General features: G+C 58.2%; 4 protein-coding genes across 4 annotated transcripts; 1 reads left to right on the forward strand and 3 right to left on the reverse strand.

Moving 5' to 3' along the window:
- Positions 1–629: 629 nt before the first annotated feature.
- LMF2 (lipase maturation factor 2) lies at positions 630–20,899 on the reverse strand. The gene is made up of 14 exons (XM_065407749.1): positions 20,803–20,899; positions 17,246–17,499; positions 14,333–14,361; positions 12,975–13,171; positions 12,344–12,522; positions 11,216–11,354; positions 9,174–9,308; positions 8,607–8,712; positions 6,395–6,491; positions 5,301–5,483; positions 4,327–4,495; positions 3,375–3,486; positions 2,540–2,648; positions 630–2,138 (listed from the first exon to the last, which is right to left on the reverse strand). The coding sequence occupies exons 1-14, from the start codon at positions 20,897–20,899 to the stop codon at positions 1,785–1,787; spliced, it is 2,160 nt and encodes a 719-aa protein (XP_065263821.1). The 3' UTR covers positions 630–1,784.
- A 169-nt stretch (positions 20,900–21,068) lies between these two features.
- NCAPH2 (non-SMC condensin II complex subunit H2) lies at positions 21,069–39,997 on the forward strand. The gene is made up of 21 exons (XM_065416853.1): positions 21,069–21,134; positions 23,707–23,826; positions 24,349–24,450; positions 24,925–24,980; positions 27,191–27,272; positions 28,815–28,886; positions 29,373–29,452; positions 30,337–30,491; positions 30,791–30,886; positions 31,272–31,402; positions 31,559–31,630; positions 31,952–32,018; positions 32,807–32,914; positions 34,704–34,757; positions 35,596–35,666; positions 35,981–36,098; positions 36,585–36,650; positions 37,632–37,687; positions 38,293–38,394; positions 39,177–39,326; positions 39,651–39,997. The coding sequence occupies exons 2-21, from the start codon at positions 23,719–23,721 to the stop codon at positions 39,786–39,788; spliced, it is 1,884 nt and encodes a 627-aa protein (XP_065272925.1). The 5' UTR covers positions 21,069–21,134; positions 23,707–23,718; the 3' UTR covers positions 39,789–39,997.
- Positions 39,998–41,867: 1,870 nt separating this feature from the next.
- LOC135891366 (protein SCO2 homolog, mitochondrial) lies at positions 41,868–43,444 on the reverse strand. Its single transcript, XM_065418917.1, has 2 exons — positions 43,368–43,444; positions 41,868–42,912 (listed from the first exon to the last, which is right to left on the reverse strand). The coding sequence occupies exon 2, from the start codon at positions 42,899–42,901 to the stop codon at positions 41,912–41,914; it is 990 nt and encodes a 329-aa protein (XP_065274989.1). The 5' UTR covers positions 42,902–42,912; positions 43,368–43,444; the 3' UTR covers positions 41,868–41,911.
- Positions 43,445–44,696: 1,252 nt separating this feature from the next.
- On the reverse strand, positions 44,697–51,600 carry TYMP (thymidine phosphorylase). The gene is made up of 9 exons (XM_065423335.1): positions 51,459–51,600; positions 49,929–50,131; positions 49,450–49,548; positions 48,879–49,008; positions 48,151–48,269; positions 47,469–47,631; positions 46,052–46,282; positions 45,632–45,772; positions 44,697–44,911 (listed from the first exon to the last, which is right to left on the reverse strand). The coding sequence occupies exons 1-9, from the start codon at positions 51,598–51,600 to the stop codon at positions 44,697–44,699; spliced, it is 1,443 nt and encodes a 480-aa protein (XP_065279407.1).
- Between the last annotated feature and the right edge of the window lie 16,459 nt (positions 51,601–68,059).

Here is a 68,059-nt window from a genome sequence, read left to right on the forward strand (position 1 = left end):
AGCCATGCAAGAGGCTAGAGCTGCAGCGAAAGGCAGCTGGCACTGCCCCGGCCCGCTCAGCAGCCTGCAGGAGGTGGTACAGTAGGCCGGAGGCCTGACAGAACAATAGAAACAGGTCCCAAGGCCAAAGAACATGGAGGCTCTGCGCTGAGACCATGGGCTAGAAGAGCGGGGTGGTTTTTATAGCACAGCTGCTGTAGCAGCTGCCCGCCAGAGGGGGTAAAACAGGAGCTGGCTCCAGCACCTCACATGGTTACACTAGGGCTGAGGCAGCTCTCTGGCTAGGATGGGGACACTGGTGTCATGGAGACAGCTAGGGCAGAAATCCTAGTCCCACGGCTGTGCGGCCAGCACAGCTACAGGGGGCAGCGCACACAGCGGCTAGTCCAGATCCGCCTGAGCTAGGCAGCCCCCTCTGCAGTTTCCGCAGCTACATTTCCAGGGCCCTGCTGCCCAAGGATCCTGGCCTCAGCATTCAGAGGGGGAGGGAATGTGCGCCCCCCCAGGGATTAGTATTACAACCTGGGGCAGCCTAGCAGGAACTGTCAGCCTGTGCCCTATGAGGCTGGATGCGCTAGCACCTAGGTGAGGGGCTAACCACTGCCCTCGCCAGGAAGGGAGGCAGGGCTGGAATGTCAAAGGCTTTATTTAGAAAGTTACAGGAAACTTCTCCACTCTTAACAGCTGCCAGGAAGCACGTTTGAGCCAGGCCCTGTGCCCAGGGGAGGGGCCAGGGAGAGCGAGACAGAGTGTCCATACCCCTGAACGCGCTGTACATGGTCATGGGATTCCCCCACCAACTCTGGGCAAGCACAGCAGCCCCCACCCCTAGCAGGCTGGTACAGGAGGGGCAGCGTTAAGGCAGCAGTGGAAGGGGAGAGGATGGCATGGTTTCCATATAGGCAGGCAGAAAGCCCAATGAGCACGTCACTGCTGTCCCTCGGCACAAGGGGAAGGGCTGGGCATAGACGGAGCCTGCAGCTCATCCAAGCTGGGCCATGGCTCTTTGCCTAAAGGCATCTCTGGGAGGTGAGCCAGGATTCCCACCCTGCCCATGTTACAATGCCCCTAGGAGCTGGAGATCTGTCAGGTTGGGGCAATTCACCCCAAGAGCCACTGGCCAGGGGGGAGATTATGTGGCTCCTCGCCCTGGGTCTGCTGTAGGGATCCCCGTTCCCAGGAGCCCAACCCCAGCTCTCCTCGCAGCAGTAAGGGCAAAATGAGGCCATTGTCCAGCAGCAATAACCGGATGTACGAGCCATGGCACTCAGGGACAGCAAACTCCCCAGCGGGGCCACGAGCAGGCAGCAGGGAGGGAAGGGACTGACCACACTGGTGTCCAGAGCCTGCAGCCCTAAGGGAAAGGGACGACAGCTGTTGCTCCTCAGCCCCTTGCCCCACCCACAGCAGGGTGGGCGAGGGGTAGGTCAGGGCATGGCCTCTCCTTGGGCAGACGGGGGTGTAAGCGACATTCCACCCGTCCTGAGCGGAGGCAGAGCAGCCCCCCAGGGAGCAGGCAGCTCAGATCCACAGGGCTATGCGGGGAAAGCCCAGGCCAACATGGAGCCAACAGGGGTGGAGGCGGATAACCAATGGGCCCCCACGGTGAGGCTTGTGGCCGGAGCAGACAAGATCTATTTGCTGTCTGGCTACAGAGACAGGAGTGCTAGGAGGAGCCAGGCAAGGCGAGAGCGGCAAGCCCAGAGACAGGAGTTCAGAGCAGAGGTCATATCAGTCATTGCCTGGAAGAAAGGGGGCGGGGTCTAGGGCTGGCACCTCTGGGGCTACTTCTTCCTCTTGGTGCTCCGGAGGCTATCGGAAGGGGCGTCTCCAGCCCCGCGGGCTCTGCCCTCGACCTTCTCCTCTGCCTCCTTCTTCCTCACCTGCCCGTTCTTCTCGCTGCCCGCATGGTCCCCGTCTCCCTCTGCCACATCAGGCCGCTTGGAGCCTTTGTGCCGGCTGCTGGGGGCACTGCCCAGCGTCCTGCTGCCCAGCGCTCGCAGGAGGCAGATGGTGGCAGCGGTGAGGTAGAGCGACCACACCACAGCAGGGCCTGTGTAGGGGCGGCTCAGCTCCCGGATAAGCTGCAGAGTCGTGGGCAGGAAGGCGTCTGTAGGGCGCTTCAGGGGCGCCTTGTCCTGCACGGAGAGGAAGAGATGTGAGTGCAGATGCAGTCACAGAGCTGGGCTGCCGGAGCCCCCACTGCCCCACCAAACCTATGGGCGGTCCCTGCCCGGGGCACCACCCACCACTAGGGACTCAATTCCTCCATCACCACTTCGCTGAGGTGCGCTGCCGAGCGCCTGCTCTTAGCACAGGGCCATGAAATAGCCCTGTCCCCACGGCAAAGGGGCATGTGGGGCTCTGCTGCTCAGAGGTGATGCCAAGGCAGATGTACGTGCACAGGGGGGACACATTGCAATCCAACCCCATGGCAGGCAGCCCTCCCTGCTCCAAGAACGCTGCTGTATGGCTCCCGCTGGAAGTGCCCAGGCGTCGTATGGCTCACAGCCCAGATGTGGTGTTCTGCCAATCCTACCTTCAGCCCATACTGATTGAGCATGGCCTCCAGATTGGGGTCTCCCAGGAACACAGTGGGGTAGAACTCCTCCACGCGCTGCCGCCGCCACCACTGGCGGGGGAAGCCCCTGCAGAGAAGGGAGAAGAGGCAGGAGTTGCTCAGATCAGCCATGCTGAGCAGCAGGCGTGGTCCCAACTCCCACTCCTCGAGAGCTGCCCTGCCGGCATAGCAGGCCCTGCCCTGAAGGGTTATTGCATAAGGACCAGAATATTCCACCTGCAGAAGCCAGGCTGGGAGGCAGTGGCCTCAGAGTGGCTAGGCCCTCTGCAGCCAAGAGTCTCCCCACCCCATACACAGGACACGTGTCAGTATTTACCCAGCTCTAGTTCCATTATTCACCATCCCATTCCTCACACATCCTAACAGCTTCTGACTGCAGCTGCACTGTGTAGACAGCTGTCACCCAGTTCCATCTCAGGGGCTGACCGCTCATTTAGAGCCCTGTCCGGTTAAGTGATTAAAATGTTTCCCTCCAGCATGCATTATTTCACATTTAACACTGAATTGCATTGGCTCGCCTCTTGCCCATTCCCCTGGCTTGGCTGGGTCTCTGGAGTTCCTCACAGCCCCCTCTGGTCCTGACTAACCTAAAGAACAGCATCCTCGGCAAGTTTTGCTTTCCTGTTGCCCACCCCTTTCCAGATCATTAACATGTTACCCACCAGGGAATGCTGGCCTTGGGAAGAAGCAGGGCAGGGCAAGCTCTGGGGACAGCAGGCTGTGCCTGCTGCCCAAGCCAGCTCCTCCTCCCCTCAGATGGAGGCTGATGGCAAAGGGCACTGGCATCACTCACCCGTCCTTGGTGCTCTCCGTGAACCAGTACTTGTAGAGCTGGGCTCGGATGTAGGCAGGCGGCCGTGAGCTGAATGGGTATTTAGTTTCGTCAACCTGTACCAGGTGGATCACTGCCAGGAACAGAGGAGTTAGCACAGGGCCCCAGCACACCTTTACCCCAGGCTGCTCCTCCTGCCCAGCTGTACTAATGCCAGGCATCAAGGTCATGCCAAGGGCCCCAGCCCATGGAGCCTGGTGATCTCACCGGATCACACTGCTCTCACATTAGGGTTTCTAGCCCTCGGTGCTGTCGAGAGAAGCTTTAAGGCCACGACTCCAGAGCAGCCAATGCAGCGGCCTCTACCGGAGCCTGGGCCAAGCGCTCCAGCAGGAGTGAACTCCCACGACAATGCATGGAGCAGCTAACTCCCCACCCTGTCACTGTGGGGACCCCAGTAGGAGGAAGAGCAGAGCATGCCTTACTACAACACCCCAGCTGCTGGGGTCACACGGGGAGGCCCCTTGCTGCCCTCCAAGGGAGAGTGGCTTCCCAGGTCTGGGCAGGCCTAGGGCTGGGACTGCCTTATCACAGGCATGCTCTGGCTGCACTGCACCAGGGATGTGGGGCAGGAAAGCAGCAAGGGACTCAGAGCGCTGGCCAATTTGAGGCCAAGAGGCAAGCAGGGAGTGGTATGAAAGACAGCTCTGCTCATGTCAATCCTGACCCAGAGTTCCCCCCGCGATCCCAGCCCCAGACTTCTCATGCACACAGCTCTGCCGGTGCCCCTCAGCCCCAACCCACAGCCCCCTGAAGTGACTAGCTCGGTCGACAAAGCAGAGTAATGTGCTCTGCCTAGGGCACCATGTGAGTTTACTGGGTGGGCAGGGTGAGGGGCTGATTGCAGGGTGAGAGCGCCTGCCCCAAGCTCAGCTTGGGATGCAGAGTGGCTGGGCATGCATGGCCCCCTCACCTTCTTTCTTGCCCTGCAGCAGGCGATAGACGAAGCTGGTGAACCAGGGGCTGTGAGTGTGATCCCCCAAGGCTGCAAACCACATCTGCCAGTCGAGGCGGGGCTGGTGCGGGGCCACCACAGGAGGCCCTGCGCTGACGTTCCCTGGCTTGTACATGAACTCAATCTCCTGCAAGGACAGAGGAGAATGGGGCAAAGGTGCCTCTGAACTGCTACCTCACCCCACACACAATGGGGCTTGAACATTCTGGACCAACATGGCTGGAATGAGGATGCCACCAGTAGTGCCCCAAAGCACTTACAACATCATTGCCCCATCCCTAAATGCAGCCACCTCTGGGGTGGGACAGAGCAGCTGTTTAACAGCACACAGCACCAACACAACAGTTCAGGACAGGAAGTGAAGGACGCCACGTCTAGACCAGAAGGGCAAGCTGCAAATGGGGCGACAGCCGGCTCTTGCTAGGAGGGCTCATTGATGGCTGCATTGCACAAGCGGTCAGAGACTCCGTTTTACATTTCACCCAGTATAGCATCCCTAGCAATGCACTGGATCAGCGCTGACCAGTGCGCCACAGCACCCTGGCTCTGCCTGTAGCAGGAGCACTTGTCTCAGGGCCCCAGGAAGAAGCCATACTGCCAGTCCTTCAGGATTTGTGGGGCCAGGAGTGGGGGCACCAGCTGGTCCATCCATCCCAGCAGCACCTCCAGAGCATGTCACTCCAGTTCCTAGGATCCCAGAGTCTGGGGCTTGGACGGTCACCTCCTCTCCAGGGAAACAAGGCCAACTGGCTCTGGAAGGCGCCAATGGGGCTAACTAGTGTTGATTTCACTGCTGATGTCCATCAGAGGCTGGGTCTCAGGGGTTAACCTAGGCTTCCACCCCCTCTTCCCGCACCTCCCAGATGTATCCCCCCAGGGGAGACGCTACAGCAGCTGCATGAGATCACTGGCAGGGTGTGGCAGCGAGTTACCGTCCATTTCTCCTTGTCATAGCTTCCTTCCACCACCACCTCTGGCCGGCCCCCGACCCCCGTCATCCTGCGGAAGAGCCCGTATGAGTTCACCAGCTGGTAGCGGTCAACAGCACCGAACATCTGGTGGATGCTGGGCCACAGCTTCCCATTCGACTCGTACTCTATGTAGGTGAAGGGCACCTGGGAGGTAGCAGAGAACAGGCCGGCTCAGTCACCCCACGCAACAGGCAACGCAGCAGCAGGGATACGGCAGAGTGGGCCAGTTCATCTGCTGGTCCTGCCCAACTCAGAGCAGGAAGCAGCCCTGGCTGGTGTCTGCAGCAGTCAATAGCCAATGCCGTCCACCCAAGCCATGAGGAGAGTGCCAGCCAACGCCCAGAAGATGGAGCTTTACCTTGACCTCAGGGCATCACTAAATCGCTCCTGCAGTTACCCAGCAGAGTAGCTGACTCCCCGTTACCCATGGTGGGGATTCTGTGGGCTGGTCACATGGCATTTCCCCAGAGCCAAGCCAGCCTTCCAGCACCAGTGGCCCTTCCAAAATTTGAGACTGCCTTGGAAACCAGCCTCACCAGCGGGGAGTGCCGCCAGGATGCAGCCTTGGCAGCATTCACAGCTTTGCTCCCCAGCACAGGTCATTCTGCCCTGCTGCATCGCCAATGTGCTCCCCCACAGCAGCTGGCAGTGCCCTCTACTGTGCCTCAGGGTGTGGGCCTGGGTCCAGTAGTCAGAGTCCGAGACTGCAACGAAGCTAGAGCTGCAAGAGCTAGGTAGCATGATCCGATCACCTGGGGCTTTAACCATGCTCCTGTCCCTCCTGCACGCCCGCTGACCCAGAGGCTCGAATGCCTTGAGGCAGAGCCGCACCCTGCATTGTAGCGGGTGGTGCCTTCTCTTTTCCTGAAGTGCCCACAGCAACCTGAACCCTGCCTGGGCTCCCTAGAGGGTGGCTGCAGGAACCAGGCACCAGCCCATGCAGTGATCCTGCCTGGCCTGAACTAGGTATGGAAGGGGAGTGACTAGCCAACCCCCAATCTCCAGACCACACAAGACATGATAGGCCGCTGCCCCACACCATCCCGCCCACTCACCAGGCTGACGGCAAACATCCCTGCTGCTGCTGCAGTGAAGACAGCCCACTGGAGAGTAGCCCAGAGCTTCCAGGGAAAGCCCCGGACACAGGCACACCTGTGGGGGAGGCAGGAGAGGGACAGGTCAGCAGACAGGGCCAAAGTCCCCCATTAGCCACACAGCTGGAAGTGAAGCAGAGCTGGGGGAAGGGCTGCAGACTTTGCCCCACTTTGAGTGGGCCAGGCGGACAGACGACACCGCTGTACAAAGAGTTTGCCAGCAGCAGCCCTTAGCTCTGCGCCAGACTAGAGACTTTGCAGCAAAGACAACTGGAGTTTAACTTTAGTCCCATCCCCAACCCCCAAAGCCCTTAACCCACAGGAGTGGGGCTTTTCACATGCGTTGCTGGCCCGGCAGGGGGTACAGGTTAAAATTCCAGTTAGTGCAACTCATCAGCTGTCAGCACAGCCGTTCTGTAGCGTGCTGCAGGCTAGCTCTTCTTGAGTGCAAGTAGCCCACCAGTGCCTCTCCCCTGCCCCCCTGTGTGCCCAAGAGGGGCAGACAGGCTCCCCCACAATACCCTGCAAAAAAACTCAGAGCAGCGCAGCTTACTGCAGCACTAGGAACCCTGGTGATCTGCACTCATGTGCTGCGCCACGCCAGTGTAGACAGCAGCGAGCGCTCTAAGCAGTGTGGCTGCTCTTACTCGAGCCAGGCTAACCGGAGAGGGGTAAGGAGAGTGTAGACAACTCCAGCTAACTCTGCAGGGAAGACTGACCCTAAGGGGCCCCTGAAGCTATGGGCAAAAGGTTAAGCATAGCAGTGCCTCATCAGTCCGTGAGCCAACCTGACAAGACTCTCCCAGGGCAGCCAGTGGCTACAGCATTAAACTCTTGATCTGAATGCAGGGATGCTGCAGACCACGCTAAAAACCAGGAGCTGTGGGGATCCCCCAGGCAGACAGCCTGCCCCACTGATCTGAGTGCCAATTCCCTCAGACCCCCTGTACTCTAGCTCCAAGTCATATGCCATCAGAGCTGTGCATGGATTGGCTGCATTGTTCTACCCCTCCATACCCCATGGCTGCACCTCCAGGGCAGCTCCCCCCAGCTTCAGGAGGGGATGATCAGCAGAGAACTGATGCTTGCCACAAAACCCCTTCAGTTCAGAGGCACAGCAAGCAGCAGAGCCTGCCCCAGCCAGTGACCCTGGCTGTCCCGGGCAGGGCTGGCTCCAGGCACCAGGCACCCAAGCACGTGCTTGGGGCGGCACCTGGTAAGGGGCGGCGGGAGGAGCGCGGCTCGGCATTCCACGGGGGGGGGGGGGCGCGCTCCGGCGCCGCTCGGCAGGGCGGGGCAGCGCTCGGCGGGGGCGGGCTCCGGGGGGGGCGGTGCTCGGGGGGGGCGGGCTCCAGCGGCGCGGCGCTCGGCGGGGGGGCAGCGCGGGGGGTTCCGGCGGCCTCGGCACGGGGGGGCGGGCTCCGGCGCGCGGCGCTCGATGGGGGGGCGGCACGGGCGCGGCGCTGGAATGGGGGTTCCGGCGGCGCTCGGCAGTGGGCGGGGGCGGCGGCGCGGGGCTCGCGCTGGGGGGGATTCCGGCAGCGCTCGGCACGGGGGGGCGGGCTCCGGCGCGCGGCGCTCGACGGGGGGGGGGGGGCGGTGCGGGCGCGGCGCTGGAATGGGGGTTCCGGCGGCGCTCGGCAGTGGGCGGGGGCGGCGGCGCGGGGCTCGCGCTGGGGGGGGTTCCGGCGGCGCTCAGCACGGGGGGGCGGGCTCCGGCGCGCGGCGCTCGACGGGGGGGGGGGGCGGTGCGGGCGCGGCGCTGGAATGGGGGTTCCGGCGGCGCTCGGCAGTGGGCGGGGGCGGCGGCGCGGGGCTCGCGCTGGGGGGGGTTCCGGCGGCGCTCAGCACGGGGGGGCGGGCTCCGGCGCGCGGCGCTCGACGGGGGGGGGGGGGGGGCGGTGCGGGCGCGGCGCTGGAATGGGGGTTCCGGCGGCGCTCGGCAGTGGGCGGGGGCGGCGGCGCGGGGCTCGCGCTGGGGGGGGTTCCGGCGGCGCTCAGCACGGGGGGGCGGGCTCCGGCGCGTGGCGCTCGGCGGCGCTCTGGGGGGGGTTCCGGCGGGGGGGGGCGGCGCGGCGCGCGGCTGGGGGGGGCTCGGGGGCGGCGCTTTTTTTTGCTGCTTGGGGCAGCAAAAAAGCTAGAGCTGGCCCTGGTCCCGGGAACAGTGGCTCACCTGTACATGGCAGAGAGGATCTCCCAGGCCAGGGAGAGGAGGCCCAACCCCACTACCGGGAGAGTCACGGTCTTCAGCCACTGGATGAAGTCATGATAAGTGAAAGCTAGAGAGGAGGGGTAAAACCACAGGAGTCAGATAGTGCCTGGGCAGGGAAGGGGGGGGACCCACACATCACCCCCTTCCTCCAGGAAGGAGTGCAGGTCATGTGACACAGAGGCACCGAGGGGCATCACTGTTGGCAACAAGGTGGCTCGTTCTGAGTCACTCAGCCAAAGTCAACAGGCTCACCAGGACACAGACCAACCTCTGCCATTGGGCAAGTAAGAGGGTCAGGCAGCCAAGTTGCACCTGACCTGAGGGGGGCCTTGTCAGGATGCTGCCTGGATGGTAGCTGGGTCAGGAGCTGCTCAAGGTTGTGTCCTGCTAGGGTCACTCTCCTGGCTGAGCTGCAGGGCCCAGAGGGGATCACAGAAGAGATGGAATACCAGCCAGAGGGCACATTAGTGCCCGGCTGTGGGCGGTGTATGCTGTCCCACCCTGCAGTGAGGGGAGGAAGCACCACACCTGTTTTGGATTCAATGAGCTGCTTCTCCCAGTTGAAATGCAGGCCGAAGTCCTGGATAGTCCAGTAGATGAATAACCCATAGACAGTCAGCTCCAGCAGCGTGGAGAGGACAGACAGCAGGCTTGGAGGCCAGGCTGCAGGGTAGAGGAGGAAACAAGTGATGTTACAAGGACTGAGTGGAACTGATGCACAATGCTGTCTGCCAGAGTCTGATGAGAGCCTGAAACAGCTCCAAGGGAAGCATAATTGTGCCATGGGGGCCCCACTTAACTATTAACTCTGAAACCCAAAAATGGTAGTTTGAGTGGCACTGTTAATGCTCCCCATCCTTCAAACAAACAGCCACCTCCACAGATCCAGCAGCTACCCCAGACATAGCAAGGAATCCGTTACTTACAGCCAGGCACTCAGGTACCACAGAACATGCTCCGAGGAGTAAGTCTGGGATGTACAACTTAACACACTTAAAACCACCTTCACCAAGCAAGACCTATCCACCAGAGAAGTATATCGCATCATGGAACAAGCCACACTAATAACCTGAGAGAACTTGCTTCAATCCAGAAAAAAACCCACTGACCACATACCTCTAGTTGTAACCTACCACCCCACACTGGAACTCATACTGGCATCAAATAATTACTACCCTGACTCGATTAGGACCCCATCCTATAAGAAACCTTTCCCAACCTCCCTCTTGTAGCTTTCAAGCATGCACCCAACATCAGAAGAAGCAAGTTCCCCCGCAGCCAAGGACACACCAACTCAAAGCGGCACCAGACCCTGCCAGAACAGCTGCAAAACCTGCAGCCATATCGCCACTGCTACGATGATCAAGACCCTACGCAGGCCTATCACAACACATGGTGTACTTCATCCAGAGCATCAAACGCCACAACACCTATCACAATGCTCTTGAATGAGTTCATGCAGAAAAATGATAAGATAAAAACATCCTATCACCTGAAGTGAACATTTTTCACAAAGTGATCACTCCATACCTGAGCTCTCAGTTCTTGTCCTCAAAGGAAGCCTGCACAGCCCCTTCCAAAGATGAGCCTGGGAGCTTAAATTCGGAACTCTGCTGGACACTAAAAATCATGAACTCAATAGACACACTAATTTTAAGTCTCATTACAACAATCTGTGACCTACTAACTCTTTTGTCCTAGGACTGAAGAGGTGTTAATGGCCCGCTGCACCCTCAACTCTTACAATGCGTGTTAACTCCTTATGCTAACATTTACCCGAGACACTGGGCATGGCTACACTTTGGGTACCTCTACACATAAAAAGCTGCTGCAGTAGCTTTAGTGTAGACGCCACCTACGCCAACAGGAGGGCTTCGCCTGCCAGCATAGGTAATCCACCTCCTGGAGAGACAGTAGCTAGCTGAAGGGAAGAATTCTTCTGTTGACCAAGTGCCGTCTGCCCTGGGGGTTAGGTCAGCATTGCTGTGTTTCTCAAGGGAGGACTTTTCTACACTGAGAAATGTAGCTATGCCAATTGAAGTTCCCGCTGTGGACCCGGCCTGAGTACCTTTCCAGACCTGAACAGCTCAGGAGGCTCAAAAGCTTATCTTGTATTGAACCAGCTTCTGCTGCTGACAGAGACATTACCTCACCCACCTTCTCTCTGACCATCCTTTTAGCAGATGCATGCAGCCAATGTGCTTCTCCCACAATTCCTGCCCACCCCACAGCACCCCGGATTGTTTCAATGCAGCTGTGTTTATTAGACCTACAGCCCCCTGAAAGTTAATTATGGGGCAGTTTAAAATAGCCCAGCTGAGTCTGCTGTAGGATCTGCTGTCTGCACCAGGGCGCTGCCCCCCTGCTACAGGGCTCAGGGCAAGCTCCTTGCACAGCACATGGGACTGATCACTGAGAATTCTGCCAAGGACTCCCCCTCTGCCACTTCTGGATCAGCCCCAGGACCTGCCCAGCCCCAGAGCAGGATCCACCTCACCCTGTGCTCTGTGGAGCAGCTTGATCCCAGGTGAGCAGAGACCACAGCAGAGCCCTAACCCACACAGACTCACCACTGGCGGGTCTCCTCTTGCCGCGCCCCAGCCACAGCCCCACGTGCTCGTCATCCAGCAGTGAGAAGCACAGGACGATGGTGAGCAGGTTGAAGAAGTTGTAGTTGCCTGTGATGATGATCAGCAGCTGGAGCAGGACCTGCAGGGGAGGGCAGGAAGTCAGAGCCATGGCTAGGGTCCCATCACAGCATGAAGCACAGGCCTGGCATCCCCAGCACCTCCCTTCCTGAGACCAGGGACAAAGTGCCAAGAGAAACACCCAACATCCCTTCCCATGCACCCCCTCCCAGGCTCCCTGCCCGAGAGGCATAAGAACATAAGAAAGGCTGTACCGGGTCAGACCAAAGGTCCATCTAGCCCAGTATCCTGTCTACCAACTGGGGCACCTGGCATTGGCCACTGAGGGAGTGAACCTAACAGGCAATGATCAAGTGATCTCTCTCCTGCCATCCATCTCCATCCTCTGACAGACAGAGGCTAGGGACACCATTCCTTACCCGTCCTGGCTAATAGCCATTAATGGACTTAACCACCATGAATTTATCCTCCACTCTCAACAGTCCCCCACGGAGGGGTCCTGCTCCCTGCAGGGGAGCAGATCCACACTGGCACTGCCTGCCACTCAGCCTAGGAGGCAGCTTGAAGACTCCAGAGGGTTACCATCCCTCTGGCTGGCACCAGCAGCCAAAGGGCCAGGATCATGGCACGAGAGGCAGGTGTCCAGGGGAGAGGTGATGGGGACCCTCCTTGTCCGGCCTTGCAAGGGGAGGGAACCCATCTGGCTTGTAAGCTGCACCCTTCAGTCTGAGGCTCTGCTGCCCTTTGCCTCCAGTGAGCAAGGCAGGAGAACCACTTTCTGGGCCCAGAACTTGACAGGTCCAAAGTCACTGGCATTTGACCATTGTGAGCCTGCAATGCATGATGGGAACAGACTGCAGGGATGCCCATTTCCATTGTATCCCCCTTGGTCTCCTGTCCCCTAAGTCTTAAACCTGAGAGCAAGATCTGAACTCATGGCTCCCACGGGACAACACGTGAGAAAAGCATTAGGCCCCTGAACTCTCTTTCCTGCTCCTATCCCCAGCGGTGCATCTGGAGCCTTCCAGCCCTCGCTGGCTGTGGACGTACCTGGCAGTAGAAGGCGAAGAGGCGGAGGCGGCGGATGGGGGAGAAGAACAGCAGGGGCACAGCGATCTCGATGACGTACGTGAACACCACGCTGAACTTCTGGAACCACACAGGGAGCTGGTGGGCAAACCAGGCAGCCGGCGTAGGGATGCACTGGGTCTCGTAGTGATAGGTCAGGGCTGGGGGGGGAGAGAGCAGGATCAGGGCCACGAGGGGATTCATTAGACACAGGCAGGGAAGGAGGAGCCAGTGCAGGGTAATAACTGGATGTGGCTCAGAGAGCGGGTGAGGCCAGGACCATGTGGGGATAGAGGCCACGCAAGGATATGCAGAGATGCTGGAGCAAGCTGAGCACAATATTAAGTGCTGCCCTGCACAAGTCACTTGGGTTAGGGTTAGCAGTTCATTTGCCATGAGGCCTGGGGCAGGAAACCCTGTCAGTGTCTGGAAAAGGCAGCATGGCCTAGTGGGCTGAGAGCCAGGAACCGCTCTCTCATCCAGGCCTTATGGCCCACCCAACCTGTAGAAAAGGGTCAGTGACACTGCCCCACCCCCAGGGGTACTGGGGAGGAGTGCAAGGGCTGACCACAGAGATGCCGTCCCCGCACAGTGGCCATGCCAGGCCTCTCACCTGTGAGCCCCCACCACGTGGGGCAGCGGCTAGTCAGCTTCACCACCCCCGAGGCGAACATGAGGCGGAAGAGCAGCCAGCGCATCAGCCAGAAGGTGATGCTGTCGTGTGGCCGCCAGGCTGTGGAGCGCCACTTCAGCAGGTGCAGGGGGGCCATCAGCACGGCCAGGAAGCCTGTCTCCAGGAGGAGGCTGTCCCTGCAGGGAGCACACCACACAAGGCATCAGACAGAGGGGCCAGAGACTCCCTGTTTGCTGGGGCCAACCTGCCCTCAACTGCCCTGGCTGCATACAGAGGCCCCCTCCACCTGCCTCTTTGCCTGGCAGCCTCCAAGAGGCCAGGTCTGAAAGGTCACAGTCAGGCTGCTTCACCTGTCTGCAAATCATTTCTAGCCACCTGCATGAGGACAGCATGCACGGCTGCACAAGAGTGCTGACTGCCCAGACGGCTCCTACAGAATGCCCACGTCCAGGGGTCAGCAAGGCACTAGCCAGGGCTTGCACTGCGACCAAGCCCCCAGAGGCGGCAATGCAGGGCATGATACACCTGAGCTGTAACCTCTGCCCACGAACAGCCAGGGGGTCACCAATGGCTAACTGGCACCGCGATGAGGTACCAACCCCACTCACCCACCACTTGTACACAACCCCCTAGGCAATCCAGAGCTCGGGCGCTCCTGGAGGATGTAGCCGTGGCCATTGCTAGGGTAGACTCTCCAGGCTCAGCTGATGATCCCCCTTCCCCAGATGGTCTCAGGTATCACTGCAGAGTCAGTGTCTTTCCCCTGCCTTTAGCATGATACTGGCGCGGTTTTTGAAAATAGGTCAAACTGTGGCCCACTCCCCACAATGCCTGTTTAAATGGCCCCAGAGAGCATTCATACGGAAACAGGAGTCGCACAAACCTAGACATACAGCAGCCACCCTGAAAGAGAACGGCCACCTCCCCGCAGCCCAGGAGCATGTGCCAGGCAGTAACAGTCAGAACCAGTTCCTGGCACACCTGACCAAGTATGATTTACATGTTAGATAGTTCCCAGGAATGCCCAGAACAAGAGGCCCCCCGACTACACTGAGTCAGGATAGCAGTGTCCAGGCAGCACGGAGCAGGGATCTGTGCTTCAGTGTCGCTTCCCTGGACTGATTCAGCACAGCACAAGACCTGCCACTCTGAACCCCTATAGAGCTACGGTGCAGCCATACAAGAGGTCATGTGAACACCTGCAGGATACAGCTGGGGCTTCCACGGCCCACCCACCTGGGGCCCATCCTGCCAGGGAACTGAAGCTGTGCTTGGAAAGGGCTGAACGACCCAACATGAGTGGCCACATGTAGATCTGGGGAGACAGAGTCACTTACCACTGGAAGTACAGGAACACCTGCCCCACCTGTGGAGAGAGGGAGCACAAGGGTGTCAACAGGTGACCCAGGGTGCATTACGAAGTGACAGGCACAAATAGGTTCTGATCACAGGATCGCCCCATTCCAGTCTTCTCCATCCCACCCAGACTGGAGGGGAGAAGAGTGCAAAGGCTCATGGGAAGACATCTTCTCCTGGGCACATTCCAGGTAGCAATGCCAGCTCCCTTGTGGCAACAGGCCCCGATCCAACCCCTGGGAACTGAGACCAGGCACTGTCACACAGCCAAGAGCTGTGGGGCCACGGTAAGGCCCCAGTACAAAGCCTGAATGGGGGGTGGGGGTGGAAGACAGACAGGGTGGGGAGGTGGGACACACCTACATCGTGTGCACCAACAAGGCTAGGTGATGCTGGGAACTACTGCACCAGCCTCCTCTCAGGAGAGTCTGCTTCAGGCCTGGCTTGTTCCAGTGGGATGGGCTGTCTGGGTCGAGCCTGGCACCCAGATGATTATCCAAGAAAGACTCAAAGGACAAGGGGACTGTGGGTTGGGATTGAGGGGTAGCAGCAGAACTGGGGGAGCCCAGGGCTGGGATAGCAGGGGGCTGCGAGTCAGGATTGATGGGCATTTGCAGTTGAATTTTGCTCCATACCAGCCTGCACTATGGTTGACTCTAGCCCTGGTGCTATTAACCGCTCACACCCACCAACGCTTTAAGCCTGCTCAGAGATAGGGCAGGAAGATCAATACTGACAGTGTAACAGGCTGACTCCAGAGGTCAGCTCCTGACTCGCCCACAGCTTTGGACATGCCAACACTATACTAGAAACGCAGGGGATTTGATTACTGCCAGATTCTGAGTCAGTGCTGTTCCAGGAGGAGGAGCCCTGGAGGCTCCAATAAGAGGAATGATGTTTCTCTCCAACATCACCTTAAAAGGCAAGAGGCAGCAAGTGGAACATCCCCAAATCCAGGAAGGGAGAGCTGTGAATTGTGCTGCACTCCAGAGAGCAGCACAACACACATAAGGTGTTAGCTTGGCTCTGGGGCCTGTGTGAGAAGGAGGCAAGACTCCCAGCAGAGGCACCGTATGGTCCTCCTAAGCCTCAGCCCAGAGGTCACTGCCCTCGGGACAGAGAGGGCCTCTGAGATGCTGCACCTAGCAGACCAAACTCCATCAGTTTGGAAGGCAGAGAGCACCTCCCCTAGGCCCTGTTTTGAGGGAGCATCCACTGGCCCAGAGGCAGCTACCGTCCCAGTGAAGAGGACAGCCCATTTACCTTTGCTTTTCCTGGCTACACAAGCTAACACCTACACAAAGCTGCAGCCAGGGTACTTCACTCCCTCTGCACAGCTGGGGGCAGCACTCATGGCCACAGTACAAGCTCCCCACCCTGCCCCCATTCCACATCTACCACCGCAACAACTGGCAGGGCTGCTACGAGCTGTGGGTGGTTTGGCAGAGGCGGCTGCTGGTATTAGAGTACTTAGGTCAGACTGAGCCGAACTGGAGTGGAGCTCTTTGGAGAGGCAGGACCACCCATCAGGCTCTCAATGGGGAGCTGGCTGGCAGGCATGGGGCCAGAGCCCTATGTGGGAGCAAGTATAACATCAGCACACTGTTCGTGCTGGAGCAGGCTGTCAGCACTCACTGCTTGGTGCACACAGGGATACCAGACAGGTGTATGGATTTGGGGAGAACACTTGGGATGCAGTGATCCCAGATGTCTGGTCTGCTTAGTGTCCCAAACGGACCCAACCAGCTCCACGCTCCCGCACCCAGCCCTGCAGGAATCACTTCTGATTGAGATCTGCCAGGAAACGACTCCTGTCTTAACAACTGGGAGAAGCTCTGTTCTGATCAGAGATCAGAGCCAGCAATTAAATGCAACACACTAGTATTAATGCAATGTTAAGGTCAAACTATCAAACACTCAATAGCCAGGATATTCTGAAAGTTAAGGTAGCACTGACAGGGTTAACTCAGCCACGCTGCCTACACAAGGGAATTCAGGGTATACAATACAACAAATGCCGCCTTTTGCATTTAATTCCCCTGGTGTGAGAAGGAAGAGAAACCATGCTTACAAACTGCCAGGATACCTGACTCTCACCACAAGTTCCTCAATAAGGAGCTATTGGGCCCAGGCAGCCTGTAAGCACAACCAACAGATTAAGATCCCTTAAGTGTGCTAAAAATGTCAGGCACCACTATGCTTGTGTGCAACATCCTGACCTTAGTGGTGGTGCACTTAGCGAAGTGATTCTCTGCAAACCTGGCTTGCTTTGGGGAGCTAAGAGATTTGGGGTTTTTGGTTTTTTTAAAAGCCAAGTAGAGTATGATGTTTCTAGCCAAGTCATTTAAGTGAGTAAAATTCCTGCTCAGAGCAGGTGAGAATGTGACACGCCCACTTCCCAAGAGGCCACTCCAAAGCCCAATCAGTAGTCACAGACCAAATATGGAGAATTTCAACCCCAGAAGGAACTGTGGGACATTATGGAACCACCAGGAACAGGGGCTGGGATGGAGACTTGAATTCAACCTGAGATGGCAAGACCGACACCTGCTATGGAGAGAAAAATCACCCACCCCATGCCCCTGGGCAGAGGTGAGGGAAGAGGACTGACAGGAGACGACCGGGGCTGCTTTAGAGAGCGAGAAGCTAAATAAGAACAGCAGGGAAGGTCAGGAAGAGGACCAGGTGAGCAAACCCTGCCCCAAGCAGGGACTCTGATAACCCCCTGCTCTATTAGGGCCCAAGCTATGGGTGGGTGCAGAGCAGCAAGGAGGGCACTCCCACCATGTACCTGTCACAGATGAGAAGTCTGCTCCTGCCCCCACACTTCAAGAGACTGCCTCTACTCCCCCAACCATGCACTGCTCCATCCACACCCCCCAGTGCCCACATACCTGGTAAAGCGAGAGGTAGAGCATCCAGAGCAGCAAGAAGATGAGGCTGTCCCGCAAGGGCTCAAGCACCAGGGCGCCAAAGGAGATCAGTACACCCAGCAGGCACAGCAGCTCCATGCCCTGTTCTGTGTCCAGTCCCAGGCGTGGGCCAAACCACAGCAGCGTCGGGGAGTCCCGCAGCTGCTCCCAGAAGCCCTTCCCGGAGAGACGCAGCATCTTGCGGGCTGGCAGGATGCCATCTTTCCCATAGAGTCCTGAGGGGGGGGGGGGGAGGGGAAGAGAAGAGAAGGAGACAGGAAAGAAAGTTGCACACCCAGCAACCCCCCCAGGTAACTATCCATCTGCTAGAAACATGCAGTCCTCCCTTCCCAAGGGACACCCAGCCTTTCTGGTGAGCAAGTTTGCCCTGGGAGAAGGACCCACTGAGTGCCACCCCCCAGGAGCCAGGATCAGAGGAATATAACTAGGTCCAGAAGCCCAGCAGCAACATTCAACCCTCCATTGCTGGCACTGAGCCTGGGAGAGGGAATGCACACACTATGGGAAACATCCATCTGGAGCTCCTGAGGTGAACAGCTGCCTAACGATCCATGGCCATAGCCTGCAGGGCTGCCCGATTAAGCCTGCTCACGTGGAATGGTTACAAGGACTCTGCTCGCCAAGCAAACCAGGCCTCTGCCCAGCCAACTGGGGGAGCAGCTGCAGGAGAGCAGAGTGATGCACATTCCATCCAGGTGGGCCCAACAGCATGCAGAGGTATAGCAGCCGGGACCACATACACCTGTTGTAAGGGCCCAAACACACTGTACTCCACGTGACCTGGACCCAAATGTGCTCAAGGCCTTAAACAGACTTGAAGCCTTTTAGTCTTTGCAGAGCACTGACTCTCTCTCCTTCCCCAGCCTGCAGGGGACTCTCCCTTGCAGGACATGACTGTTTCAAGGGTGGGAGCCCAAACTGTGCCACAGCCATTTTCTTTCACTCTCTAGAGCAGCTCTGGACTCACAGGGGGAGGAGGGGGGGAATTATTATATTTTAGGGGCCACTCCAGAGTTAGAGGTACCAACATCAGAAGGCCCCCCCCGCTACGCTCCAGCAGAGCCTCGAGTTAGGGAGATTAAAAGCTCTACTTGGAGTGGCTGAGCACTTGGCCGCTTGCCCAGCTCCTGGCCAGCGATTGGCAGGAAACAGAAAACAGGAGGAAACAGAGAAAAGACTCAAGTAAAGTGGTTAAGCAGAGGCCCGAGGTACTGGGCAAAGGGAGGGACCAGCTGGGCAGAGCAGCAGCTACTTCCTCCAAGTCCCCAGGAAGAAGGCCTCAAAGAACCGCTTCCCAAGGTAGCGGCACAGAACTCTGCAACCTGGGGTCAAGCACAGCCTGTATTTGCAGGCACAGCTCCCAGAGAGAGACGCAGCAGCAGCAATGGTGGGATAAGGATAGTGCAACTGGGAGCAGGGTAGCATTCTGTGGGCATGGGTAACGTATACAGAAGAGAAGGGTAACGGGAAAAGCTATCAGGAGGAGGGTACAAGGTAAAGAAGGCACTGGGAGGGCACTAGCCTACGACTCAGGTGAACCTGGTCAATTCTCAGCTGGACTTCCTGTGCAATGCAGTCTGTGTCTTGGGAGGAGATAATGTTGTCCTACTTCAGAGTCAGGATTAAATACTAGTGTTTGAGGAGTACTAGCATAATAGGGCAATGGGGACCCTATGCACACCTAGATAGAACCCCCTCGTCCTCCACTTGGTCACACACCTCAACCCACCACTTCCAGACACCAACCAGATCTGACCCAGGCGGAACCAACTCCCATGGACTTCAGGGGAGATACACCTGCTTACACTGGGGGAGATGGGGGCAGGATTTAGTCCCATAGAACACCAGATGGAGGCAAGTTACATAACTTGGCCACTTAGCCATTGTGGGTCACTGCTGAATGAGGCCCTCCAGCTGGGACCTGCTCTGCTCCCCCTCACTCCAAAACAACAGGAGCCAATGAAGTGTAACAGAGGTTTCCCCCTCCTCCACAAGGGCCTTCACTGCCCATCCTCTGTTTTGGTCCAGGAGCCTCACTGCACTGAGCCAAGCCTCCCTCAAGGAGCGACTGATTTGTTCCCTTTGTTTCCCCATCTCCCGCCTCCCCAGTGTATGGAATCTCAGGGTAGCATCTGACCCCACTACAGGCAGGACACCAGCACTTCCTACCGCTCCTAGTTCATCTTCGGCCTCTCTGTCTGCTCCTCTTCTTCCTCATGCCCAACCCCACCTCCATGGAGCAGCCCAGAGCACCAGCCCTGCCCAAGCTCCTGCATCTTTCTTCCCCTTTGCCCCAGTGGCACCAGGTCCTGGCACAAGGCCTAACAGGAGCCACCGATGCCATTCAATGGGTTTCTCAGCAGGGGCCGTGCCCATCCCTTGTGTCCCAAATGAGACGACTGAGGCACCACAGCCCATTACTAGGTATCTCCCCACCCCCAGGCCGCCCAGCGTGAGGAGCTGGGAGCCCCTCACCGTCAGTTGTAACAGACACCTTGTCACCTACTCCATCCCCAGCATCTCCTCTTCTCCCCAGGCCGGCCCTAGGGCACCACAGACACCGCCTGGGCGAGGGCTGGCCAGAGCGCTCCCAGGGACCAGGCAAGGAGCCACTCCTACCATGGTACCTGGCCAGGTGAGACCTGCCCCCTGCCAGCCGCTCCCACCGCGGCCCCAAGCCCCCTCACGCGAGCCCAGACCTCGAGCTAGTGACAGGCCCCCATGGCCCTGTCAGTGCAGCCCAGCCCCCCTGAGCACCGCTCAACCCCCAAGGGACCCTACCCCCATGCAACAGTACCACCGCCCCCACAGCCCTGTCAGCACAGCCCCCCAGGGACCCCACCCACCAGTACCACAGCCCCCAGCCCTGTCAGCACAGCCCCCCAGGGACCCTACCCCACCCACCAGTACCACAGCCCCCACAGCCCTGTCAGCACAGCCCCCCAGGGACCCCACCCCACCCACCAGTACCACAGCCCTCAGAGCCCGGTCAGTGCAGCCCAGCCCCCCTGAGCACCGCCCAGCCCCCTAGGGACCCCACCCCCATGCAACAGTACCACAGCCCTGTCAGCGCAGCCCCCTGAGCACCGCCCAGCCCCCTAGGGACCCCACCCCCATGCAACAGTACCACAGCCCTGTCAGCGCAGCCCCCTGAGCACTGCCCAGCCCCCCAGGGACCCCACCCCCATGCAACAGTACCACAGCCCTGTCAGCACAGCCCCCCAGGCACTGCCCAGCCCCCCAGGGACCCCACCAGTACCACAGCCCCCAGCCCTGTCAGCGCAGCCCCCCAGGCACTGCCCAGCCCCCCAGGGACCCCACCCCCACCCACCAGTACCACAGCCCCCAGCCCTGTCAGCGCAGCCCCCCTGGGACCCCACCCCCACGGCCCTGTCAGCGCAGCCCCCCGGCACTGCCCAGCCCCACAGCCCCCACGGGACAGACCGGGGGCACCCGCCCAGGCGCCCCTCGGCCGCAGGCGCCGCGCCCCGCCCCGACACCTGGGGCCCGCCCCGTACCCGGTATCTGCAGATAGAGCGAGGCGAAGGCGGCGACGTAGGCAGCGGCCAGGCCGCCCAGGAGCAGCTGCCGGGCCAGGCGCGGCGGCTCCCCCATGGCGCGGGCGGCGGTAACGGGACTCAGCCTCCGAGCGCACGACACGTCCCCGGCCCGCGCGCTCCCAAGTACCCGCCCAGCGCGAGGGGCGGGGCCGGGGCAGACACGCCCCCTCCGCGACGTCACCGCGCCCGCCTCACCCGCTGGGCGACGTCACCTCTCTGAGCGGGAAAAACAAAATGGTGGCGGGGCTCGGGGGCTGAGGCGGAGCGGAGCTAATCCCCTGTGCTGCGGGGTGAGTGTGGTGCGACCCCCCCCCCCCGCCCAGCCCCGTGGTACGGTCCGGTCACCCCAGTGCCTCAGTCCCCCCCGCCCCCCCCGGTACGGTCTTGCCCGGGAACCGGGGCGGGGCGGGGGGTCCTGTCAGGGGTGGGACGTGTTCCTGGAGGTTCCGTCACATGCCCTAATCTTTCAGTCCTGGAGACTCCAGGCCAATCCTGGAGGGTTGGTAACCCTAGGTGCTGTGGGGATGGAGGGGCGCTGTGGGAACAGGGGGGCAGAGCTGTGGGGTGGGGTGGGAACAGGGGGGGCAGAGCTGGGGGGATGCTGGGGGGACGGGGGCAGAGCTGGGGGGGGTGGGGATGGGGGGCAGAGCTGGGGGTGCTGTGGGCATGGGTGGGGGCAGAGCTGGGGGGTGCTGTGGGAATGGACGGGGGCAGAGCTGGGGGGTGCTGTGGGAATGGACGGGGGCAGAGCTGGGGGTGCTGTGGGCATGGGGGCAGAGCTGGGGGGTGCTGTGGGAATGGGTGGGGGCAGAGCTGGGGGGTGCTGTGGGCATGGGGGGCAGAGCTGGGGGGTGGGGATTGGGGGAGAGCTGAGATGGGTGCTGTGGGGATGGGGGGGCCAGAGTGGGGGCTGGGTGCCGTGGGGAAGACCCCAATCTGGTATCAGGGTCTTCCCCAAGATACACAAGCCATCCTGAGTCCCATGTGTCCCTGGGGAGACCCTGGTTCCTTTATCCTTGTCCCCTTTTGCGCCTGTGTACCATGATTGGACTGTGTCCTAGGGCAGTGGTTCTCAACCTTTCCAGACTACTGTACCCCTTTCAGGAGTCTGTTCTGCCTTGCATAGCCCAAGTTTTACTTCACTTAAAAACTTACAAATTCAGACTAAAAATACAAAAGTGTCACAGCACACTATTACTGAAAAATTGCTGACTTTCTCATTTTTACCATAGAATTATAAAAAAATCAATTGGAATATACACCTCTACCCCGATATAACACGAATTCGGATATAATGCAGTAAAGCAGTGCTCGGGGGGGGGGGGGGGGGCTGCGCGCTCCGGCGGATCAAAGCAAGTTTGATATAACGCGGTTTCACCTATAACGCAGTAAGATTTTTTGGCTCCCGAGGACAGCGTTATATCAGGGTAGAGGTGTGTATATATATATATATTGTACTTACATTTCAATGTAGAGTGTATAGAGCAGTATAAACAAGTCATTGTGTGAAATTTTTGTTGGTACTGACTTCGCTAGTGCTTTTTATGTAGCCTGTTGTAGGCAAATATCTAGATGAGTTGATACTCCCTGGAAGACCTCTGCAAACCCCCAGCGGTACACGTACCCCTGGTTGAGAACCAGTGATCTAGGGTCTGACCCCTCCCTGAGCCCTTATTGCTCCAACTTGTCACATTTCTTGCTCCCTCCCCCGCTTCCATCCCCGCTCTTCGCTCCTGCGTCTGATCCCTCCATCCCTCTTTGACAGCCAAATACTGCAGTCCCGTATGAGGCGCCAAGGCCCACTATCTGACACCGGCTGAAAAATGGGGAGGGGAGGCGAGGCACTATCCACAGCCTGGGAAGGCAGGATGGGGAGCAGGAGAGGCACACGGCATGGGCTGGTTTTGAGGAGAACACGCCGGTGTGCAGTGAATGGCAGCTCTTTCTCCCTATAGCGTAAGAAGATTCTATGTGTAAAGTGATGCCCAAATTCAGAGTAGTCTGGCCATGAGTGAGCCTGCACCTGTGTAAAAACATCCTTGTGGCACCTTAGAGACTAACAAATGTATTTGGGCATAAGCTTTCGTGGGCTATAACCCACTTCATCAGATGCATGGAGTGAAAAATATAGTAGGCAGGTATAAATATACAGCACATGAAAAGATGGGAGTTGCCTTACCAAGTAGGGGGTCAGTGCTAACGAGGCCAATTCAATTAGGGTGGATGTGGCCCATTCCCTACAGTTGACAAGAAGGTGTGAGTATCAACAGAGGGAAAATTACTTTTTGTATCAGACTGGGTCCTAAGACCCAGGAGTCAGGTCACACATGTGCTTAACTGTTTGCAGAATTGAGGCTCAGGTTTGCAGATTAACCAGCCCAACAAGGCCATAATTCCGACCAGGTGCTGCTAGTGTATAAATAATACAATCAGCAATTTATGCTACATGCTTCACTTTATTTCACTGGGATTTCTAGTCAGTTTCATGGTTGGGTTTGTTTATTTACAGACATTTGTGTAGGTCTAAAATCAGATAAATATTTTTTATTTGTAGGTTCTCAGACACTAGCTTACTGTTACCCTGTGTTGTGACAACACAGGGGAATGTTTATGTCAAAACAAAGCCCTGTTTTTTGTTTGAATTAAAACATTTTTATTGGCCTCAGGTTTTACAAAAGCTGACTTTTTATAAAAACAAAATTGGAGCCAGATTTGAGCTGACTGCATCCCATTAAATGACTAAAGGACACAATTGACAGCGTTGTCAGCAAACTGACGGACCTGTGTCCTTGTTCTGTCCCCTCCTGATTGTGGGCTTGTCTGCCCGGCTCCTGGATGAAATGTAACTTTTTGCACTTCTAGGGATCTGTTACGATGGAGGATGTGGAGTCACGCTTCCTGCACCTTCTGCAGCCCATCCGGGATCTCACAAAGAACTGGGAGGTGGATGTGGCAGCCCAGCTGGGGGAGTATCTGGAGGAGGTAAGGCATTCTTTCCATCCACGAAGACCAGGGTGGCAGGGAGAAATGCCAGTATCCAAGTGCCACAGTGTGTCCATGCAGCTGGAATTCCTAGCATGTGGTGCTCGTTTCGATCCCTAATGTTCCTGTCCCTCAGGCCAGCCCTGCCACGTTGTCACTGGCCTTAAACTCTAAATATCAAGTTCTGGACCTCAGACCTGTTCCTTTTGCTTCCTGCCCTCCCTGCGAAGTGCTCCTGGATCCACAGGAGCTTTAGAAATGATGCTCTGCACAGCACAGACCTGTTCCTTGGAGAACCATTGCCACCTATGGAAGAGCTGTAGCCCCAAAGATTACAAGAGAATGCGAAGGGAAAAGTCTTGCATTCTCCCTTCACCCCTCTCATCTCGTCCCCCAGGTGCCACTGCAGGTTTGCTGTGGGGCCAGGGCTTTGTCCCCTCCAAAGTCTCTCTTCCTGCTGTGTTGTCTCTCAAACCCAGTCTGTAAAATCAGCTTGTGTCTTCCCGTGTGTGTGTTCTGTAGCTGGACCAGATCTGCATTTCCTTCGATGGCGGCAAAACCACCATGAACTTCATAGAGGCGGCTCTGCTGATCCAGGGTTCTGCCTGCATCTACAGCAAGAAGGTGGGGAAGCCAAGGAGAACTGCTGTGACTCACTCCTGCTGCCCCTGCAAGGCCGGGAGGAGAGCTTCTCTGGAGTTTGTCAGCTGGAGGCTTGTACAGTGGGTGCTTTGGGGAGTTTTGCTTGACTCTGAAAGTGTTAGGCCAGCTGCACATGTGCTGATTGATTAAATGTAGCCCTGAAACAATAGACATCACCCAGCCCCCGCTGTGGCTGCTCCCATCTCTATTTGTATATGGACGTGCAGCCTGCAGAAGCTACAAGTCTCGCCACATAGTACTTTGTTCCTCAGGCAAAACGCTCCCCTAAGCTGGAGGTAAGGCTGAAAGTGCCAAGACCTGGTGAGAACACTGAGGTTATCAAAAACAAACATTGGGGCCTCTTCAGGGACCCCTGTTTACCCTAGGCCCTAACAGAGGCAGCCTCCCTGAGATCCTTACATCCCAGCCTCTAACCTTCTTGCCTTATTTTGGCAGGTGGAATATCTCTACTCTCTTGTTTACCAGGCCCTCGACTTCATCTCCAACAAAAAGTAAGTAAAGATTTTCCTTCTCCGTGAGGTTGCCTCTTGCGAAGTCTGTCTGGGCTTAGTGCTGGGGGCTCCCACCATGACTTCCCCCCAGCCCAGCTCAGCAGGCTAATGCATCTCTTTCTGACCTGCAGCTCCTGTCCTTTTTATCACTGTCATGGTTCTTTGCCCCTCCCTAGTCTCTTCCAAGCAAGGGTCTTGTAGCACTTTGCAAACACTAACTAATCCTTCGAACACCCATTCTTCGATATAGGTAAATTATCCCCCTTTTGCAGGTGGGAAGCGAAGTGACTTACCCAAGTCTACAGAGGAAGTCCCCCGCAGAGCGGGGAATAGACCCATGCGTCCTGACTCCCTGCTCAGATCATAAGGCACGCTCGCTCTTTATCTGGTTTTAAACTGTTGTCATCCAGGACAATCTCTGTGGTTATTTTTTGCTGGTTTTAATGCTAGGCTCCAGTCCTGCAAAAGGATACTCCCGGGATAATGTTGAAGTCAGTGGGTCTCTGTGCAGGCACGAGGGATCTCTGGTGGGGATCCAGCTGTAGGACTGGGACCTGAGCTGGTGTGATCACAATGCAGCCCAGTGAGTGGAGGTATCAAATAGAAAGAAGATCTAGGCAGGATGGCCGAATAGGCCTGGGACGTGGGGGGGTTTCGGCACCTCGCTAGCAGGGTGATCCCATTTAGTAGCAGTTTTCAAATGTAGCATGTCGCCTCTTTAGTAACTTTTCCATCCCCATTCTGACTGGCCCATGCTCAGTACAGGTCTTCGGTTAAGAGAGGAGAGATCTGTTTAGGGTGGACAGCAGTAGCTGTTCTGAAACAGAAATCCCCCCGGACGGGTGAAGCTCTGCTAATGGCTCTGACTTTGAACAGGCACTTGGCTCCAGCCACACAAACCGACCTCTGAAATGGAATTCCCTTTGGGCTCCTCTGCTTCTCTCAGCCAGAGGCCTGGCTCAGCAGGGGCGCTTGCTAGGGCAGACGTGGGCAAACTACGGCCTGCGGGCCACATCCGGCCCGCGGGACCGTCCTGCCCGGCCCCTGAGCTCCCAGCTGGGGAGCCTAGTCCCCGGCCCCTCCTCCGCTCTCCCCCACAGCCACGCCACCGCGCTGACCGCGTTCTGGCCTGCCGCTCCCACTGGGCAGTGTGGGGAGCGCAGCTGGCTCTGGCCTGGTGTCACCAGCAGCAGGAGCTCGCAGCCGCAAGGGGGCGGGGAACCGGGGGGGGGGGGGGGTTGGGTAAGGGAGTGGGGGGTCTTGGGCGGGAGGAGGGGGTGGTTGGATGGGGCGGAGGTTCTGGGGGGGCGGTCAGGGGGCGGGGGTGTGGATAGGGGTTGGGGCAGTCAGGGGACAGGGAGCAGGGGGGTTGGATGGGAGCGGGGGTCCCGGGAGGGGGCGATCAAGGGTCAAGGAGCAGGGGGGGTTGGATGGGTTGGGGGTTCGGAGGGGGCGGATAGGGGGCGGGGTCCAGGCTGTTTGGGGAGGCACAGCCTTCCCTACCCGGCCCTTCATACAGTTGTGCAACCCTGATGTGGCCCTCGGGCCAAAAAGTTTGCCCACCCCTGTGCTAGGGCCTTGCTGATGCGGGAAGGGACAGAGCCAACAGGGAAGGGTGCTGCTGGTGTTGCAGGGACTTGGAGCTGCTAGAAATGGAATATGTTAAACGGTTCTCTTCAAGCTGCGTGCTGGATGCCTCGAAGTGAAACGTGCCCTCCACTTCCCCTTCCCCATTCCCTGACGGAAACGGAATAGACTCAACAAGCAAGGGATTTGCTGGCCAGGCCTAAGCAGCCCCCCACTGCAGCCAAATCCCATTTCCTCTGAGCCACTTGCACTCCTACACAGGAGTGGTGGGCTCCAGCTCTGAGCCAGGCCTGCATATAGGAATCAAGTGCACGTTAGTTGGCTCCCATCAGAAGAATAACATACTGATGTGGCTGTCTCCCTCCTGGGCTATTCAACGCTGGGCCCTTCTATAGCACTTCACAAGGACAAAAAAGGCCCCGGTAGCTTTATCTGCTGCCCACTCCTGGGCTGGAGGAGACATGTTACATCCCTGTGTCTTTTGTCAGAGTAACTGTTGCCCCAGGGCACACCCTACCAATGACTCGGACATCCTGGGCTCTGCCCCAGGAAACTGCCCAGCAGACAATAATGGTTTTAGAAAACTCCAGTGCCCTCTTGTGTTTTTCCCCTCCCTGACCCAGGCGGGACAAACAGCCTATGTCCGTGGGGGAGGATGGCACCGACGCTGACGTGAGTGCTGGGCCCAGGACGGTGGAGGAAGAGGTAAGACAGCAGGTGTGGTGTGCGTCCTTCCTGTGTACAGTCCCTCTGTGCGCCAGCAGGGGGAGTGCGGGCAGTATTCCAGCAGTCCTCTGCCTGGCGTGTGCTAGGTACTGGACTGGTAGGTTAAGTGGTGGTGGGTGACCTTAGGCTGCAGACTCAGATGCCAAGTCTAATTGTGCCCTGCCTGATTAGTTGCTATGATCACTTGCCAGCAGGCCAGTCCCAAACTGCTCTTCTCTGGCTACGGGGTATTTACCTTCCACAGCACTTGCCCCTGCCCCCAAACACCCTGGGCCTGGGGGTTTGGTCTCTACAGCTATGTCTGCACTTATGGTGGTGAGTCGAGTACAGACACACCTGTAGCTACACACCAGAGGGAAAGGCTCCTGCAGTGGGGAGGCAGCAGGGACCTGCCGGGGCTTTTCCTCGCTGGCAGAACCTTTCCCTGTGGCGGGGAAAGGCTCCTGCAGTGGGGAGGCAGCAGGGACCTGCCGAGGCTTTTCCCTGCTGGCAGAACCTTTTACCATGGCGGGGAAAGGCTTCTGCAGTGAGGAGGCAGTGGGACACACTACTGCTAAAAGTAGCAGTGTAGACGTGGGAGGCCCTGCTTGGGCGTGTTTATACCCTAGGGGTCAGGCCTGTGGGGGACTGTATTCTACTTGCCTAAAACGTGTCTATGCTGCTAGCTGGGCGTGCAGTATCTGTACTCTACACGCCACCATAAGTGTAGCCTTATAACATTCCACCCCTTCACCTCATGGGACAGAGCCCTCAGCCTCTGCAGTCCTCCAGCTCCACCCCAGAGACTAAACGCTTGACCTCCATGGCTCTCTCTGTCCCAGGAGGTGGAGGGCTGTCAGCTGAAGGGTGTGTGAATGCTTGCCTGGCCATACTGAGGGCTGGGAGAGCCTTTAGCAGGTGCACCATATAGCTGTAATGGCTAACCAGCAGCACTGCTTGTGGGAGCCTGGCGTGCCGCCCTCGGGGGAGCAGTGGCTGCCCTGTGGTGTCTGTGGAGATGAAAGGTTCCCAGCTCCAAGGCCCCTGGGAGCTAGGGACATTTCTCAGGGCCTGTTGAGGCTCCCAGGCTCAGTGCACTGTGTGTGTGTCACACTGACACTGTTATCTGTATAGAGGATCGGTGAATTCTGCTGCTATCCCCAAACTCACTGGCCACCATGTTCTAAGGCATGTCTGCTAAGAGGCCAGCTTGCATTGGAAGGAGTTTGCCACCAAGTATCTGGGAGCCCATGGTCCCTGTGCACCGCTTGGAGAGCTCCCACTGGCTCTCTGCCTCCTCTCCTCAGTCCCGGGTTCAGATGCAGAGCTGTAGAACTGTTCTTGTTTGGATCAGGGTAGACTGAGCCCGGGGCCAGGAGTCGCTCCATGACCTTGGGCATGTCACTTCCCTCCCCCGTGGCCCGGAGACCCCGACCTGCCATCGGGGGTGCTGTGGGGATCAGCAGAGTGTGTCTGTACGGCATGTCAAAGAGAGACAGCTCTCTGTGTGAAGTGCTCCATCTTACTGCTCGCTCTCTGCAGTTCCTCTCATTGGATGACATCAAGGACACCAACGTGGTGAGCGTGGACATGAAGAAAGATCACCAGCCTAATGTAAGTGACGCGGTTCCCGTCCTTCATGCCCTCCCTGCCCCTCTCATGTCCCTTCTGCCTCCTGATCAGGGGGTTTCCGAGACTAGAGTCTGCTGTGTCCAATGTGCCAGCTTGCTCACCGCACCACCCCCTCTAACTGAGCAGTGCTGTTAGGGGAGACCTCTGCCAGCGAGGGAGTATTTCCAGGCATTCCTGCAGCCAGAACCCTCCTCAGCAGCAAGTAGTGACACACCCTGGGTACCAATGGCTGCCATCTGGCTGGTGAGAGCTGGTGTTTGTACCCTGGCAGGACGGTGCTGCCCAGCGCCCAGCCTGCCCTGATAGCCCTGAGAAGCAGATGAAAAAGCTCTCTGTATGTGTGAATGCGTCTTCCCGGCTGCAAGGGCCCTGTCTGTGGAGTGCAGCCAGGGCCCTGTCTGTGGAGTGCAGCCAGGCCCCTCTCTTCCTGCGATGGGCAGCTGGGATCATGCTGTCCTATCTTTGCAGACTGTGAACATTGTCCCCTTGACTCCGATGGCCCTGGTACCCCCAGAAGAGACAGAAAAGAAGGACAACCCCCTGTTCAGGTAAAGGCTTCTCTCGTAATGCCTTTCAGTCACTCCTCTCCTGCCATCTGCTTTCTGTCTCTCTTGGATTTTCTCACCATTAGTGTTCGGGTCTGGCCCTGCTCAACATCTTCATTAACGAGCTAGAGGAGGGAGAACGGCATGGGGAGGGAAATAATCCAGAGGGCTCCAGTGAGTTCAGAGATGTGGGCAGGACATTATGTGAGGTTCCTCATGGGAAACGCAACTGGGGGAAGAACAATCATGGAAGGACAAGCCTGGGGATCAGCCAGGGACCGTCAGGAATGGAGGCAGGAGAGTGAGAAGCCAATCCGACATGAGATGAGATGGGCCACCATGAGCCTGGGCTGATAGAGTCCTTGTGTGCTGGAGCAGGGAGGGGGTAGCCCCCCTCTGCCTGGCTCCGGGGAGATCCTAGCTGGGATCCTGCACTCAGCTCTGGCCCCATTGTATTGGAAAGGGGGGGGTCTGTGCAGGGGCGGGGGCAGTTCAGAGAGCAACAAAGCATTTGGGGTGCAGAGGGAGAGATTTAGGAAGAGATGAGCGGAGCTAAACCTGCCCTGTCTGGCTAAACAACAGGGGGATGTGACACCAGCCTGTGCCGCTTAGAAGAGCGTGGCCAGCCTGGAGACAAGGAGATCTTGGTCTCCCTTATGTACCCCCCCCACACTAGGATCTGAGCCAACAAGAAGTCCCATTCTATGCTGGCTTGGGGATGTGGCTGGGCTCAATGGGACGCAGCGGGTCTCTCCCAGGTCTGGGTCTCTTTCCCTTCTTCCTGGCGCCCCACGCGACCTTTTACGAAGCCATGCTCTGGCTGCACCCTGGAAACCAGCGATGGTGCTGGGTCAGAGCAGTTCTAACGCCGCTCTTTCTCCTCTCAGCCGGAAGGGGGAGATCCTGGCCAGCCGGAAGGATTTCCGCATGAACACGTGCACCCCTCACGCCAACGGAGCCTTCATGCTGGAGCTGGCGGGCCTCTCACCCACGCAGTGCTTCCAAGCAAGACACCAGGCTGGGGACCTTGGCAGCGCTACAGGTGAAGGATTGGGCTGGGGATCTCCCCTTACCCTCCCAAAGCCACTCCAAAGACCTCCTGGGAGGGGATGTGGGAGATACAGAGTCCATCGGAGAGGCCGACTTGAGGGGTACGGGGGAAGCTGGCTATACAAGCCAGTCTTGTTTATGGCTGGCTGGAGTGAGCCTTGGTCACCAAACCAGCAGCTATTCAAGGGGGGTCCTCAGAGAACCAAGGGCTGAGACCCCAATGGGGTAATGCTTGGGGGACATCATTAACAAGTCTCTCCCTCTCCCCCGATTCTGCCTCATCCCTGCCAGGAGGGCAGACTGCCACCCCGGGGTCTGGAAACGCGCCCATGGAGGTCAGTGCCTGTGAGACGCCTATCCCAGTCTTGAACTTCTCTGAAAATGAAGGTGAGATATGTGGCCAGTTTGCTGTGTGAGATCCGGGGTGCTGGCGGGCTTTGGTTAGGGTGGCACCCCCATAGCATGGGCCCCCAGCAGGCCGGTTCCCAACCACAGGGGTCAATGGGGCAGCTCGAGTTCTCCCTGGCACTGGCAGCCCTGTGCTGTGCGGGGTGTCGGAGCCTATGTTATGAATGAAACCCAGTCTTGTTCTCTCAAGAGCTGCAGCCTTCAAAGGGGGGCTGGTTTTCAGAATTGAAGGAGAGGTTCCCTCTCGGGAGCAGGGAGGGAGGAGGATGGATGGCTTCCCAGGGGCTGTTCCTACGCTGGTTGTGGCCCCACGGATGGAAAAGGAAATCGCCTCACCAGGAGTGACTGTGCCCCTCTCCGGTAGGCGCTGTGGCACCAGAGGGGGGTGGTGATGACGATGACGATGCAGGAGGAGGAGGCGATTTCTTGCCTGATGCCCCAGAAGGGAGCGTGGAGACCAGTCCTGCTGCTGTCGAGCACATTCAGCAGCAGAAGGTAGGAGCAGGGCGGTCGTCGTGGGGGCAGCATGGGGAGGTGGGGCTGCCGCACTCACTCCTGTCCAGCAGCCAGGGGTCCCCATAGGCCCAACTGATCAGTCTCGCCTCTGTACGATGCTTCAGGAAACTAACTGCCTTGTTCTCTGCCTGCTAGAGTGCGCTTGAGGGCAAGGGGTACATGCTGCGGGAACGGGCCCCGGCCGTGGAGCCCAGCGCCCACATAAAGGTGAGAGTGGTCGTAGGGACACATCCCGAGGGGCAGCAGAGTCCCTTTGGGAATGAGAGCAGTTCCCAGATAGTAACTCAGGTGGAGGCTGGTGATCTGGGAGCTTCCCCACTGCACTGTGTATGCCAGGGAGCAGCTCCCAGTGGGCACAGGCCCTAGAGCTCATCGCTGTGGGTCCTGAACTGGCTGCCTCAGCCATGCTTTGGTGACACGGGGTGCTCCCTGCCTGCTCAGGGAGGGGGACTGCAGTGGGGAATCGAGTGGGAACTGAGCCTGGCCACCAAGCTGCCCCATTCACCGTTCACTCACGTTCTGTGCCAGGAGATGCTGGATCCGTGGCGAAGCCTTGACCCATTTGACGACTCTGAGGATAAGCCCTTTAAGAAAGGTAACGAGGGGCCAGCTGACGGGTGACTTGGCCTGGCTGCTCTCCGGGGTTTAGCAGCTGCTTCACCATAGCAGGGCCTGGGATGATATCCTAGCCTGGGTGTTTAGCTCCAGGAATCAGGAACCACTGGAAGGGCGCGTGTGCTGTGAGCAGGGAAGCCCCCATCTTAGCGCCTCCTGCTGTCCATGGAGCAAACTACCGTTGCCTCTAGATGGGGGGTGGCTAGTGGAGTGAATGTGGCTGCCCCCATCCTGAGTTGAGCCGTGTGACCCGGAGAGAGTGGGTCCCTGCCTGCCTGGACCGGAGCACCCAGCCTGCGTTGCCTGCTGGGCCCGGTGGCCTCTCTGGGAAGAGCCCCTGCACTGACAGAGAGAGCGGCTGCAGCCCAGGCTTTGACGCCCTGATGCTGTAAAGCAAAGGGGCCTTCCTCCTTCCTGGCCAGCCCCAAACCCGCCTCCCCAGGCGCTTGCAGGATTGCTCCGTGCTGGGAAGAGGGGTGGTGTCAGGCCCCAGCAGCGCGTCTTCCAGTGCCAAAGAGTGCGGAGCTGCCTCTGAAGTGGAAGGCAGATCCGGCGGGGACTACGCTTACAGGCCTTGTCCTGAGTCCTGCGGCATGTGACTGTATGGCTGGGCGTCAGTGGCTGCTAACGCCCGCCCAGGGGTCTCCCTGGAACCTGCGCCCGGTGCTGGTGGCTGCTGGTGCAGAGACTGGCAGAGCCCCCCCTGCTTCCTTCCTTTCCCCACCCACTGTGACTGCAGCTCACTCCCTTCTCTGCACCTGGCTCCAGGCAGACCCTTCACGGTGCCGAGTGACCTGGACGACGTGCCCGGCAGCAAGCGGAAGAGGCGGGCAGCCAGGAAGCTGCAGGACTTCATGAAGTGGTTTTCTGCAAGCCGTGAGTATCTTCGCTCCAGCTCTGCTCCCCTACCCTGCAGCCTGCTCCCTGGCAGGGCCCTTCTCTGCCGAGAGATGTGGCCTCTCGACTCCCCCAGCCTCAGCATCATAGAATCAGTGTTGAAGAGACCTCAGGAGGTCATCTAGTCCAAACCCCTGCTCAAAGCAGGACCCATCCCCAGACAGATTTTTACCCCAGTTCCCTAAATGGCCCCCTCAAGGATTGAACTCACAACCCTGGGTTTAGCAGGCCAATGCTCATAGCGGCTGGTGTCTGGACTCTGTCCTGGGGACTCCCCTTGTTCTAGTCACATGGGACCACAGCGCCCGCCCGCGGTTCGGTGGCCCTTGTACTCAGCCCGTCTCCTGCCTGCCATTTGGTGTGGATCACAGGACTCCCATCCAGCCCAGTAACCCGCCCCAGCTGCATCAGGAAGGGACAGGAAACCCCAGAACAGAATATGCTGCCCGGGGCAGCAGACTGGGAATTCCCCAGCTGGGTAATGGACGTTGAAAGGCAGAGTGGCCCCGTCAGCCTATTGTGATAACAAATTACATTTAGTTCAGGCCGTCCCCCCACCTCAGGTCCACACACACTAGAGACTCTTGCATTGCCCAGCGTAGAACTGCACTGTGGAGACTGGCAGGGGAAAAGGTGGGGGCTTGCAAGCCTGGGGAGGGGGTTTGAAATCATGGGATAGGCCATTCTAGTTGGGCGGTCTTGCCAAAATGATCGGCAGTGAAACACTTAACGGTGCTGACATGTAAAGTGTAGTCATCGTGATTCAGAGTCGGTCTAACTGGAGGAATGGCGCAGAGCTATTGGTTCAGACTGTCTGCAGACTCAGGCAGATATAGCTGCATCAGTTATGCGTGGTTCACGTTGTCAAGGTTTTCTCTAAAGCTGAGGGCCCACAAGCTTCCTAAAAATGAAAACTCGTTCTCTGGAGCCCTGTTCTGCTGCCAGGGCGCAGAGCTCATCGGACCTGCCTGTAGGGGACGGTTTTTCCCAACACCTCTCAATTACTCTGGTTTCTATTCCTTATACGTTGTTCCCTGCCTAATAGAATTGTGGGTGTTCTCATCTACAGATACACGTCTGGTCCTTTCTGAGCTCAGTAAGGTCACTGCTACGAGAGGACTGAGCGCGGCACGTGGCGTTTCCTCTCATCAGTGGCTGCCCTTTGCTCGGGTATCATGAGAGAGCAGAGAGCAGTGTCTGATGTGACCGTCCCTAACCCACTTGTTTGCATCCCTCTATCAGGTCCTCTCGCTGCTTTTTCCCCAGTGGAGCAGGCCTCCTTAGGCTGCCCTGCCTCTCCAGAGCAGGTTCTGGTAACCCTGTAACCGTGTTGTGGTACCAGGGCTGGTAAAGTAGCTTGCATGGCCACGGGGCTCTTTGAGAGGAGGTGGCATCATCATCCGGCATCCGTGTGTTTGTCCATCTTATCCGGGCCCTATTGCTGTAGTTTCAGAGCCTTGCCATCTGTAATATATTGCTCCTCCCCATCCCCGAGAGGCCTGGCAGGGTATCCTCCCTGCTGGACACCTGAGGACTGAGACCCAGAGACAACGTGACTCATCCTAGGAGACCCAGGGAGTCAGGAAGAGCAGGAACTTGAACCCAGGTCACCTCAATCCTCGGCCGGTGCCCAAAGCACTGGGTCAGCCATGTATCTGTCCTTAATCCCACTCCTGCCCCCAATAATCTGCTGGCTGGTGTCCGACTGACAGGGCTATCCCCGCAGAACCCGGCTGTCTAATGTCACCCGTTTCTGGTCTCTCCCCAGAGAACGACAGAGCCGACAGCAGAAGAACCAAGAAGAAAGGGCCAACGTTCGCTGGTGAGAGGGATGTGGCTGGTGATGTGCGCGAGAGGCAACATCCCTTTGCTGCCCACTCTGCTTGCCATAAACGCCCCTCCCCTCCCACACCCAAACGCCTCTGGAGCCTGCTTTTCACGGAGCCCCGCAGAGCGAAACCAAAGAGTGCGTCAGCACTGTCCCAGCCCCAGAGCGTTCCTCCCGGCTTGTCTACGTTGGAAACGCTCTGGCGGCACACTGCAGCGTAGACACTAGCTACGCTGACGGGAGGGGTTCTCCCAATGACAGGGCCAATCCGCCTTCTTGAAAGGTGGGAGCTAGACCGACGGAAGAGCCTGTCTACACGGGGACTTAGGTCGGCTTCGCTGCGTCGATCTGGCATGTGGATTTTCACACCCCCAAGTGATGTAACTCGGTCGACGCACTTTTCTAGCATATACCAGCCCTCGGCTCCCACGTGGCGGGAGATCCAGGCAGTGAGGTGGAGGGTTGGGGGAAGAATGTGTTTTGAGCCCTCTTCCCACCTGGACACACACGTCCCCACCCCAGGGAGCGCTGGGCCAAACTGGTTGGGGCGGGATGCCCAGCCAGCTGTCTCACTGCAGGGGGATGGGAACTGCATGCCCCGTTGGTTAGCAGCAGCTCCCGCCCCAGGGCTTTGGCTGTATGTGCCTGTCCTGGAGCTCTTCCTTCCCTCGGGGGCAAGGGTGGAGCCCAGCCAGTTTGTGACTGCAGCCAAGCCAGGGCTGTGCCTAGAGCCCGCGGGCAGGAGTCGTGCTGGGCGTCCATGCCACGCAGCCCGGCTCCGTCCGTCTCTGCCTGGCAGGGCAGTTCCCATGCTCCCACTGTGTCTTGGCAGATCTGGAGGTTCTGTACTGGAAGCAGCTGAAGGAGCGGATGGCCATGCAGAGGAAGCTGCAGAGGAGAATGGTGAGGCAGCAGCGACGCTGGGGCACGAGTGTGAATGTGGAGGTGCCCTCGGTCTGCCTGCAGAAAGGGGCAGGTTCCTGTGAGCGCCCGTGCTGCCACGGGTCTGGGTGGCACTTGAGCAGCCACAGGGATTGGCCAGTGGCTAGGGCACCTTTCCTAGGGCAGGGACCACGTGGGCAGCCCCATCCAGCACGTACTGCTCAGGGGCCCGGGGTGCCATGGGGATGTAAATCCTGAGGACAACTGCCGGCTGGTGGCAGGCAGGCACTCGCACGGAGACCAGCGGTGATGGCCAGGCCTGTTCCCTCTCCCAGGGGCTGCTGCTGGGGAAGCATCTGCAGGAGGAGGAGCTGCTGGAGGAGGCTGAGGAGGAGCTGAATGCCGTGGAGGAGGAGCGAATGGACGACTACCTGGACCACGATGGGGGGGCAGGTACTCCCGAAAGCCTCGGAGCTGGGGCAGTCTGTGTACCATCACTGCCGCCCTGGGCACGGGATCCTGGCCACTGTTCCTCACTCCTGCCCCAGGAGGTCTGGGCCAGTTCGTGCCCATCAGAGGGGTGACATTTGCTACGTTGGCCAACCCTGCTAGAAACTGGAGTGAAAATTGGGGGTGGGGCTGTTGCGGCTGCCGGACAGTGTCTGCTCTGACCTGCTGAGCTGGGCCATACCTGAGCTAGACAGGCAGGCTCTGTGTCCCTCTCTGCCCCTTGGAAGCCAGCGCAGGATTTCCAGGCCCAGGGCAGCTGCTGTGTGACAACTTTGTCCTCTCTTGGGTGGGCCATGGACCGAGCAGGCTGCAGGGACTCCCCACAATCCCTGCTCCCCTTGGCTCGGCGGCTCCGCGCTAAGCAGGACTCAACGTCTGGGCAGGAACTTTCCCACGAACCCTTGGCCAGAGTCCTTTCTCCTTCTGCAGATGACTTCCTGGAGCAGGAGGACATCCACCCGGAGGCCCTGGAGCAGCTGGCCGAGGGCGACCTGGGTAACGTAGTCCCAGCAGATCCCCCTTCTTGTCACAGACAGGCGCAGCCTCATTTACCCTGAGGGGCCTGTGCTGGCAAAGTGCCTGAGCCTGGGAGCTCAGCAAGGATGCGTAACATAGAGTGGGTGTTACCATAGCTGGGCACCTGTGGACTACGTGTCCCAGCATGCAGTGCTCCATCTTACAATGGAGCACTGCATGCTGGGACCTGTAGTCTCCATGGGTTGCAGTTATGTTAGAGATGAGTAGAGCTCTACCAAATTCACAGTCCATTTTAGTCAGTTTCATGGTCAGAGGATTTTAAAATTGGTCAATTTAATGTTTTCAGATGTTTACATCTGAAACTTCAGGGTGTTGTAACCGTGGGGATCTCAATCCAAAAAGGGGTCTTGGGGGATGGGGTATCGCAAAACTGTTGTAAAGGGGTCGTGGGATTGCCACCCCCACTTCTGCACTGCCTTCAGAGATGGGTCTGATCTCTGCCCCTGCCCCCGCCTTCCCCCAGAGTGGCTGTGCAGGGGAAGTCCCATTCCTCCCCAGCCTGGCGGACCAGCAGCTGGAGCCCAGTGAAAGGTAGGAGCCCCCGGGTGGGGTGCCCCCAGCCCTGCCCCTTCCCTCCAAAGCTAGATTTCACGGTAGAGGTCTGGCCCATGACGTGTTTTTCACGGCTGTGAATTTGGTAGGGCCCCAGAGATGTGGTTGGCTGCACCAGCCCCATCTGGCCTGTGGGTTCATCAAAAGCTGCCTATGTTAGGAGAGTGGTGTGTCTCCCCACCCCTGAACATGTGCACGCATACACGTTTGCGCATACCCAGCTGGTCAAGTAGCAAGCTCCATGTGCTTCCCGGGGACAGTGAGCCCCATGGCGCTGGGGAAGTCATGTCCCTGTTAGTGGGTTGGCAGGGTATCCGTGATGGCTTGCGCTGTCTCGGAGCGGCAGCGCCATGCTGCTCTCAGCTATAGCTTCCCCTTCGCTTTCAGGCCCCTGCGCGATCCCTGACTCCCTGAGCTATGAGGAGCTGGTGAGGAGAAACGTGGTACGTACCCATCCCCCGGGGGATTGGCGCAGAGCCTCTCTGCCTGAGCCTGGCTCTGCAGCACCTCCTGCCCATTGGCCCTTCTTGCTGCCTGGGCAGCCGTGCCCTTCCTGATGCTGCAGCTAAGGGCCGTGGCTTTCCAGAGATGCCTGTAAATGTTCATTCCCTCCCTCCCAGCCCAGGAACAAGAGGGATGGTGGGGGGCAGGCTGGACTTGTTAGCAGGTTGGAAAGCCTCGATCCAGCTGGGCCAGGGACAGCATTGGATTCTCTCAGCCTTTTAGCGGTCTGATCCTCCATTTCTAGCCTGTGCCCTAAGAGGGCCAGGCCTGAGCTCTCCAGCGGAGAGCGGGAGCTGCCCGGCTGCTCCGTGGGGTGGGCCCTCAGTGCTGGAGGGGTGAGCACCACCACTCCCATTGCAGCCAGGGGACCGCGCCCCTGCCTCAGGTGTGGGGAGCGGCCACGTCTGGAAACGCTGGCACGAGTGACCCCTGCCCATGTCTCCATTTCAATGTTCCCCTGAGCCCGGTGGGGAGGTGGGAGTGAGGCAGAGCTGGGGTGGGGGCTGGAATCTGCCCCCCTGATCCCCCATCTCTCCGTCCCCAGGAGCTGTTCATTGCCAACTCCCAGAAGTATGCCCGTGAGACGGTGCTGTCCCAGCGTATCCGTGACTGGGAGGACAAGATAGAACCCAAGCTGCAGGAGCAGGTGAGGCTGGAGCATGGGAACCTGTCCCCGGCTGTGGGGGAGCTGTTCCGGGCAGCGCATGGGCCGGGCTCTGCAGGGATGAGCCCCAGGGGTGGGTGGAGTGCGCAGCAGAGGGCTGGGAGTGAGGGTGGCTGGGTCACTGGCAGTGGGGCACGCAGGGTGTTGCTGAAGTGAGGCTTGAGAGCACATCCCCGTCTCCCCAGGCTCTGTGCAGCTTTGGCCAGAGCTCTCAGCCTGGTACTCTGCTCCCTGCAGGGAAGCCCATGACCTGGGTCCTGCTCCCTGGTGGGCATCTGTCTTACCCTGTTGACTTAAAGGCACTGCCACCCCCTGCTGCACTAGAGGCGGAGCGCGTCTGTGATTAGCTGCTGCTTGGGGAATGAACGGTGGCATAACCTAGAGCAAGAGCCCAGGGATGGGCGGCTCCCAGCACTGTTGCTGCCCACCTAATCCTGGCCCATAGCCCCCTCTGCCAGTCTGAGGGCACCTCTGACATCTGCCAGTGCCCCCCAGTCTGGGCTTTCCACATAGCTCTGCTGGTGCCCCTCAAACCCAACCTGCAGCCCCCCTGCTATCCTGCCCTTGGCTCCCACCACAGCTCTGCCGGTGCCCCTAAACCGTGGACGGACAGTGACAGTTGTAACGTGGTTTAGGGCAGGGGCTGCCCGGGTCATCCGCTCCCCCAGGAGTTGGCCAGCGTTTGCTAGTGGCCATGGGTGAGTGGGGCTTGGCCTGGCCCCTCAGTGCTGGGCGCAGTGTCTAACTCCCCCTCTCCCGCGCAGGAGGAGCGAGCCGCCTTCGACATCCACAGCTACGGGGACCAGCTGGCGGCGAGCTGTGGGCGGCTCGGCGAGTGGCACTCCTTCGCCAGCCTGGTGGCGGGGAAGCCGGCCTTTGAGGTGTGTCGCTCCATGCTGGCCTCGCTACAGCTGGTGAGTGTCTGGGCTCAGGCTGCCTCAGGAGGGTACCCTGCTCCCCACGGACAGCCATCAGCCCCTCCACCCTGCCGTGGGGCGGGCGGCCTCCCCCAGAGCTGCCTGCAGTTGGAACTCCCACGCAAGCTGCTGCCCTCTACCCTTGGCTGAGCACAACTACGCAGGGTCTCTGCGTGCAGCTGCATTGCTGCCCCCATGTGTGACTCTGCAGGCCCTGACCTGTACCCCCTCACCAGGGGTGTGCCCCAGCAACAGCCCCTGCCCCCACTCCTGGACCCCAGTCCTAGCCGGTCCCCTAACCCTGCTGTTGCCCCCCTACAGGCCAATGACTACACGGTGGAAATCAGCCAGCAGCCAGGCCTGGAGGAGGCGGTGGACACCATGAGGCTGCGCCTCCTGACCCAAGAGCGAGCGCACGAGCGATTCCGCACCTACATGGCCCCCTCTGTGTCAAACTGACAGTGCCCCTGGCTTTCTGGGGTGCATGGCACCCCCAGGGGCTGCTGCGTTCCTGCCCATTCCTTGTGTATATACTGAGCTCCGGCAGCATGCCCTGTACAGCCTGTCCCTTTCGCTGCCTCTGCTGTCCCCTCTGCCTCTCCCTTTGCTCTGTCTCTTTCCATTGGCACAGCCTGTGCAGTAATAAACCATGGGTGTGGCTTTGTGAAGTGCTGTCCCTGCGAAGGGGGGGAGGGGGGAGGGGGATTGGGCCATGGGCCGCCAGGCGAGCAGGGCAGGCTCAGGCTCCAGAGGCTATAAACAAACCGCCCTCCCCATTCCCAAGCTGGGCCCAGCTTTTGACCCCCAATGCTCACAGGCCAGGAGTGGCGGATCCTGTCTCGTCCTTCCTATTCCCCTCTCCCCCAAAGCGTGCAACTGTGAAAGAAAAACATGGCTCCATGTGATTCCTTCCTCAGTTGCCAGCGTGGGCAGTGCCTGGGCCAGAGGCTCCTGCCCCCACCCGTGGCAGCCATAAGACTGGGGTTAGACTAGCCAGCCCAGTGGCCTGTCTTCTGATTGTGTCTGAGGCTTCAGAGGGATGAACAGAACAGGGCAATTTATCGTGTGATCCAGCCCCTGTCCTGTCCCAGCTTCAGTCAGTCAGAGGTTAGGGCCACCCGGAGCATGGGGTTGTCCCTGACCAGCTTGGCTAATAACCACTGCTGGACCTGTCCTCCAGGAATTTACCTAGTTCTTCTTGAACCCAGTTATACTTTTGGCCTTCACAACATCCCATAGCAGCGAGTTCCACAGGCTGACTGCACAAGAAGTACTTCCTTTGGTTTGTTTTGAACCTGCTGCCTATTAATATCACTAGGTGACCCCTGGTTTGTGTGTTGTGTGAAGGGGTAATTAACACTTCCTGGATCATTTTCTCCTCACCCTTCATGATTTTACAGGCCTTTATCGTATCCGCCCTTAGTCGTCTCTTTTCCAAGTTGAACAGTCCTAGTCTTTCTAATCTCCCCTCATATGGAAGCTGTTCCAGCCCCCCAACCATTTTTGTTGCCCTTCTCTGCCGTTTCCTGTTCTAACAGAACTTTGGTGAGAAGGGGTGACCAGTGTTCCAAGTACGGGCGGGCGCACCATGGACTGAGTGTGGGGCGCATGCTGCTCTGCCTCTCTTCTCCCCCCAGTGTGACTGCGCAGGCTCCACAACGTGCTGCCTGAGCCTGCCCTGGGGTGGTGGGGGAGCCGCTGGATATGCCTAGCCTGGGACCTGCCCCAAACTGGCCTGGTGCTGGTGGAAGGAGCTGAGTCCTTTGATCGGTGGCATTAGAAGCCCCAGGTTGTGGATTTGACAGCGGGAGACTTGGCTCCCCAGGCTGGGCTGAGCCCCACAGACCAGCCAGCTCCTCCCAGGAGACTTGGTGGGAAATACCCATCCCCCCGCCCCCCTTAAATATCCACCCAGGATGGCTTTGAATAATCTTTAGGTTCAGTGCAGCTTCCACCTCTCCCCACCACCCTGCCTACAGCTTCCAGCCCATGGCGCTGCATCCAGCCAACCCCCCCTCAATGTACGGCACAGCCGCTCTGCTGCTGCCAGCGCTCCATCATCCACAACCGCTCGGGCGCCCCACACGGCGTTCTCTTTTCTAGGAGACTCGGGGATTTTGGCTGCTCTGCCCGTGCTAGGGGTGAATGGCAGCACCGCAAGCTGGGCTGGGAGCTGCAGAGCCGCAGCTGGGTCTGATGGTGACAGGCCTGGTCCAGCCAGTTTAGAGAACAGCACTCACTGTGCAGCTTAGGGGGGATCCTGCCCAGGAGGGACCAAGCCCCTGCGGCTGTGGGGTGTGTGTGTGTCCTGCCCACCTGGTGCAGGAGACAAGCCCCTGTGGCTGTGGGGGAAGGGGTACTGGCCACCAGGCCCAGGAAGAACCGAGCCCCTGTGGCTGTAAGGGAAGGGGCCCTGGCCACCGGGCCCAGAGGGAGCTGGGCCCCTGCAGTTGCAGAAGGCCCCTCCCGCTGCCTGTTTCACAAGGCTCAGCACGGAGCAGCAGCGCTGGGCTACGGAAAGGAGAATCAGGCCCCATCGTTCTGCTCCGGCTGCAAGCCGGGCGTTTATTGCCGCGTGGCGCTCAGCTGAAGAGCGTCTGGTAGGTCTCCATGTGCCCCCTGATGCTCTGGACGATCTGCACCTCACTCTTGCTCCGGTTGTAGTAGTCCAGGAAGAGCCCGTCGGGGCTGAGCAGGTAGATGATCACCGTGTGGTCGACGATGTAGTCCTCGTCCTCGTCCCTGGGCCCAGCGCTGTAGTAGACGCGATAGGCCTTGCCGGCCTCCCGCATGTGCTCCGGGCTGCCCGTCAGCCCCAGCAGGCGCGGGTGGAACTCCTTCACGTACTTGGCCACAGCGGCCACGTCGTCCCGCTCGGGGTCCACGGTGATGAAGACAGGCTGCACCCGGGGCAGCTGGGGCTCCTGGTCCAGCAGCTGCACCACCTGGCTCATCTTCTCCAGCTCCTCGGGGCAGATGTCTGGGCAGTGGGTGAAGCCGAAGTAGAGCAGCACCCACTGCCCCAAGAAATCGGCCTTGGAGCGGGGCTGCCCGGTGTGGTCCACCAGGTGGAAATCCCCCTGGCCGATGGCCACCTTCTTCAGCTCCTGGATGCGCTGCAACTTCTGCTGCCGTTCCTTTTCAGAGCGGAGGTAGAGCCACGTGCCCAGGGCTGCCCCCCCAAAGAGGCAGGTGATGAGCAGCCGAGTCCTCAGCTGTATCCGTGTGGCGGAGCCGCTGCTCGACGGGGCCCCCTGGGAGAACTGTCTCCTGGTGACCCTGTTCCAGGAAAGGGTCTGTGCTGCCCACCTCTGCTGCTGGGGCCCTGCTGCTGCACCTGGGAACCACTTGGCAGGCTTGGTGTATCCGCTACTGCCAACTTCCCAGACTTTTAAGCAGGGTGATGGCCAGACTGTTTTATTGGCTGTCGACACGAGCCACCGGGCGCAGCCGGCTGGAGGGCGTCTCTGGGCACGTTCCCGGAAAGCCCAGGATCTCCCCTGGAGGCTGAGCTGCTGGGCACCGCATGGAGCCAAGGGCCAGCGGCTCCGGAGCGGGAGGGTCTGAAACATCCTGGGCAAAGCTGAAAGGATGAAAAAGAGCCTCAAGTAACTAGTGTTTTGAGGCTGGGCTCATCCGTCACGTTCTGCAAGGCGGGAATTGGGGGCGGCCTGCACGCCAGCCCTGGGAGATTGTGGGAAGCCAGGACATAGAACAGATGTGGGAGAAACAACGGAGTCTAGACCCTCATGGCAGGCGGAGGCTGCTAACGCTGGAGCTCAGGCAAAAGGCTCCTGGACCATGGGGGGATCCTCACCTCCCACGGCTCTGTGGATGGACCAGGCTCCTGCCTTCCAGCCACGCCCCTCCCATTGCAGCCCTGGGCTCTCCACAGTGCTGCTGATGTCCCACAGCCCCCTGGTATCCTAGCCCCGCCCCCCCTGCTATCCCACCCCATGCTCCCCCCCCAGCTCTGCTGGTGCCCCTCACTCCCGACCTGCAGCCCCCGCAAGCCCAACACTAGGCTCCCCCTCCCACCTGGTGTGAGCGCCGCGATCTCTCCTCATCAGCAGATTCGCTCCGAACGCGCTCGGGTGCGGGACGCGCCCAAACGAGGAAGTGCCGTGACGAATCCCCCAACGCCAACGCGCACACACCGGGCCCCGCTCAACGCATGCGCAGTTGTACAGCCCGCCCGCGCCCTGGGCTCCGCGGCTGATGTGTGATTCCCGTCTGCCGGCAGCAGGGGGCGCTGCCCGCACAGCGCTGGGCGCGCGTGGCTGCCACCTGCCGGCGGGACGCGGGGCTGCTGCCGCGGTACAGCAGGCGGGGGGGCTGCGGGGGCCAGGCCGCTGGCACAGAAAACGGGCAAGACCCTCGTCTGCAGGGAGCCCCCCCACGGAGCCCCCATCTGGGGGTGTCCCCCCTCCGCCCACGGCGCCCCCCAATTGGGGGTGTCCCCATTTCCCCACAGAACCCCCATCTGGGGGTGTCCCCCCTCCCCCCACGGCGCCCCCCAATTGGGGGTGTCCCCATTTCCCCACAGAACCCCCATCTGGGGGTGTCCCCCCTCCCCCCACGGAGCCCCCTACTGGGGGTGTTCCCCTCCCCCCATGGAGCCCCCATCTGGGGGTGTCCCCCCTCCTGCAGAGCCCTCTACTGGGGGTGTCTCCCGTGCCCCTGCAGAGCCCCCCCCACTGGGGATGCCCCCCTCCTGGATCCCCCCCAATTACGGGTGCCCGTCACCCAAGGCCGCTGTGTCCCGCAGGCAGGACAGGAGGGCCGTGAGCTGCGCTGGAAGAGAAGGGTTGCAATCACGGCGGGACCTCCCTCTGCCAGCAGGGACCCAGCCCCGGACTGTGACCCATAGTCGAGGGACCTGGGGTGGGCCCTTGCCGTGCTGGCGCCGCCCGTCTGGCCCGGTGCAGGCGGCACGTGGCGGAGGAAGGCGTCAAACAGAGCCGCCAATGGAAGCTGCTTTGTCCCTGTGGGCAGCCCGGCAGCGAGCGGCAGCCTGACATGAGCGGCCTGCCTGAGTCGTGGTGGCAAGGCGGACGCCCGAGGGTGCCCGCAACAGAGGATGGGCGGGCTGGGTCGTTCTAGGGGGCAGCACCCCTAGAGCCAAGCGTCCGGCCCAGCCCGAACCTCCTGGCTACAGTGCAGCAGAGGGCAAGGGATTGGCTGTTACCCCAAATCATCACTGCGGGTAGCAGAGCAAGACACTTTATTGCTCAGTCGGTAGCGCTGGCAGGGGCTGGCACTGGGGTGAATGGTGATGGCAAGTTGCACTGTCCAGGCGGCAGAGGGTCCCTGGGGGCAGCGTCTGCATGGGGCTGTGGGGAGCCAGCTGGCAGGGGACCCCTCCCTTCAGGCAGAGCAGAGCAGTGCCTGGCTGCTCCCCAAGCCCTGCTCCCCTGTCACCTCCTCCAGTGACCGGCTGCCCTGTGGCAGGATGATCTCTGCGACCTTGCAGCTGGGCGCGAAGGGCTCCGAGCCTGCCAGGTCCAGCGCCCCCTGCAGGGTGCGTCTCTGATCGTTGCTCAGCTCCGGGGTGTCGTAGTGAATCCGGATCCAGGGTGAACCTACGGAAACAGGGGGCCGGGGCTGAGACACTTGTCACCCCCTGCTGGGTGTGGGGAAGGACAGCACTGGGAGGGAGCGGGGCTCTTGGGGTGCACCTGCTGGGGCTGGGGTGGGCAGCAAGGGCCTCGTTCCCTGAGCAGAGATGGGATCAAAACAGGAAGCAGCTGGTTCCTAACCCAAGGGACGGGGGGCAGGAGCTTCCCAGGTCGTCTTGGGGTGTCAGGAGTCATGGGCTGGCCTGGCCGGGGCTCCCCAAGTGTGCACAAGTCCCTACCAGTCCCTCCACCTGCTCTAATCCCATCCAGATACCCCATTTGCAGTTTGGTGTGTGTGTGTGGGGGGTAGTGCCAGGTGTCTCCCCCCTCCCCAAGCCAGTGCCAGGCCCCAGCCCAGGGGCCCTCAGTCCAGAAGTGCCATCTACACCCAGGCAAAGGGAACCCAAGGGAGCCCCCAGGCTCTGTACCACTGAACTGGCAGTGCCAGCTGCAGAATAACTGGATTATGCCAGGCAAAGGGGATGGGTGCCCCAGAGCAGGTCAGATACTGCGGGAATGGGCAGCGGAATAAAACCCTAAGATAGACAGAAGGTCCAAGGGACTGGCTGGTCCTGGCTGGAGTCTGGCCCCAGGAGCAGACCCCAGGGCAGGCAGCGCAGAGCAGGTGGGTGGGTGGAGAGCCCGGCAAGCAGACGCCCTGGGCGGGGTGCGCTTGGCTCTTACCTTTAGCCACGCGCTGCCCCACCGTCACCAGCAGCTCGGCCCCCACGTGGTGGTTGATTGGCTGCCCCTTCTGGGTGCGGCCGGCTCCCAGCTCATGCAGCACCTGGGCGATGGGCAGGGCCTCGACCCTCTGCACTGTGCCTGGGGAGAAGGGCGGAGACAGGTCAGCAGTTACGGAGCCTGCGAGCCGGGGCTGGGGTCACAGGCGTGGAGATGGGGGGGGGGGAGCTTGGAGACATTGGGGTGCAGAAGGCAGCACAACCTGCCTCCCCCACTGTCCCTTGGGGCCAGGGCGGGGGGCACTAGCCTGTGCCCCTCTCCCCAGCACCAGCTCCTTTGGTTCCTATTGCGGTGGGGGGCAGAGAGCAGCTCCCCCTGCAGGCTGGGGCTGCCCCACCCTCGTGCCCCACCCCCGCTTACCGTCCTGGGCCGCGGGCAGCTCCTCCTGGGCCCGAGCCCGGCCGAGCACCTGGTAGCGCTGCTCCTCCGTCCCTGTGCACAGGGCCCGGGCCATGCCGGCCTCCACCCCCTGGGCCTGCAGCATGGCCTGGAACTTCCCCAGGGCCGAGCCATCAGCCAGCGAGGCTGCGATGCGGGCGGCGCCCTGCCCCACCGAGCTGGCCTTCCCGCACTGCCACAGCAGAGAGCCCCCTGCGCAGGGAGAGATGGGCCGGGGTCTCACTCCTGCACATGGAGACCCCCCCCCCCACAGCCCCCTCCCACCCCTCTGCCCCAAGGTGCTGCTCTCGTCCCGTCGTCCCCGGCACAGCCCCCCAGCAAGCCTGGTATGTGGCAGCCCCAGGCTTGCCCCTGGGCCCCGTTCCACCCAGTCACCCAGCTGTGACGGGGAGCCCAATGGCCCAGAGCCGCTCTCAGCTACTGGCCTCCGCCCCCACTTCTCCTCATGCTCTCAGTCCGGGGGCAAGAGGGGGGGCGGGGTGGGATATGACTGTAGCCAAGCCAGGGGCAGGAGGGGACAAAGGGCTGGCACTAGGAGGTGGCAGCTCTGTGTGGACGTTCATTCGTGTGAGTCCACGTCGGCTCCTCACACTGCCCGCGCGGCTCTCCCTGACCCTTCACCTGCCCTGGGTGTGGGACACGGGCTGGGGGCTGCTTAGGCCCCCCGCACCGCGGGCAGGTGGAGGGTCTGCCGTGGTTCCCCACAGCTGCCCGTCCGGCTCTTATCATGGCTGGGCTGTGGCTCCGAGGCCCCCTCCCCCCCCCCGAGTCGGAGCCCGGTCAGGGAGAGCTGCACCGCGGGACAGATGTGCAGGCAGCTGGGGGCGGGCAGGGGGCTGCTTTCGTTTCCACCTTTTGGGAGGGCTCTGGCACTCAGCCTGCAGCCAGGGACTCTGGGCGGCTGGAGCCAGTGCTCGCGCTGCCCACCTGACCTTCGGGGGCTGGGGCGGCTGGGGGCTGCACTCAACTGCCTGCCTGACCTTGGGGAGCTGGGGCGGCTGGGGGCCGCGCTCAACTGCCCGCCTGACCTTCGGGGGCTGGGGCGGCTGGGGGCCGCGCTCAACTGCCCGCCTGACCTTCGGGGGCTGGGGCGGCTGGGGGCCGCGCTCAACTGCCTGCCTGCCTGGCAGTTCGGGGCTGAGGGGAGTGGGGAGCACTCAGGTGGCCCGGGGCTGGTGGTGGGTGGCCCATCTGGGCTCCGGCGGGGGAAGGGGGGGTGGGAGGTGCGGGGCCCTGGGCAGAGGGGGCAGTCCAGCTGGGGGCTAGCCTCCCCAAGCCCCCGTTCACCCGCCGCCCATACTCATCGCTGTCCAGGGATAGCATTAACCCTTGGGCAGCTCTTGTCCCCCCAGCGCTGCCATTCTGGAGCTCCCCACACCTAGCGTGGTGACCAGGTGATGCAGATCCGCTGGCCCCTGGCCCTCCAGGCACTGCAGGGCCTCCAGCACCTCCAGGGAGTGGCCCACGCGCTGCCCCAGGGGCCCGTCCATCCTGCTGAGCATGGCCACCGTGCAGATCCCCAGCCGGCTGCCCACCGACACCTGCAGGGACGGGAGGGAGGGGCAGTGAGTGTTTGCGACAGCTGGGCCTGGGGACAGGATCCTGGTGTCCCCCCGGGGGACGAGGGGCAGCTCCCACCCCACCCTGCGTCACCATCTCACAGGCTCATGGTCCCAGCACCCCTCCCTGCCTGCCCGGCCCCGCCTGGCCTCCCCCTCCTGCTGCACATGGCAGACGGCTCCCCGGGAAGAACACAGACCTTCCTCTGGGGGTTGTCTTGGAGTGACAGGCACGTCCCAGCTCCCCTCGTGCCAGGGCACAGGCTGCCCGCCCCTGTGGCACAAGCATGGGAACCGGGCACTGCTCCCGGTGTCAGGGACCTGCGGGAGGCCTCTAGCCCCGTAGGGAGAGGGCAGGGGAGGCCAGTCAGCACAGGGATGGTGGGGGGACAGGAGGCCCCTGCAGGCAGAGAAGGGAGGGACCAGGCCACTTGGGGCTCCTGGGGTGGGTGGGGATGGCTGTGCCCCCTCCCCCAGGGTTGTCGGGTCTGGGCCGCTCACCAGGCTCTGGGCCAGGGTCCGGGCGCTGTCCAGACTGGTGTAGAGGGCAGCGCTGCCGAACTTCACGTCCAGCACCAGGGCCGAGACCTTCTCTGCTGCCTTCTTGCTCAGAATGGAAGCTGCAGAGCCAGAGGGAGCCGGCTCAGAGATGGGGAGTCCTGGGCACCTCCCTTGCTGGGGCAGGGCGCTGCTGGCACAGCCGCCTCGGCTCAGTTCCTGTCGGAGGGATCCCGCGGGCAAGGCTGGGCCCTGTGCCAGGAGCCTCCTGCTCCGGGGACTGCTGCAACGCCCTGCCTTGATTTCCACTCCCCCAAATCCCTGGCACCCTCCGCTGGCCGACCCGCTGCTGGGCAGTGACGCCACGCACGGCAGAAGGAGTGAGCTCCTCGCTCTGAGCCAGCCCAAGGGGAAGGAGGTCACACCGGGGCTGATGGAGGCTGGACTTTGGGGTGAGAGGTCAGCTCTCTTCTCTCCGAACGTGGCACCCTTCTGGGTCCCCCAGGGCCCTCACCATTCCCAGCCCCCCCTCCCCGGATCTCAGACATCGCTGACCGGGTGCAGAGCGCTGGCTCCCACTGCCCCTTGCGGGCTCTTCCACCCCAAGGGAGCAGCCTCAGTGTGGATTCCAGGGACGCCTGCCCCATTGGTGCCACCCCACTTTCCTCCGCCCCCTGCCATGGCCCCGGGGAGGCAGCCAGGCAGCGGCGCAGGGGCAGCTGCCGTGGTACCTGTGATGAGGGGCAGGCTGTCGACGGTGGCCGTGACGTCCCGCAGGGCGTAGAGCACCTTGTCCGCCGGGACCAGCTCCTCGCTTTGCCCCACGATGCAGCACCCCACCTGTTCCAGGATGCACCTCATCTGCAGGAGCGGGGAGGGGCCATCAGTGTGTGACCCCATGGGCCCCCTAGAGCCAGGTGCGGCTAGTTACCCCAGCAGGGCCCTTTCTGGGCAACAGCCAAGTGCAAAGCAGCTGGCTTGTGCCAGGAGGTGGGCAGAGCCCGGCCGCCCGCCCCCGGTGATGGGCAGAGGCACTGGGTGCAGGATGCCCAGCTGTCTGAGGCTCAGTGAGAAACCTGGATGAGGGGAGCGCCAAGGCACTGATTGGCTCTCCCCCGGCTCAGGTCTCCCCCTGCCTCCATCAGATGCCCCTTTCATGTGCTGAGCCCCTATGGGCTTGCTCTGTGCCCCTCCCATTGTTCCAGAGGCAGGGGGCACTGGATTGGGGGCAGCACAATACCAGGCAGGCCCTCGGGTCTCCCTCCCCTGGCACCGACCCAGCCCCTGCGGCGGCCCCCTCACCTGCTCGGGGCTCTGAGAGACGTTGAACCCCGGCACGGACTCCAGCTTGTCCAGCGTGCCCCCGGTATGGCCCAGTCCCCGGCCACTGATCATGGGCACCTGGCGGGGAAGGAGAAGGCCACAGGCCCTGGTGAGAGGCAGCTAGGCAGGACAGATGTGGAGGGATGATCCCCTTGGTGCCGAAGGGAACCCACACCGGGCAGAGACTCTGCCAGGGCCCCCATTTCTGCTGGCAGCCGCACAATGGCAGACCCAGGCCAGCAGCAGGGCACCTGGGTGTACCCACTATCACGCTGCCAGCCCCGCCTGCTGGGAGACACAGGCCTCTCCTGGTTCCCAGCACACCCGCCTTCATCTCCGCCCTTCCAGGCATGGCTATGGGCTAGGGGACCCGGGCAGGCGCTTGGGGTCTCCATGAACACCCAGGCCCCACTCAGACCTCTGCCCACGGAGCAGAGACTGCCGGGCCTGGCACTCACCTTACAGCCACAGGCAGCCAGGGCCGGGGCCAGGGGCAGGCTGACCTTGTCTCCCACGCCCCCCGTGGAATGTTTGTCGACCAGGAGCCTCTGCCAGCTGTCGGGCCACTCCAGGACCCTTCCCGACACCGCCATCTCCTGGGTCAGAGTCAGCGTCTCGTCCGGATCCATATCCCGCAGCCGGATGGCCATCAGCATGGCCCCTGGGGGACAGAGCCAGGGCTGAGTACCAGGGGATGGTGGCAGAGCTCCGGGGGATGGGCAGTGCCATGCTGGAGCCAGCACTGGTGGGGGCTGGGCAGGGTGTGACGGTCCAGAGTCCCACAGCTCTGGGAATGGGCAGGCTGGGGTGTGTTGTGGGGAGGGGATGGGCGGGAGCCGCAGCCCCTGGGGTGGGCTCTCCCTACCCACCCCACCCTGCCCCCACCCAGGGGAGCAATTAACTCCAGGCACTTTGAGGCCTCCTGCCCTGGACAGAACCGGCCAATCGCTGGATCAGGGCCAAAGCAGATCCAGGCTTCCCTAGGATCCACACCCAGCTCGGCCTGGGAGCTCATTTCTCAGCTCAGAGCAGAGATCCTCAGAGGTCCTCACCCCCCAGGGAACTGGGACAAGCAAGGTCACCACCAGGTGTACTGTCCCCTGGGTCCCCCATCCCCCCAGGACCTTACCCCTGTTCCCCATCCCGCCAGGGACCCGCCTGCCCCCTGGGTCCCCCATCCCCCCAGGACCTTACCCCTGTTCCCCATCCCGCCAGGGACCCGCCTGCCCCCGGGTCCCCCATCCCCCCAGGACCTAACCCCTGTTCCCCACCCCGCCAGGGACCCGCCTGCCCCCTGGGTCCCCCATCTCCCCAGGACCTAACCCCTGTTCCCCATCCCGCCAGGGACCCGCCTGCCCCCGGGTCCCCCATCCCCCCAGGACCTAACCCCTGTTCCCCACCCCGCCAGGGACCCGCCTGCCCCCTGGGTCCCCCATCCCCCCAGGACCTAACCCCTGTTCCCCACCCCGCCAGGGACCCGCCTGCCCCCTGGGTCCCCCATCCCCCCAGGACCTAACTCCTGTTCCCCACCCCGCCAGGGACCCGCCTGCCCCCTGGGTCCCCCATCCCCCCAGGACCTAACCCCTGTTCCCCACCCCGCCAGGGACCCGCCTGTCCCCTGGGTCCCCCATCCCCCCAGGACCTAACCCCTGTTCCCCATCCCGCCAGGGACTCGCCTGCCCCCTGGGTCCCCCATCCCCCCAGGACCTAACCCCTGTTCCCCACCCCGCCAGGGACCCGCCTGCCCCCGGGGTCCCCCATCCCCCCAGGACCTAACCCCTGTTCCCCATCCCGCCAGGGACCCGCCTGCCCCCTGGGTCCCCCATCCCCCCAGGACCTAACCCCTGTTCCCCATCCTGCCAGGGACCCGCCTGCCCCCGGGGTCCCCCATCCCCCCAGGACCTAACCCCTGTTCCCCACCCCGCCAGGGACCCGCCTGCCCCCGCCGAGGTCCCCCGGGTGGGCTCTGGGTGCCCGGCCCATCTCACCCATCTGCCCCTCCTGGAGCCCCCCGCGGGTCACGGCCCGGACGAAGCGGCGAATCTCCTCATCCCGCAGCTTCTCCCCGTCCCGCTTCTTGCGGATCAGCGCCGGGAAGGTGCTGCCTGAGCCGGGGCCGGTCCGGTCCATGGGGCCGGGCGCTGCGGGGACAGAGCCGGGGCATGGGCAGCAGGCGGGGGCTGCGGAGGGCGCTGCCCGGCCCCGCGGGGCGCTCAGCGGAGAGACCCCGGGCAGGGACCGGATCCCCTCGCTGGGACCCCCGGGGGACCCACCTGCGCCTCTCCCCCGGGACCAGCCCTGGCTGGACGGCCCCCGCTGCCCCGGGCCGGGAGAGGCGTGTTGGGAAACTCCCCTGAGCCTCCGCCAATCGGGGCTGAGAGTCACCCTGGGGACACCGGGGTTGGACCTGCTGCTCCGGAGATCAGCCCTTCGGGAGGGTTTAAGGACCACCAGGGCACCCTGCAACCACGGTTCAAATCCCAGGGCACACAGAGGACCAAGGCCCCTCTCCCTCAGAGGTGTGGTTTGCCCCGATGCCCGGGGCCAGCGTTCCCCGGCAGTGCCATGCGCTGGGCCCTCTCTCCTCTCAGCTGGGCAGTGGGTACTGTCTGAGGGGGAAGGGTGCCTGTGAAATCCCCATTCATCCTGGCTCCCTTCCCGGAGGATGCCTGCAAGCCAGGGCGCTGTCTTTGTTTGTCTTTGTTTGTGTGGGGACAGGGGGGCTGCGCCCTGTCTGAAGTCCAAGGGTAAGTTAGACGTTAATTTTTTCTCTCCCTCTGGGCTCCAGGCTGGTCAGGTGACCTACACCTGGCCTTGTGAGGCCCATTTGGGCAGCTCCTGGCCTCAGTGCAGCCCAGGTCACGGCTCCATTGAGGGCATGCAAGGACAGTACTAGCTTAATGCCATCAGCCAGTGCTGACTGGGCAGAAATCCACGAGCCTGGGCTCTCTGTAATCAGCTGTGGACCTTCCATCTCTCTCCAGGTACTTATATGGCCCAGCCACCATAGCTCAGAGCTCCTCACCCTTGATACTGGATTTATGGCCCCAACACTCCTGTGTGGGAGGGCAGTGCTGTGGTCCCCATGTTACAGAGGGGAACTGAGGCACTAGGAGACAAAAGGCCATGGCCAAGGTCACACAAGGAGTCTGCAGGGAGTCAGCTTAGATCCTCGGAGTCCCTGTTCAGTGCCTGCACATGGAGACCATCCTTCCTGAGCTCTAGATAGAGGGGCCCATTGCATGGGATGGGACCTGAGGGAGGACTCAGGGAGGACATAAATTGCTGGCTGAGTTGCACAGAATCGGCCAAGATTCAACCTAAGCCCAGCTCAGCGTGGGGAGGTGACATCCCGCTGAGCCAGGCTCCTGCTGAGAGTGGCGGATGCCGTAACATACTGCGAGTGTGGTTATTAGATGTGTGCATGCGTGTTTACTGGACACGCATGCACACACCAGGGGGGAGCTGGTGCATGGTGGCTCTTGGGCTGGGCTGGGGTGGAATTGGCTTCGCTTTGCGTTTCCTTCAGTCACATGGCACGCACTCAGGGCCAGCCACCAACCCGCAGTTTACCTCTGCAGCAACAAACAGGGGTGAGCTCTGCCTGGGTGAGGCGGTGTAGCTGTCTCCATGGCAGCAACTGAAGCAAATCCTCTGTCTAGACCAAGCCGTAGAGGTTGGCCAAGTGTCATGGATTCCCTGTGGGTTTGGGTGGGTTGCCTGCTCGGCACCCATGGAGTCAGCCCGTTTGAGTTCTGTGCTGTGTAGCTGGCAGTCAGGGATGTTCCATCACGTCGTCATCTCAGTTTGTCACCTGGAGCTAATTACGGCTCCTGGAGAACAAAGCGTTTGCTGCTCGGGCTGAGGGAGCACCACGGCTTGGAAGTGCTGGTCTGTGCGTTGCTGGGCAGTGGGACTCGGCCCAGTTCTGCTTGGCAGCTGTCATTGCTGGGGTTGATTGTCACGGGGTGCTCCACTCGCCGCTTGTCTGGTGCCCCCTCCTGGTCACGCTGGGGATTAGCTCTCGAGGTCGACGCCCCTTCCCGTGCTCGCATGCCGTCACACTGCCTCTCTCCCAGGTCTGCAGCAATTCTCTCGTCCCAGGACCCGCAGCGTCCTCTTTGTGACTCCGCCCTCCAGCCTGGCCATTTGTCATTCCCCCCTTCTGGGGTATATCAAAGTCTTTCCTTCAGCAGTCCTAGGTAGTCTTCCCATTCACTCCTTAGGTGCCACTCCCTCAGCAGCTGGCAGGGGAACCCGGACTTGCCCTCTCTCCCAGTTCCAGACCAGGGACCCTCAGGCCAGCAGTTCTGGGCTTTATTCTCCCAGCCCTCACTGCTCCTTCCCTGGCCTGCTTCCTACAACTCCTGGTTCCCCTCCTTTCTCTGGGTGAACCACCCCCAACCCTCCTCCCTCTTTTCAGGGAGTGGCTCCCTTTTCCCAGCAGCCCTCTGTGACAGTGTACCCCATAAGGCTTTATGGGGAGGGGGTGCTTATAAATGTATGTATGACATAACTGGAATATGTTTTGTGCTGCCTGTGCCAGGTAACATATCTCCATAAAGGTTATGGTCTACTATATCTATTCATCGTATTTGTGCATATATATATCATTTTCTACTTGAGGTTAAGAATATGGGCTGTATGCTTGCTTGGTTTCTAAGTAAGCTTTGGGAGGCATTTGGTCAGCTTCTTTAGGAAGGAATTCGCCAGGTTAAGTACCTGATCAGGAAACACTTGGAGAACAATGCATCTTGGAATGCTCCAATCCACATAAGAAGTCTTCCTGGAGACATGCAAGATACCATGTGGACAATGGTGTCGGCCTGTAAAGACTGAGTCATGCAGGGGCATGTGACTTGCCCAGGTGACTCCAAAACTCCATCTTGGAGCTGGACTTTGCATAGGAGGGAGGAGGGGGGTCCCCACCCACAAGAGTCTATTTAAACCCATGGGAGACCCCTCCATTTTGTCTTCAGCTGGCTAAAGAAGGAGCCTCTCCACCCCCCCACCCCGATACTTGAAGGAGACTGAAACAAAGGACAGTAACTACAGGGGGTGTGAGTGATTGCTGGACCCAGGCTAAAAGGAGATTAGCCTATAAAAGGCAGTGCTCTGGAACTGGTGAGGAAATTATCTGTATTTAGTTTGATTAGGCATAGATTTGCGCATTTTATTTTATTTTGCTTGGTGACTTACTTTGTTCTGTCTGTTACTACTTTGAACCACTTAAATCCTACTGTCTGTATTTAATAAAATCACTTTTTATTTAGTAATTTACTCAGAGTATGTATTAATGGGGGAGCAAACAACTGTGCATCTCTCTCTATCAGTGTTATAGAGCGCGAACAATTTATGAGTTTGCCCTGCATAAGCTTTATGCAGGGTAAAACGGATTTATTTGGGTTTAGACCCCATTGGAAGTTGGGCATCTGAGTGCTAAAGACAAGCACACTCCTGTGAGCTGGTTTCAGGTAAACTTGCAGCCTTGGGACAAGTGATTCAGACCCTGGGTCTGTGTTGGAGCAGACGGGAGTGTCTGGCTCAGCAAGACAGGGTGCTGGAGTCCTGAGCTGGCAGGGAAAACAGGAGCAGGGCTAGTCTTGGCACATCGGGTGGCAGCTCCCAAGGGGGTTTCTGTGATCCAGCCCGTCACACCCTCCCTGTCTGTTGCCAACTTCCTGGTTTTATAGGCCCTCCCTAGTCCTGCACAGCTGAAACGGCTTGCAATCAATTCCCTGCTCCCTGGCTCTTGATCCAGGTGCAGCCTGTGGGGTTACTAGGCCTACCAGTCCTGTGTGGTGGGGACACCTCATCACATTGACCCCTGACGTGATCATGGAGGATCTGTAGTTTTGGGTAAAATATAATTTATCTGCCAAGCGTGCTTATAGAAATAATAATAGGAAGTAGGAGAATAGAAATACTTGGGTTGTAACCTTTGCTATAGTAACCACGAAAGGGCTGGTACACCACAAGCTGCACAAGTTAGAGGGAGTTTGGGTTTTTTTTGCAAGTTGGTAACTAAGTAGTAAGACTGCAATAATGTATAGGAATTATTAAGATATTGGGGAAGTTACTTAAAAACAAAAAACCACCATACTATGAATGCAGTATTGATAGCTGCAAGCATGCTATGGCTAAGATGTTGTAAAATATAACAGTATATATTGTTTGGTATCTGTGTTATAAATTGTCAAATCTAATCTCAGCCAAGTAACATGGTATTGGGATAAATATTCAATTTATCACCCCAAGAGGGAGTGAGTGTTGACTCTGGACTGATCTTGAGACAGCTGTCTTGGATCAACCCACGATGGATAAGCTACTGGGCCTGGGCTTGTTGATTAGAGGTAGATTCAGCTCATGGTAATTAAAGCTGTTGCAAAAGGTCCACATTCTGCACCATGTATTGTGAGGTGGTCGGAGTGGTTTGTGCAATGAAAGTTTGGAGTGCACCATGAGTGAATATTTGAATTGTGTTCTTTTTTGGTTCTGCTTGGCTCTGCAATGCCCTGACACATTCGTCATTCTGGTATTTTTGAGGATTCACCTAGTTAAATGGTTCGCCCTCAAGTATACTACTCTGTTATTTATGTGGGCGTTTTAGTCTCTTGTTCTAGTGGACACCTTTATGTTTGCAGGGTGAAATAAATGTATCTCCAAAACAACAGAGCTAATTTAGTAGCCAGAAAGGGAGTGGGATGCAAACAGGCTCTCACATGTTTGTGAACCAGCCTGTGACTCCCATCCACTTTCTTCAGTTAAGGGAAGTCAAACGATTTAGTCCCTGATATAAAGGCCTATACAAGTTGTGGCGCGCCCAACGGTGACGCAAGCGTGGGGCAGATTGTTAAAAACCAGGGCACAAACCCCAAGTTAGTTGTTCATTCAAAACTGAGATTTTCATCAACCAACTGCTCCGAGTGCCAACTCCGCAGGCACTTTATCAGCCTTAACACAAAATCACAGCCCGTCCCCTTGGGCACGCTGGCTGTCTTGTCACCCAGGTGAGTGAATCTCTGTGATGACCCCTTACACCAAGAACCACAGCAATATTCAGGTTACTCCTAATCCCAAAGGACCAGGCAAAATAAGCAGAGAGTTATTCACAAGGTTAAAGCAAGCATAGGCCAGGTCTACACTATAAACATATATGGGTATAACTACGTGGCTCAGGGGTGTGAAATATCCAGACCCCTGAGCGATGCAGTTATACTGACCTAACCCGCACTGTAGACAGCGCTAGGCGATGGGAGAGCTTCGCCCTTTGACATAGCTACCGCCTCTCAGGGAGGTGATTTAACTATGCCAATGGGAGAAGCTCTCCTGTCGGTGTGGTATTGAAACATCTTCACTAAAGCTGCAGGGCTATACATGAAGACAAGCCCATAGACACATGAATGAGTTACAGCCTTAGGTTTCAGAAGGTCATATAGGCTTCTATAACCAGCAAGCTCTATTTGTCCTTTAGGGCTAACCCAGGCTAAGCAGCTGGGGATCTCTTGCTTATGCCTAGAAACACCCCCCCCCCCCAACGAATCCAAGCAGCTTAGAGATACCTAGTTCCTTTGGCTTGGGGTTTTTAGCTCCCTCCTTCCCTGTGCTCTGAGCTGCAAACTCAGCTGCTGGGAGGAGTCCCCTTGCCTGACTCATCTTCAGTGAGAGGAGAGCGGAACAATAAGAGTCTTTAGTCCTGTTTGATGCTGATGGTTTCTTAATCCAGATGTGGGGAGTTTCCACTTGTCAGATCCAACCTGTGCCCATCTGGTATCAATGGGTCTCCTCTTTCAGGAGGGGCGTAACAATTTCTGTAGAAGAGCAGCTCTTCACCACTTCCCTGTCCTGTATGGTGATTCATACAATCACAGAGGCTCACCCTCCACCTGCTCAGATATTACATTCCAATACGGAACATAGAGATTAATGCTGGCAGCAGCTCACAAACATTCAATAGAGTCTAACTGCTAAACATTTTCTTATCATTGTAACATCTATTTTATCAATATTAATCCACAGGTGAGCCAGATTGACTCCAGCTATGTATCTGCTAGTGTCCAGCTGAGACATGGGGATCTTGGCCTGAGCTGGCCCCTGGCCTGCCAGCCTCACAAAAGGAAAATAAAAATATTGGAAATACAATTCAGCAGTTAAAACTCTGAATGTTGGTGTTACCTTCACAATTTAGGGCTCCCTACCCTCCCTGGGCCTACGGTTTAATGTCCCGCTACCTGTTGGTGGGACCTTTTCCCAGTGAAAGAGCCTTTACCCAATAATATCCTTAACTTGTATTTATTAACAATTAATCAACAGAATACACTCGCGAAGCACACAATGCTCACCACTCCCAACAAAGCAGACTAAGTTCTCCCGATGGTCAGTTGGGATAGGATTGTCCGGGGTTCCGGCTTCTGTACGGAATGATGGTGCAGGGTGTTGAGTTCTGGCAGGTTTGATCTTGGGCTGTGTCCCGTAGTAAGGTTCCAAAGAACTTCCTTTTGGAATGCAGTTTATATAGTTAAACTTAGATTCTGCTTATCTGTACCTTAACCAATCATTTTTACTAAAGTATTACGAAACAATTCTTTAACCAATCCTAGCACATTATGAGACAATTCTTTAACCAATCCTAGCACATTATGAGACAATTCTTTAACTAGTCCTAGCACATTACCTCCCTACATACAAGAATACATTCAAATATTGTGAAGCCAGTTACACAACAGATAGAAACAATTAAAGACCAGATCAAAACAATTAGGGGTAAATCAAAAGGGAAGTATAGCTTTCCCAGCTGAAACTGCTGCTAAGTGGTTCTGCCAGACAGAGTGTTATCTTGCAAAGTTTCCCTTTAAACATCTTAGGGCTTGGCTATACCAGGACCGCCCAGAGGATTCAGGGGGCCTGGGGTCTTCGGCGGCGGGAGTCCTTCCACTCCGGGTCTTTGGGGCACTTCGGCGGTGGGTCCCGGAGCGAGTGAAGGACCCACCGTCGAATTGCCGCCGAAGACCCGGAGTGGAAGAAGCGGGTCCTTCACTCGTTCCGGGTGTGTTCGGTGGCACTGAAGGACCTGCCGCCGAAAACTCTCGTGGGGGCCCCTGCAGGCCCCGGGGCAAATTGCCCCACTTGCCCCCCCTCTGGGCGGCCCTGGGCTATACTTGCAAGTTAGAGCGCATTAAAGCAACCCCAGACGCCCTAACTCATTGTTGAGTCTGAACTTTTGATGAGCTTAAACTTAACCCAGACTTGATGTCTCTGTCTGAAAGTTTTAATCAAAGCTCTGACCTGCTAACTACTCATGACACCCCCCCTCCCCTTAAGTAGCTATCTCCCCTTTTGTCTTTTTAAGTTTACATTTTAACCTGTTTTATCCTGTAGAATCTTGATTGATTATGCATGACCATTATGATCTGTTAATCACTTTGTTTACTTCTGTGTATAAATATTGATGCTCACCCCTAATAAACTCGCCACACTTACTCCGAAGCCTTTTAAGCTAAGGATAGTGTGAGCCCGTTGATCAACGAATTGGTGTCTGGTCTCTGACAGATTGTGAGCCCCATACCAACTCTGCACGAACTCGGGTGCTGGAGAGGTGAGTAAGGACTTGCTTTTTACCTAACAATTTGGGGGCTCGTCTGGGATTTCCTTCTGGTGCGGTGCCTCTGTCCAGTGGTCGGACCACTCATATATGAATTGGCAGGCACCACGGGAGATTTCTCCCAGCCAATTCAATATTGAGGGGTCGTGTACTGGACAGCAGGATAAACGCCAGTTGGAGGGCTCCTGTCAGACACCATGGGTCAAGGGACTAGCGTGCCTCTTGAGAGTCCGCTGGGGATTGTAAATAAGTTATGGAACGAAGGGAAACTCCCAGTACAGACAGGAATGTCTAGGAGGAAGTTGTACACACTGTGTGTAAGGAATTGGACTGGGTATACCGCGGTATTGGCCGACCCGGAGATGAGGTGGCCTTCGTATGGCTCTTTTGAACAGGCTGCCTTAAGAGGAGTAAGGAGCCAGATCGAAAAAGACCATCCGGGACAGTTATGTTACTGGTTTTGTTGGGACACAGCAGCAGAGCTGTGGAAATCTTTAAAAATTATGGCAGTCAGGTATTCTCCCGAGAGTGAATCCCCTCCATGTTATTTCGATGAAGGGTGTAAACCACGGCGTGTTTTGACTCGTCAGTTGGTCCCCACTGCGCCTGCCCCTATTCCTCCGCAGGGGGACTCTCTCCAGAGCGCAGAGGGGAATCTGCAGGACTCCGGATCAGAATCTCTGCAGAGGGATAAGGGGGAAATGGAAGGGCACACCTCGGGAGGAGTAATTACTAGGCAAAAGATCAAGCAAATGCAGCAGGATGCATATCCCTCCCCTGGGGACGCCCAGAGGGTCCGGTCGCATCCGCAGATACTTACACCAGGGACGAATACGCCCCTGCACCACCAGCCCAGCCCGTTCCTCAGGCCTGGATCAACTACGGGCAACAGCAGCAGCTGCAGCAAACTCAGCCTCCTCAATGACGGTACCCCGGGGGCGAAGGCAAACAATGTGATGGTGGTCTTATTTCCTTAATGTCTTTAGCCGGCTCCTTCCTCACTTTCTCCCCTCCCAGCAAAGAGCCTCGTCTAACCCTTTCAGTCCAAGGACTGCCTGTCTCTTTCCTCATTGATACTGGAGCTACTTTCTCTCTTTTAAATCATGCCCCCTCTCCCTGGCTATCCTCTGAGGTTAAAACTGCAACTGGGGTGGAGGGCAACCCACAGTCTCTGGGACTCACTTTGCCTCTAAATGTTATTTATGCTGATAAATGTTTTTCTCACCGTTTTCTTTTTCCCCCAGCTTGTCCGATCCCTTTGATGGGCCGGGATTTACTCTAAGCTTGAGGCTACTTTAACCTGCACTCCTGAAGGGGTAGGATTATTGATGACAGTGTTAGGAGATTCGGCCCCAACTCAGGGTAATTGGGAAACCCCCCCCTCTCTCTCCCCTGACCTCACTGACTTGCCTTTAACCCTCTGGGGAATTTCTGACACTGATGTTGGCCTGCTCCTTTCGGCAGAGCCAGTAAGGATTCAAGTGAAGCCCTCCTTAACCCCCCCGTCAGTCCCTCAATACCCCCTGTCGCTGGAAGCCCGGGAGGGCATCCGCCCCATTATCGAGGGATTCATTGCACAAAAGCTAATCCGCCCTCAGCGCACTCCCTGTAACACCCCTATACTGCCTGTCAAAAAGCCTCCTAAAAAGGACGGAGACCCTATTCGTTGGCACTTTGTACAGGATCTACGGGTTGTTAATCAGTATGTGGTCCCTCTTCATGATCCAGCTACTATCATCAGCCAAATCCCCTGGGATGCTGAGTGGTTCACTGTTATTGACTTAAAATCAGCCTTTTTCAGCATTCCTGTGCACCCAGACTCTCAGTATCTCTTTGGTTTCACCTGGGAGGGACAAAGTTATGTCTGGCAACGACTTCCTCAAGGATACAGAGACAGCCCCACGATTTTCAGCCAATGCCTCCGCCACGACTTGGAAGGTTTCACCAGTCCGCAGGGATCCACGTTAGTCCTATACGTAGATGACATCCTATTAGGTAACCGCGAAGAAGCTGCCCTCCGCATCGATGGTAAGGCATTTTTATTATACCTACACACCAGAGGCCACAAGGTAGACCCTAACAAGATTCAGTGGGTCTCACAGAAGGTCCGATATCTGGGCTTCCTGTTAACCCCAGAGGGGAGACAAATGGACCCAGTCTGCATAAAGACTATCCAAAACTGCCCTCTGCCAAACACCAAGAAACAACTTCGAGGTTTCTTAGGATTAATTGGCTTCTGTCGCCCCTGGTTGCCGTCCTGCGGGGAGTTAAGCAAACCGCTCCACCGACTCACTGCTAACCTTGCTCCTGACCCTCTGCAGTGGTCCCCAGACACGATCCAAGCCTTTCAGTTACTCAAGGACAGTGTGGCCTCCTCCATGTCTCTCCGCCCCCCCCCCAATTACAGCAAACCCTTTCACCTTTTTGTCCACGAGAGGGGCGGAATTGCTAGTGGCGTCCTTACCCAGCTGAGCGGGCCCCACCATTTCCCGCTTGCTTTTTACTCTCAGCAGATCGACCCTGTCGCTCAGGGAACCCCATCCTGCACCCGGACTCTGGCAGCAGCTGCCCTGCTGATCACAAAGGCAAAGAGCCTGACCCTGGGTCATTTTACCACGGTTTGGACCTCTCATGCCTTGTCAGCCCTTCTGCGTAGGGGCACAACCCAAGTCTTTTCGGCCCATCGTCAGCAACAGCTAGAGGCCGAACTCTTAGAAGACACTAACCTAATTTTTGAAAGGTGTGGGCCCCTTAATCCAGCTACCTTGCTTCCTGACCTGCCAGTCCTCCAGGATCAGCACGACTGTGTGGAAGTAGTTCACAGCATCTTACTGATAAGGAACAACCTGTTTGATGTGCCACTGGACAACCCTGATTGCATCCTCTTCTCGGACGTAAGCTCCTTCTATGTTGATGGCAAGCGTTTCACCGGTTATGCAGTCACCTCTGAATGGGACATTCAAGAGGCCGCCTCACTGCCAGGCAACTGGGGAGCCCAAGCCGCCGAACTCTATGCCCTGGCCCGAGCTTGCCAGTTGGCCGCTGGTAAGACCGTTACCATTTTTACTGATAGCAAGTATGCTTTTGGAGTTGTGCATTGTCACATCCACCTCTGGAAGTTTTGAGGTTTCCAGACAGCTGCCGGTAAACCCATTCAGCACCTCCCCCTCATCCACAAGCTTTTGGACGCCCTCCAAGAACCCTCGGTCCTGGCTGTAGTTCACTGCCGGGCCCATACTAAAGATGATAGCCCCGTCACCCGTGGGAATGCCCTGGCTGACGCTTCCGCCAAGACGGCTGCCGTCTTACCCTTAGCCATGCCCACGTTGGCTATTGTAACCTCCTCCTTTACTCCACCGCACCCCGTACCAGTACCCGCTGCTGAACTACAGTCGTGGGAGAGCCTCGGAGCCACTCTGGTCAAAGGGACCTGGCTTATGCCGGATGGCCGAGCCTGCCTCCCTCGCTCCACATACCCCGTGGCAGTTCGCTGGCACCATGATAAGGGGGGTCACTACGGCACGCACGCCCTTGTGGACACCATCGCTCGCTTTTGGTATGCTCCAGGCATTCAACCCTACTGCCTGTCAATAGTGAAAGCATGCAGCACATGTCAGCGTAATGGACCTGCTCCGCCTCTTAACAAAATTAAGGGTGGAAGACCTCCGCCTGCTGCTCCATTTCAACATCTTCAAATTGACTTTGCAGATATGCCAAAGGCTTTTGGGAAAAAGCACCTCCTTGTTTTGGTTTGCCCTCTGACTTCATGGGTCGAAGCTTTTCCTACTGCTAATTGTACTGCTGCCACAGTGGCGAAGATTCTCCTTAGAGACATTGTACCCCGTTTTGGCATCCCTCTCGTGCTTGACTCAGATCGCGGACCCCACTTTACTGGTCATGTCCTTGGCCGTTTAGAACAAGGACTGGGCATTTCACACTCCTTTCATACACCCTACCACCCCCAGTCTAGCGGGAAAGTTGAGCGTATGAATAGGGAGCTTAAGCTTACATTGGCTAAATACTGTCAGGAAACAGGGTTAAAGTGGCCTCAGGTACTTCCCTTGGTCCTGTTTCACCTTCGTACTCGCCCAACCCGTGTATTGGGATTATCCCCCTTTGAACTGCTCTATGGACACCCCCCTTTTCAAAGGTGGGGCGCTACCACGTGCTGATGTTTCACTATTGGGAGGGGATCATATGACCGCGTGCCAGTTTCTCTCCCTACAGGCTCGCCTCCGTACCCTTTGGAAAGCCTCACAGTTTTCCCAGACCGTGCCGCTGGAAGAACAGATCCACCCGTTCCAACCAGGGGACTTCGTCTGGGCCAAAAAGTTTGTTCGTGGCGACACCCTCCAGCCGAGGTTTACTGGACCCCACCAGGTTCTTTTAACAACCCAGACTGCAGTGTTCCTGGAAGGACGCAAATCCTGGATCCAACACTCCCACGTCAAGCCAGCCGTAGTGGACCACAGTGACGGACCAGCAGCTCTTGCCACCACTGAGGACACTTCCTCTGACCAGTGGACCAGCTTACCTCTTTCAGACATCAGACTTAAATTGACTCGGAAAAAATGAGAGGACCTTTTATTCTGACAACTGTATGTTTTTTATTATGCCTTTTTAGTTTATTTTCTGCTTATGAAGATAATGCTTTTATTAGATATTCCCACGAGGTTAAAACTCGTATTTTAGGAAATAGAAGTAATTGCTGGGTATGTACTCAATTTCCAGTAAATGCAGAACAGGGACTCCCCTTCACACCCATTCCCCTGACCACTGCTAATATGACTTGGATGCCACCGGCTAGAGTAAAAGATCCAGTCCAACATAATCTTACATGGGACAAAACAGGAGTGCCAATTAACAGATATCTCAGGGTAACCAATCAGACAGGATCACTGTGTTTTGTTAAAGAAAAGGGGTCAACTTTTGTGGGAACAAGTAAATGCAACATGTATTTTAATGGCACCGCCTTTAGTAAAAATCTTGGCTTCAAGCCTTGCGCATCCCACTTATCCCATATGTGGATCCCTCACCCCGATCCAACTTTTTCATGGGTGGGCAAGCCTTCAGAGTCAGCTTTTAAGAAGCCCTGCTCAGATCACGAGGGTGTCCAACTAATTGTTAAGGGATATACGATTGCCTTCTACAACTGCTCAAGCAGTACTACACTGCACTTTGAAAACACCACTACCAAATTGTGCCTCTGCAGTTCGCACAACGACCCCTCTGCGTTACCAGGGGAACAGTGGTCCAACGGGTGGTGGGTTACCTCCTACTTTGAGAAATGGAATACCCGAAACGCACTGTATGGAACATACTGGGTGTGCGGGCCCAAAGCTTATTACTTTCTCTCCCCTGATTGGGCAGGGTCATGTTATTTAGCGTGGCTAACACTGCCTTTTCGCATCTCCCTCACTCCCCCTCATTTTCCCCACGTTCGTAACATCCGTGAAACCTTCAGAGATATTAATATCCGTGATGGTTTGTCGTGGCAGCGGTGGGCTGGTCTCATTAGCTTGAGGGGTGGTGTCATCCGTCTACAGGGACTACTAGAATCTTTAACCAATGAAACTGCGACCCTATTTGAGAATCAGGCCGGGGAAATGTCCCAGCTGCGCCAGTTAGCTTTGCAAAACCGAATGGCTTTAGACATAATGTTAGCAGCCCAGGGAGGAACTTGCGCCCTCATAAATGAAGAATGTTGTGTTTTTGTAAATGACACCTACCCTGACACTTTTCAACGTACCAAACATCTAAGGGAAATGGCTAAGAACTACTCCTCTGGCCAGCCACCTTATGATTGGTGGGGAGCCTTATGGAATTGGCTGCCTGGATTTGGGTGGGTTAAAAAACTCTTGGTGGGTATTGTTGGGGCCATAGTAATCCTTATAATACTGTGTTGCTGTATTCAGCGTGCCCCTCCCTCATAGACTCATGTGGGTCAATTTATTCTTTTCCTACTTCAGCCAAAGGCCTTACTCTCTTCGAGTTGGCCCAGGCTGAAATTGCCAAGCGGCCCTTGGCTCCTTAAAATGAGGTGTAGCTTTTGGTAAATAGTTATCCCAAAGCTACAAATGGAGGAATGTTGAGTCTGAACTTTTGATGAGCTTAAACTTAACCCAGACTTGATGTCTCTGTCTGAAAGTTTTAATCAAAGCTCTGACCTGCTAACTACTCATGACACCCCCCTCCCCTTAAGTAGCTATCTCCCCTTTTGTCTTTTTAAGTTTACATTTTAACCTGTTTTATCCTGTAGAATCTTGATTGATTATGCATGACCATTATGATCTGTTAATCACTTTGTTTACTTCTGTGTATAAATATTGATGCTCACCCCTAATAAACTCGCCACACTTACTCCGAAGCCTTTTAAGCTAAGGATAGTGTGAGCCCGTTGATCAACGAATTGGTGTCTGGTCTCTGACAGATTGTGAGCCCCATACCAACTCCGCACGAACTCGGGTGCTGGAGAGGTGAGTAAGGACTTGCTTTTTACCTAACATCATGATGTGTCCACGCTGGCAAGGCACGTAGAGCGCCCGGACTCCACGGCTGGAGTGCTCCTGGTAATCTACCTCCACGAGAAGCATAACGCTTGCTGCACCCTGGCTGGAGTGTCGCGGCGCCAGTGTGGACGCCCTGGTCTATTAATGCACTCTGATCGGCCTCCAGAAGTGTCCCACAATGCCTGTTCTAGCCACTCTGGTCATCACTTTGAACTCTACTGCCCTGCCCTCAGTAGTAATCATGGCCTCCTTGTGCACACATGGGGACTCCAGTCTCGCCCGATCAAACAATGAAACTATAAACTTTCTACGCTATTGATGTTTATTAATAATCCCCCAAGTACACTATTTATCAGGTATCACAAGTTCTTTGCCAAGGTGGGCTCCACAGAAGGGATCGTGGGTCTGGCGGGATTTGTGAGTGATATATATTTATTCAATTAAACTCTTACTTAAAAACCATGTGATTCTACTCATCAGTATATTACCAAACAAGAGAAAGCCCCACACAGAGCCACTGCTTTTAACCAATCCGGGAGCATGGCATACTTACAACATGCAAAAAGAACAGGAGTACTTGTGGCACCTTAGAGACTAACAAATTTATTAGAGCATAAGCTTTCGTGGGCTACAGCCCACTTCTTCGGATGCATATAGAATGGAACATATATTGAGGAGATATATATACACACATACAGAGAGCATGAACAGGTGGGAGTTGTCTTACCAACTCTGAGAGGCCAATTAAGTAAGAGGGGAAAAAAAATAAACTTTTGAAGTGATAATCAAGATAGCCCAGTACAGACAGTTTGATAAGAAGTGTGAGATCTCCCCTTGTAAGTATTCTCACACTTCTTATCAAACTGTCTGTACTATCTTGATTATCACTTCAAAAGTTTTTTTTCCCCCCTCTTACTTAATTGGCCTCTCAGAGTTGGTAAGACACCTCCCACCTGTTCATGCTCTCTGTATGTGTGTGTATATATATCTCCTCAATATATGTTCCACTCTATATGCATCCGAAGAAGTGGGCTGTAGCCCACGAAAGCTTATGCTCTAATAAATTTTTTAGTCTCTAAGGTGCCACAAGTACTCCTGTTCTTTTTGCGGCTACAGACTAACATGGCTGCTACTCTGAAATCTTACAACATGCAGTAATTACAACAATCAGAAGAAATAAAGAGATGATGACATAGACAGTGGAACAGTGCAGAAGGCCACAAATCAGTTGACAACAATTGAGGAACCTGCAGAACCTAAAAATAGGGAACTAGATTGGATTTTTTCATACCCCTTCTTTATGTCACTTACCGGATACACAACCATGTTTGATCCATTTCCGTGGCCATAACAAGATTAATACCTGCCTGTTACCCATATGTGGCATTCCAGGTGCTCATAACCTCACCTCTAATCACTAATATTAATAAACTGTCAATCATTCTTTAATCATTCCTATACATTATTGTGATCTAACTGCCTAGTTACCAAATTGCAAAAACCAAACAAACCCCAAAGCTCCATCTAATTTGTACAACTTCTGGTGTAACTGTCCTTTTGTGAAAAGAACAGGAGTACTTGTGGTAGGGTTACCATATTTTAATTTTTAAAAAGGAGGACACTCCATGGGGCCCCGGCCCCGCCCCAACTCCGCCCCTTCCCCGCCCAACTCCGCCCCCAGCCCCGCCCCAACTCTGCCCCCTCCCCTGAACGCTCTGCCCCCTGCTCCTCCCCCTCCCCTGCTTCCCGCGAATCAAATGTTCGCAGGAAGCCTGAAACAGGGAGGCAGCAGGTAAGCTGGGGCGGGGTGCGGCGCGGCTCAGTCCGGCCCCCCTGGCCGAGCGGCTCCCTTTGGCAGCCGGCCGGCCCAGGCCAAGAGGCTCTGGCCCCGGCGTCTCCCGCCCGGCTGGGGCCCCGGCCCCCGGCCAAGTGCCCGCACCCCCGGCCGAGCACCGCGCCGGCCCCCGGCCAAGTGCCCGCGCTCCCGGCCCGGCCCAGCACCGCGCCGGCCCCTGGCCCAGCACCACGCCGACCCCGGTCCCGGTCCCGGCCCCGGCCCCCGGCCAAGTGCCCGCGCCCCAGGCCCAGCACCGCGCCGGCCCCGCGCCCCCGGCCCCAGCCCCGGCCGAGCACCGCGCCGACCCCGGTCCCGGTCCCGGCCCCGGCCCCTGGCCAAGTGCCCGTGCTCCCGTCCCGGCCCCCAGCCCAGCACCGCGCCGGCCCCCGGCCCAGCACCACGCCGACCCTGGTCCCGGTCCCGGTCCTGGCCCCGGCCCCCGGCCAAGTGCCCGCACCCCAGGCCCAGCACCGCGCCGGCCCCGCGCCCCCGGCCCCAGCCCCGGCCGAGCACTACGCCGACCCCAGTCCCGGCCCCGGCCCCCGGCCAAGTGCCCGTGCCCCCGGCCCGGCCCCTGGCCGAGCGCCCACGCCGGCCCCCGGCTAAGGGGTTGTTCGCTCTTGGGACTGAGAGGGACCAGAC

This window comes from Emys orbicularis, chromosome 1, assembly GCF_028017835.1.
Source record: "Emys orbicularis isolate rEmyOrb1 chromosome 1, rEmyOrb1.hap1, whole genome shotgun sequence".
In the NCBI taxonomy this organism is placed as follows: domain Eukaryota; kingdom Metazoa; phylum Chordata; order Testudines; family Emydidae; genus Emys; species Emys orbicularis.

What these genes read in the sequence shown, in the direction of transcription:
- NCAPH2 (XM_065416853.1), top strand. Translation starts at nt 23,719, where the DNA reads ATGGAGGATGTGGAGTCACGCTTCCTGCACCTTCTGCAGCCCATCCGG. An exon ending in GAAGTGGTTTTCTGCAAGCC is followed by an intron (nt 32,915 to 34,703) that starts GTGAGTATCTTC and finishes GTCTCTCCCCAG; the next exon opens with AGAACGACAGAGCCGACAGC. An exon ending in AACCCAAGCTGCAGGAGCAG is followed by an intron (nt 38,395 to 39,176) that starts GTGAGGCTGGAG and finishes TCTCCCGCGCAG; the next exon opens with GAGGAGCGAGCCGCCTTCGA.
- LMF2 (XM_065407749.1), bottom strand. Translation starts at nt 20,899, where the DNA reads ATGGGGGAGCCGCCGCGCCTGGCCCGGCAGCTGCTCCTGGGCGGCCTG. An exon ending in ATCCTCTCTGCCATGTACAG is followed by an intron (nt 6,492 to 8,606) that starts GTGAGCCACTGT and finishes CCTCCCCCACAG; the next exon opens with GTGTGCCTGTGTCCGGGGCT. An exon ending in GGATGTTTGCCGTCAGCCTG is followed by an intron (nt 5,484 to 6,394) that starts GTGAGTGGGCGG and finishes GCTACCTCCCAG; the next exon opens with GTGCCCTTCACCTACATAGA.
- LOC135891366 (XM_065418917.1), bottom strand. Translation starts at nt 42,901, where the DNA reads ATGTTTCAGACCCTCCCGCTCCGGAGCCGCTGGCCCTTGGCTCCATGC.
- TYMP (XM_065423335.1), bottom strand. Translation starts at nt 51,600, where the DNA reads ATGGACCGGACCGGCCCCGGCTCAGGCAGCACCTTCCCGGCGCTGATC. An exon ending in TCTCTCAGAGCCCCGAGCAG is followed by an intron (nt 49,009 to 49,449) that starts GTGAGGGGGCCG and finishes CCGCTCCTGCAG; the next exon opens with ATGAGGTGCATCCTGGAACA. An exon ending in GCTGCCCGCGGCCCAGGACG is followed by an intron (nt 45,773 to 46,051) that starts GTAAGCGGGGGT and finishes CCTTCTCCCCAG; the next exon opens with GCACAGTGCAGAGGGTCGAG.